Genomic DNA, 62,136 nt, shown 5'->3' with positions numbered 1-62,136 from the left:
GTTTATTTTTGCCTGCTACAAATGTGTTTTTAACATCCAATACATCAAAGTTCATGTTTTAACATTGATAAATAATTAATGGAAACCAGGAACACTTTATTGTGTTTTATATATTTGTTAATACATTTTTATTCATTTAGGGGTCAATATCACTATTAAGTGCCTTCGGTGTCCTCATCTGAATCATCATGAACATAATGCTAAATAATGACCATTTGAGGTTTTATTATAAATGTCAATATATCTACACACATATGACTTCAATGAGAAGAATCTTCAAATGTTTTTGTTATTTTATACCATTTTCTTTTATTGATGAATGTGAGTTTGGCATGATGTCCCACACACTGCTCAGCAAACGTCATTGAGTGTTATAAACAAATAAAATGCATAAGATCTAAATATTTTTGAATGTTCTTATTGTCCTCAACCATTTTAAAATAATTTATATTTGATTTTCATGATAATATTAAGCATTTTACACGTGAGGTTGCCGACCCTGTTCATTATAGGATGATTCACCTTAAAGAAACCAACCGATGTTCTCCGTGACATTTCTTTCTTCATTTTGTCTTTCCTCAGTGGAGGTTTAAACATCTGTTGCACACACAGTTAGTATTTACACTTATATTTCTCATCTGTAGTTGGATGTTGTCAATCTTAACATGTCATAGTGATATTAATTCATATAAAAACTTTTCACAAATCAAACTATAGACGGTATTTTAAACACGAGGACAGTCAGCTTCAACAGTGAATCACTTTTCTAACTGCAGGTACATCATGTGTTCATTAAATGCAAACTTTAGCCACAAATGTCCACCTTGTCATTGTCCGCCATTTCACCAACAAATATCATATAATTTAAATATCATGTAATACCACAGTTATAACACATAATATAACTGTAGATGCAATACATGAGAGGATGATATGAACTTTTTTGGCATTACTGGTATCAGCAGGTGTATTGATGAAGATACGTTTTCATTTATTAGGGCCCGAGCACGAAAGAGCAAGCCACCGGCTTGCTCTGCAGTGCAGAGCCCTATTGTTTCTGTGTTGTTTATTATTAGGGCCCGAGCACGAAAGAGCAAGCCACCGGCTTGCTCTGCAGTGCAGAGCCCTATTGTTTCTGTGTTGTTTATTATTAGGGCCCGAGCACGAAAGAGCAAGCCACCGGCTTGCTCTGCAGTGCAGAGCCCTATTGTTTCTGTGTTGTTTATTATTATTATTATTATTATTATTATTATTATTATTATTATTATTCTTCTGATGCCGCTTTGATCGATAATTTGAAGGCCTAAACATGCTCTAAAACTCACAATACGAAGCACGCGCATCAGACGTTGCAGAACTTGGCGTTTGATATGGGTTTTAAAACTAGGCGTGGCAAAATGGCTCTCTAGCGCCACCTAGAACTGCCCAGACCGATCCGCAAAAGGTACATGCACCAAACTTGGTAGACACGTGTAACACCCCGGATCATGAAGAAAAGCCTCTTGGGGCATATCCCTAAACCGAACAGGAAATCCGTTATTTTAAGTTTTCTGTGTTATTGCGCAATATTTTGCAATTTCAAGCTGTCGTACTTTGACGAACTCCTCCCAGAGTTTTTATCCGATCGACATCATATTGGTGTCATTCTCATCTTAAGGCCTTTGCGACGCTAAATTGCGGAGATCTAGAGTTTTCATGGGGAATTGTGACCCTGGCGGCCTCCCAAAGTTTGGCGTTTTTTCATGAACAGGAAGTTGATGTAACTCAGGCATTCAATGTCCCACAGGCCACAGACTTCACTCATTTGAACAAAGTCCTGGCCTGAGTACATCTACATGGCATCTACATCTACATCTACATTCATATACAGTTATAGCGCCACCTGCAGGAATCAGGAAATGGCATGTTTTATACAGTTTTTAAATGCTCATAGAGATTCAAACAGGAAGTTGATGTAACTCAGGCATTGAATGTCCTACAGGCCACAGACTTCATACATTTGTTCAAAGTCCTGGCCTGAATACATCTACATGGTAATATTCCAATAGTTATAGCGCCACCAGCTGGCAACAGGAAATATGACACGTAAAAATAAATAACAAATACTGTTGTAATTCGCCAGCATTAATTGTATCACCATTATTTTCTTTTTTTCTCTACATGGCAATATCCAGATACAGTTATAGCGCCACCTGCAGGAAACAGGAAATGGCATGTTTTTAACTGCTCGTACAGATTCAAACAGGTCAGCCTCATATTTGAACAGTATAGCCAGTGTGATCTTCACACCTTTGCGATGGTACATTGAAATCTGCTGACATTCTTTGAGGGGCGTGTCCGTGGTGGCCGGACAGAGTTTGATGTTTCGCCATGAAACATGAAGCTACAGTAACTCAAGTACACGATATCCGAACGGCCTCACACTTCACGTGTTCGACGAGAGTCCTGTCCTGAACGCATATCCACGTCAGTGTTCACCAAAAGTAATAGCGCCACCAGCTGGCAATAGGAAATATTGCAGGAAACATGAAGCTATATTGTAGCTGAGGCACACGATATCCATCCAGCCTCACACTTCACATGTTTGATAATAGTCCTGGCCTGAACACATATCCATGTCAGTAGACCTTTAGTAATAGCGCCACCAGCTGGCAATAGGAAATATGGCACAGAAAAATCTATAATGAAACTCCCTGTATGCAAGTTGCATACCTTTCACTGTTCCTCATGCCGACGGTTGTGGTTGAACATGGTTGCGGTGCATGCCCGAGGGCCCGCACATCGCTGCTCGCAGCTTTAATTATTATTATTATTCTTCTGATGCCGCTTTGATCGATAATTTGAAGGCCTAAACATGCTCTAAAACTCACAATACGAAGCACGCGCATCAGACGTTGCAGAACTTGGCGTTTGATATGGGTTTTAAAACTAGGCGTGGCAAAATGGCTCTCTAGCGCCACCTAGAACTGCCCAGACCGATCCGCAAAAGGTACATGCACCAAACTTGGTAGACACGTGTAACACCCCGGATCATGAAGAAAAGCCTCTTGGGGCATATCCCTAAACCGAACAGGAAATCCGTTATTTTAAGTTTTCTGTGTTATTGCGCAATATTTTGCAATTTCAAGCTGTCGTACTTTGACGAACTCCTCCCAGAGTTTTTATCCGATCGACATCATATTGGTGTCATTCTCATCTTAAGGCCTTTGCGACGCTAAATTGCGGAGATCTAGAGTTTTCATGGGGAATTGTGACCCTGGCGGCCTCCCAAAGTTTGGCGTTTTTTCATGAACAGGAAGTTGATGTAACTCAGGCATTCAATGTCCCACAGGCCACAGACTTCACTCATTTGAACAAAGTCCTGGCCTGAGTACATCTACATGGCATCTACATCTACATCTACATTCATATACAGTTATAGCGCCACCTGCAGGAATCAGGAAATGGCATGTTTTATACAGTTTTTAAATGCTCATAGAGATTCAAACAGGAAGTTGATGTAACTCAGGCATTGAATGTCCTACAGGCCACAGACTTCATACATTTGTTCAAAGTCCTGGCCTGAATACATCTACATGGTAATATTCCAATAGTTATAGCGCCACCAGCTGGCAACAGGAAATATGACACGTAAAAATAAATAACAAATACTGTTGTAATTCGCCAGCATTAATTGTATCACCATTATTTTCTTTTTTTCTCTACATGGCAATATCCAGATACAGTTATAGCGCCACCTGCAGGAAACAGGAAATGGCATGTTTTTAACTGCTCGTACAGATTCAAACAGGTCAGCCTCATATTTGAACAGTATAGCCAGTGTGATCTTCACACCTTTGCGATGGTACATTGAAATCTGCTGACATTCTTTGAGGGGCGTGTCCGTGGTGGCCGGACAGAGTTTGATGTTTCGCCATGAAACATGAAGCTACAGTAACTCAAGTACACGATATCCGAACGGCCTCACACTTCACGTGTTCGACGAGAGTCCTGTCCTGAACGCATATCCACGTCAGTGTTCACCAAAAGTAATAGCGCCACCAGCTGGCAATAGGAAATATTGCAGGAAACATGAAGCTATATTGTAGCTGAGGCACACGATATCCATCCAGCCTCACACTTCACATGTTTGATAATAGTCCTGGCCTGAACACATATCCATGTCAGTAGACCTTTAGTAATAGCGCCACCAGCTGGCAATAGGAAATATGGCACAGAAAAATCTATAATGAAACTCCCTGTATGCAAGTTGCATACCTTTCACTGTTCCTCATGCCGACGGTTGTGGTTGAACATGGTTGCGGTGCATGCCCGAGGGCCCGCACATCGCTGCTCGCAGCTTTAATTATTATTATTATTATTATTCCGAATCCGCTTTGATCGATAATTTGAAGGCCTAAACATGCTCTAAAACTCACAATACGTTGCACGCGCATCAGACGTTGCAGAACTTGGCGTTTGAAATGGGTTTTAAAACTAGGCGTGGCAAAATGGCTCTCTAGCGCCACCTAGAACTGCCCAGACCGATCCGCAAAAGGTACATGCACCAAACTTGGTAGACACGTGTAACACCCCGGATCATGAAGAAAAGCCTCTTGGGGCATATCCCTAAACCGAACAGGAAATCCGTTATTTTAAATTTTCTGTGTTATTGCGCAATATTTTGCAACTTCATGCTGTCGTACTTTGACGAACTCCTCCCAGAGTTTTTATCCGATCGACATCATATTGGTGTCATTCTCATCTTAAGGCCTTTGCGACGCTAAATTGCGGAGATCTAGAGTTTTCATGGGGAATCGTGACCCTGGCGGCCTCCCAAAGTTTGGCGTTTTTTCATGAACAGGAAGTTGATGTAACTCAGGCATTCAATGTCCCACAGGCCACAGACTTCACACATTTGTTCAAAGTCCTGGCCTGAATACATCTACATGGCATCTACATCTACATCTAGATTCAGATACAGTTATAGCGCCACCTGCAGGAATCAGGAAATGGCATGTTTTATACAGTTTTTAAATGCTCATAGAGATTCAAACAGGAAGTTGATGTAACTCAGGCATTGAATGTCCTACAGGCCACAGACTTCATACATTTGTTCAAAGTCCTGGCCTGAATACATCTACATGGTAATATTCCAATACAGTTATAGCGCCACCAGCTGGCAACAGGAAATATGACACGTAAAAAAAATAACAAATACTACTGTAATTCGCCAGCATTAATTGTATCACCATTATTTTCTTTTTTTCTCTACATGGCAATATCCAGATACAGTTATAGCGCCACCTGCAGGAAACAGGAAATGGCATGTTTTTAACTGCTCGTACAGATTCATACAGGTCAGCCTCATATTTGAACAGTATAGCCAGTGTGATCTTCAGACCTTTGTGATGGTACATTGAAATCTCCTGACTTTCCTTTGAGGGGCGTGTCCGTGGTGGCCTGACGAAGTTTGATGTTTCGTCATGAAACATGAAGCTACAGTAACTCAAGGACACGATATCCGACCGGCCTCACACTTCACGTGTTCTACGAGAGTCCTGTCCTGAACGCATATCCACGTCAGTGTTCACCAAAAGTCAAAGCGCCACCAGCTGGCAATAGGAAATATTGCAGGAAACATTAAGCTACAGTAACTCAGGCACACAATATCCATCCGGCCTCACACTTCACATGTTTGATAATAGTCCTGGCCTGAACACATATCCATGTCAGTAGACCTTTAGTAATAGCGCCACCAGCTGGCAATAGGAAATATGGCACAGAAAAATCTATAATGTAACTCCCTGTATGCAAGTTGCATACGTTTCACTGTTCCTCATGCCGACGGTTGTGGTTGAACCTGGTTGCGGTGCATGCCCGAGGGCCCGCACATCGCTGCTCGCAGCTTTAATTATTATTATTATTATTCCGAATCCGCTTTGATCGATAATTTGAAGGCCTAAACATGCTCTAAAACTCACAATACGTTGCACGCGCATCAGACGTTGCAGAACTTGGCGTTTGAAATGGGTTTTAAAACTAGGCGTGGCAAAATGGCTCTCTAGCGCCACCTAGAACTGCCCAGACCGATCCGCAAAAGGTACATGCACCAAACTTGGTAGACACGTGTAACACACCGGATCATGAAGAAAAGCCTCTTGGGGCATATCCCTAAACCGAACAGGAAATCCGTTATTTAAAATTTTCTGTGTTATTGCGCAATATTTTGCAATTTCAAGCTGTCGTACTTTGACGAACTCCTCCTAGAGTTTTTATCCGATCGACATCATATTTGTGTCATTCTCATCTTAAGGCCTTTGCGACGCTAAATTGCGGAGATCTAGAGTTTTCATGGGGAATCGTGACCCTGGCGGCCTGCCAAAGTTTGGCGTTTTTTCATGAACAGGAAGTTGATGTAACTCAGGCATTCAATGTCCCACAGGCCACAGACTTCACACATTTGAACAAAGTCCTGGCCTGAATACATCTACATGGCATCTACATCTACATCTCCATTCATATACAGTTATAGCGCCACCTGCAGGAATCAGGAAATTGCATGTTTTATACAGTTTTTAAATGCTCATAGAGATTCAAACAGGAAGTTGATGTAACTCAGGCATTGAATGTCCTACAGGCCACAGACTTCATACATTTGTTCAAAGTCCTGGCCTGAATACATCTACATGGTAATATTCCAATAGTTATAGCGCCACCAGCTGGCAACAGGAATTATGACACGTAAAAATAAATAACAAATACTACTGTAATTCGCCAGCATTAATTGTATCACCATTATTTTCTTTTTTTCTCTACATGGCAATATCCAGATACAGTTATAGCGCCACCTGCAGGAAACAGGAATTGGCATGTTTTTAACTGCTCGTACAGATTCAAACAGGTCAGCCTCATATTTGAACAGTATAGCCAGTGTGATCTTCAGACCTTTGTGATGGTACATTGAAATCTCCTGACTTTCCTTTGAGGGGCGTGTCCGTGGTGGCCTGACAAAGTTTGATGTTTCGCCATGAAACATTAAGCTACAGTAACTCAGGCACACGATATCCTACCGGCCTCACACTTCACGTGTTCGACGAGAGTCTTGTCCTGAACGCATATCCACGTCAGTGTTCACCAAAAGTCATAGCGCCACCAGCTGGCAATAGGAAATATTGCAGGAAACATTAAGCTACAGTAACTCAGGCACACAATATCCATCCGGCCTCACACTTCACATGTTTGATAATAGTCCTGGCCTGAACACATATCCATGTCAGTAGACCTTAAGTAATAGCGCCACCAGCTGGCAATAGGAAATATGGCACAGAAAAATCTATAATGAAACTCCCTGTATGCAAGTTACATGCCTTTCATTGTTCCTGATTCCGACGGTTGTGGTTGAACATGGTTGCGGTGCATGCCCGAGGGCCCGCACATCGCTGCTCGCAGCTTTAATTATTATTATTATTATTATTCCGAATCCGCTTTGATCGATAATTTGAAGGCCTAAACATGCTCTAAAACTCACAATACGTTGCACGCGCATCAGACGTTGCAGAACTTGGCGTTTGAAATGGGTTTTAAAACTAGGCGTGGCAAAATGGCTCTCTAGCGCCACCTAGAACTGCCCAGACCGATCCGCAAAAGGTACATGCACCAAACTTGGTAGACACGTGTAACACCCCGGATCATGAAGAAAAGCCTCTTGGGGCATATCCCTAAACCGAACAGGAAATCCGTTATTTAAAATTTTCTGTGTTATTGCGCAATATTTTGCAATTTCAAGCTGTCGTACTTTGACGAACTCCTCCTAGAGTTTTTATCCGATCGACATCATATTTGTGTCATTCTCATCTTAAGGCCTTTGCGACGCTAAATTGCGGAGATCTAGAGTTTTCATGGGGAATCGTGACCCTGGCGGCCTGCCAAAGTTTGGCGTTTTTTAATGAACAGGAAGTTGATGTAACTCAGGCATTCAATGTCCCACAGGCCACAGACTTCACACATTTGTTCAAAGTCCTGGCCTGAATACATCTACATGGCATCTACATCTACATCTCCATTCATATACAGTTATAGCGCCACCTGCAGGAATCAGGAAATGGCATGTTTTATACAGTTTTTAAATGCTCATATAGATTCAAACAGGAAGTTGATGTAACTCAGGCATTGAATGTCCCACAGGCCACAGACTTCATACATTTGTTCAAAGTCCTGGCCTGAATACATCTACATGGTAATATTCCAATAGTTATAGCGCCACCAGCTGGCAACAGGAATTATGACACGTAAAAATTAATAACAAATACTTCTGTAATTCGCCAGCATTAATTGTATCACCATTATTTTCTTTTTTTCTCTACATGGCAATATCCAGATACAGTTATAGCGCCACCTGCAGGAAACAGGAATTGGCATGTTTTTAACTGCTCGTACAGATTCAAACAGGTCAGCCTCATATTTGAACAGTATAGCCAGTGTGATCTTCACACCTTTGTGATGGTACATTGAAATCTCCTGACTTTCCTTTGAGGGGCGTGTCCGTGGTGGCCTGACAAAGTTTGATGTTTCGCCATGAAACATGAAGCTATAGTAACTCAGGCACACGATATCCGACCGGCCTCAAACTTCACGTGTTCGACGAAAGTCCTGTCCTGAACGCATATCCACGTCAGTGTTCACCAAAAGTCATAGCGCCACCAGCTGGCAATAGGAAATATTGCAGGAAACATTAAGCTACAGTAACTCAGGCACACAATATCCATCCGGCCTCACACTTCACATGTTTGATAATAGTCCTGGCCTGAACACATATCCATGTCAGTAGACCTTTAGTAATAGCGCCACCAGCTGGCAATAGGAAATATTGCAGGAAACATGAAGCTACAGTAACTCAGGCAAACAATATCCATCCAGCCTCACACTTCACATGTTTGATAATAGTCCTGGCCTGAACACATATCCATGTCAGTAGACCTTTAGTAATAGCGCCACCAGCTGGCAATAGAAAATATGGCACAGAAAAATCTATAATGAAACTCCCTGTATGCAAGTTGCATACCTTTCATTGTTCCTGATTCCGACGGTTGTGGTTGAACATGGTTGCGGTGCATGCCCGAGGGCCCGCACATCGCTGCTCGCAGCTTTAATTCTACTTGAGTTTGTCCATGACAGACTGGACATCTTTTGTGGTTTGTGCATATGGTGTCTGCTTGCAGTTTAATAATAAAAAGTGTGAGCGCTTGACCAACATATATTTCTAACAGCCTAAGATCTCCTAAACACAACAAATATTAAGTTAAATAGAAGATTGTTTAAAAGATTAAGTTGTGAAGTCTCAAAGGCACTTTATAGCGATAATGACCCAAAGATGCTTTTCAAGATAACATTTTACCAGACAATGATTTAACTATTTGAATATTCAAGATGTGACTTAACAATTGCTTTCTAAAGTCTGGTTTGCAATGTCTTCAAGAGAATGAAGCTGTCGGTTGGTGTTTGTAATCTGTACAGTTTAGATTGTCTTATTTAAAACCCTTAAAGATGAATTCTACTGGCTGGGGATTCAGACAAGATCACACTATTGATTCACACTTCCAGCCTTCTTTACTGATCAATGATGTGTAATGAACTTTCTAGGTCTTTGCTTGCAGGGCCTTTATTCTGAATGAATTTCACTTCAAGTCTTTTCATGATGTCCTCATCACTTTTCTGTCATCGTGTGATGGAGACGCTACACACGTTCACATATATTTAAGTTAATCGAGTCTTTTGTGCGACAAATGTTCCTAAATGTACGACAATGATGTTCTGACTTTACAGTTTTCACTAATCCTGTGCTCGTCTGTCTGATAATCATGACAATGAGGCGAAGTTCACTCATCTGCTGGATTCACTCTTCAACTAAATATACAGATTCAGTTTTTAATAGAAACACATGTTCCTCCAGCTATTCTTATGTCAAATAAACTATTAGGCAAATATTAACCTACTTCAATGCTAAAGTACATGCTGATAAACAATTGAAATGCTCATGGTGTCTATTAAAAATATCTTTAGGAACCGTCTGCGGTTCTCAAAAACCATTATAAAACCATTGAATGTTTTAGTCACTTACAGTATGTTTATTTGCCTAATAAAGTTCATAAAACTAAACAAAGGCTACTATGAAATTTATTATGGCAAATTATATTATTATAGGTTTATTATAGTAAAGGTTTATGCTACTTAATATGTGTGCATTATGAAATCCGTCTTTCAAATCATTCTTGATTTATTTCAATTTATACTTTATTTCTAATGAAGCGTATGTACACAATTCTCATTGATGTTCATAGGGGTCAGAAATGTTCAAATGAAAGTGTTGGATAGCACGTGCCAATGACTCATTAGTTCCTCATTAACATTCGTGTGTAAGTCCTGGGTGGGTCTGGACCTCCCACTGGGGTCTCAACAGATATAAAAGCATCAGGATTGAGAGAGAAGAGCAGAACTCCAACAACCATCATCAGCTCTTCGTGACCCTTCCTGGACTGAACATCTATTAAACGGTAAGTTTAATTTTGATGCTTCAGAGCAAAGAGCGTAAAACAGTTGTAGTTGATGATGTTCTCAATGATAACTTCATGGATTTAAAGAAACCATCAGATTACCGACCACAGACATGCAGCTCCACAATACATTCATGTGACTCTGGGAACTTGAAGTGTTTCATCCCTTTTCTTCAGACATTCTCTGATGATACAAATCTTATTTTCTCTCTGTTTATCAGATGGCTTGTGGCATGAGATCCTGGACCGTGCTGGTGGCTCTTGTGATGTGTTTGATAGTGTGTTTGAGCAGCCTGGCTGAAGCGTACCCACCCAAACCTGAACCTCCGGCGGGAGACATGGGTCCAGAAGAGATGGCCAAATATCACACGGCGCTACGACACTACATCAACCTCATCACACGACAGAGGTGAGACAAAACAAACCCGTGTCATGATGTGTTGAATATAACAGAGGAATCATGTCTTAATATCATAATCATTTTGATAAAATGCCTTACATTTAGCTAAAAAATTTTATCTGGTTAATCTGTTTACAATACTGTAAATACATACGTTAACATTGTTGGAAGTTATAATTAGTTATCTTAACAAAATAACAGATTTTTTGTGTTAGAGTTTATGTGCTTCATTTATTATGCACATTTAATAAATCTCAGTGTTAATTGTTCCAGAAACCATTCCTACATGTGTCACATATAAAGCTCATTGTGTCACAACAGCAAGAATGAGAAAGATCATATCATGAAGAAACAATCTACTGGGGACAATGAGTGAAAAACATCGAATGGCTCATTGAATGATGCTGTCTGGAGATTATGATTTCCATTTTTCATTGGCACCAATTTAATCCATTTCCCAGTCTGTGGTTTATTATTTGACATTACATTACATTTGTCTACATTTGTTTAAATATCTCTTACAAAATGTACTGTGACATAATGTACAGTGATCATATGGTAATATTCTTACCGTTATTCTAAATGATAACTGTATATGCCGGGATATTTACACCAGAACTTCAAACCACACCAAGATTCTTCCAAAGTACATATTTATAGACGAATTAGAAAAAATGTAAGCAAAACTGAATTTTTGTTAATGGCTTTACCACGAATGTGTTATGTGAACTCTACCATATGTGCGAGGGTGGGCTGCGTTGCCAGATCTCCTTCAACCTGTGCGTAACCCCTCATTATTCTGCTGCGTGTTCAGATAGATTGTTATTAAGTGGGATTCACTCGTCTGCTGATTTATCTTTTCCGTGGCGTGTGGCGCAGATGTACACTGAGATTTTCTGCAAGAAATGGAACCACAAAAGGCCACAATTAAATGATGCTCATGTGTTATTTTTGCTCAGTTCCAGGTGTGGTGAATTTTCTTAGACCACAGATGTGCCATAAAGACGCTTTTGTATAGGTAATAGAAGAAACAGTTTTTGATTCGCCCAAACAATTTCAGCATAAGTTTACAGTAAAGAACTGGGCCATATGTAGACTGGGCATTCTTGACTTAGACCAGTAAATAGCCTCTTAAATAACACATAGCAACCATCAATAACACCCTAGCAACCGAAAAGTCAAAATGGCCTATCCGGTGCATCCCTCAGATCTTCTCAGAGACTCCAGAGGTGGAATGTATGTGATGTGATGTTTCTCATTCTTCAGATATGGGAAGAGATCCAGCCCTGAGGCCGCTGTGGCTGAACTGCTGTTTGGTGATGATGAACAGGACATCAGGCCCCGGTGAGCAATGACAAAATTGGTTACCCTTACGCTCATCGTCTTACATTACATGTATGCATTTGATGTTTTAATGGATGTTTGTGAATTGAAACCATGAGATTGATTTATCTAGCAGCGTCGTGAGCTACAGAACCTTATTTTCTTTCGTATTTGTTTCTGTGCAGTGTTGAAGACAGCCTGGTCTGGTGATGTCACTCCTCTCCCCTCCTCTTCTGTATCTGGTGCATTGACTTTCTTCATCCGTCCATCTCAATGATCATAAATGAGTAACTGAACCTCAGAGACCAAACCCGCATTAAAAAGAGGCTTCCAGAACACCTCATGATATCTGTCACTCACTTTCTCTGTCATTTGGTTTCATTTATACTTTCTGAAAGACAATTGTAAATAATTTATTATTATTCACTGACAAAATGGACAACTATAAAGAATAATTGAATGTTGAACACACGACTTCTCTCGTTATTTACACATTTAACATAAGAAACCTGTGTTTCATGTCTTTGCTGTCATTTCATTCTCAACATCTCTGAGCTAGTACCTCTCTGTTCCACTAGGTGGAGGAAATCAACAATATTTTCATCTTTATTATCAGTGTTCTTGTAAAGTCTTTAAAAAAGTATTTAAAAGCAGTTTTACTACAGAGGCTAGTCAGAAATGGGAAACCATTCAGAAAATCATTGTACCTGTAAATTCAACAACTGTGTCTTGTCCCTTTTCATTCTTCCCATTGTACACTGCCCAGTGGTAACAACATCAGTTACAACATCATTCATCATCTTTCTTTTTTTGTCCATTCTGACATCACATTTTAAAACAATTAACACACAGAGGATGAAACTGAAGCTTATTGATCAATACTACTAATATTGTTTGCAAAATGCTTCATTACTGACAAAACATTTGAATCATGCAACAAAAACATACATTGCCATGAATCATCTCAAATTCAACAAAAATCAACAAAAATGGACAAGAAGATACATCTATCAATATATTATACTTTTCACCAAACACCAAAGGAAACTCTGCGGGGGGGGGGGGGGTTGAAGGGGTTTATTGGCTGGAGACAAACAAATAACAACTTCAACCAAACATATTTTTAATGTAGTTCATATTGCGTGTTATGTATTATATACACATATGTTGTGTGACTTAATGAGGGCAGAACTAGTTTAAAAACAAACCTTAATTATCAGAATTCCTCTTATTCTTGTAAAGTTTTTAACATTTTCAGATTCTGCAAGAGTAAAGAATCCTATTGCTTTTTAATTATGTTCCCTATTACTAGTGTTTCGTTTTCTCAAGGGCAGGAGCTAAAACATTTTTCTAAAGTATAATGATGAATTACAAAACTATTAGAAAATCAATCGCATTGAAAATTCTGTTTGCTAATAACAGGGCCTAACGTTAACCCAACTGATGTAAATAAATAATAATAACTGAACTTGTAAGAGTTTTGTTGCAAAGCACAATATTATGGTGAAATTATATCTCGTGTTTGTTGACTTAAAAGCAAATTTGTTGAATAAGTGTCGCCGGTTCAAACCTCCCCGCTCTGCGAGGGCCTCGATCCGAAGTCTTTCCGAATGAGAGTCGGGCGCTCTAACGAGTGAGCTAAACAGTAAGCAGCGTTCCTATTGGTCGGAGCCTTCGCTACATAACCATAGCAAGCTTGAGTACCTAGTGACCTAGAGCACATAGTGAGACTATGTAGTTATATGATATATGTGCGAATGTACAGTATTAAGTTATGTTCAAAAAATAATGCTGTATCATGTGCAATTGAGTGCAAGTACATGATAACAATAGCAGCAGTAATAGTAACAGATGAGGCTACATGAGTAATATTAGCTAATATACAATAGTAGTAATAACAGCAATAACATTACAAATGTTCAAATGAGATGAAACAACTGGACCGACTGTTCACTGAGATATGGAAGTCCACTAGCTAGCTACCTGTTTAAGAGTCCAATAGCTGAGTCGAAGAATTAGATCCTTAATCTGCAAGTCCTGCAATTTACACTCTGTATTTACACTCTCAATTTACACTCTGTATTTATACTCTCAATTTACACTCTGTATTTACACTCTCAATTTACACTCCTGTACCTCCGTCCTGAGGTGTTGGGTGGGGTCTTTAATGATGGATCCAGATCTACTGTGGACTGCGATGGTAACAACATCAGTAACAACATCATTCATCATCTTTCTTTTTTTGTCCATTCTGACATCACATTTTAAAACAATTAACACACAGAGGCCGAAACTGAAGCTTATTGATCAATACGACTAATTTTGTTTGCAAAATGCTTCATTACTGACAAAACATTTGAATCATGCAACAAAAACATACATTGCCATGAATCATCTCAAATTCAACAAAAATAAAAAAAAATGGACCAGAAGATACATCTATCAATATATTATACTTTTCACCAAACACCAAAGGAAACTCTGCGGGGGGGGGGGGGGTTGAAGGGGTTTATTGGCTGGAGACAAACAAATAACAACTTCAACCAAACATATTTTTAATGTAGTTCATATTGCGTGTTATGTATTATATACACATATGTTGTGTGACTTAATGAGGGCAGAACTAGTTTAAAAACAAACCTTAATTATCAGAATTCCTCTTATTCTTGTAAAGTTTTTAACATTTTCAGATTCTGCAAGAGTAAAGAATCCTATTGCTTTTTAATTATGTTCCCTATTACTAGTGTTTCATTTTCTCAAGGGCAGGAGCTCAAACCTTTTTCTAAAGTACAATGATGAATTACAAAACTATTAGAAAATCAATCGCATTGAAAATTCTGTTTGCTAATAACAGGGCCTAACGTTAACCCAACTGATGTAAATAAATAATAATAACTGAACTTGTAAGAGTTTTGTTGCAAAGCACAATATTATGGTGAAATTATATCTCGTGTTTGTTGACTTAAAAGCAAATTTGTTGAATAAGTGTCGCCGGTTCAAATCTCCCCGCTCTGTGAGGGCCTCGATCCGAAGTCTTTCCGAATGAGAGTCGGGCGCTCTAACGAGTGAGCTAAACAGTAAGCAGCTTTCCTATTGGTCGGGGCCTTCGCTACATAAGCATAGCAAGCAGGAGTACCTAGTGACCTAGAGTACATAGTGAGACTATGTAGATATATGATATATGTGTGAATGTAGAGGATTAAGTTATGTTCAAAAAATAATGCTGTATCATGTGCAATTGAGTGCAAGTACATGATAACAATAGCAGCAGTAATAGTAACAGATGAGGCTACATGAGTAATATTAGCTAATATACAACAGTAGTAATAACAGCAATAACATTACAAATGTTCAAATGAGATGAAACAACTGGACCGACTGTTCACTGAGATATGGAAGTCCACTAGCTAGCTACCTGTTTAAGAGTCCAATAGCTGAGTCGAAGAATTAGATCCTTAATCTGCAAATCCTGCAATTTACACTCTGTATTTACACTCTCAATTTACACTCTGTATTTACACTCTCAATTTACACTCTGTATTTACACTCTCAATTTACACTCCTGTACCTCCGTCCTGAGGTGTTGGGTGGGGTCTTTAATGATGGATCCAGATCTACTGTGGACTGCGATGGTAACAACATCAGTAACAACATCATTCATCATCTTTCTTTTTTTGTCCATTCTGACATCACATTTTAAAACAATTAACACACAGAGGCCGAAGCTGAAGCTTATTGATCAATACGACTAATTTTTTTGCAAAATGCTTCATTACTGACAAAACATTTGAATCATGCAACAAAAACATACATTGCCATGAATCATCTCAAATTCAACAAAAATCAACAAAAATGGACAAGAAGATACATCTATCAATATATTATACTTTTCACCAAACACCAACGGAAACTCTGCGGGGGGGGGGGGGGGTTGAAGGGGTTTATTGGCTGGAGACAAACAAATAACAACTTCAACCAAACATATTTTTAATGTAGTTCATATTCCGTGTTATGTATTATATACACATATGTTGTGTGACTTAATGAGGGCAGAACTAGTTTAAAAACAAACCTTAATTATCAGAATTCCTCTTATTCTTGTAAAGTTTTTAACATTTTCAGATTCTGCAAGAGTAAAGAATCCTATTGCTTTTTAATAATAGTCCCTATTACTAGTGTTTCGTTTTCTCAAGGGCAGGAGCTCAAACATTTTTCTAAAGTATAATGATGAATTACAAAACTATTAGAAAATCAATCGCATTAAAAATTCTGTTTGCTAATAACAGGGCCTAACGTTAACCCGACTGATGGAAATAAATAATAATAACTGAACTTGTAAGAGTTTTGTTTCAAAGCAACATATTATGGTGAAATTATATCTCGTGTTTGTTGACTTAAAAGCAAATTTGTTGAATAAGTGTCGCCGGTTCCGACCGCCCCGCTCTGCGCGGGCCTCGAACCGAAGTCTTTCTGAATGAGAGTCGGGCGTTCTATCGAGTGAGCTAAACAGCAAGCAGCGCTCCTATTGGTCGGGGCCTTCGCTACATAAACATAGCAAGCATCAAAGCAAAAAGGCTAACTGTTCTAGGCCTGGAAACTGTTTTTGGGAGGTTTTAATGTTGTCACTTATGAATATAATTAGCTTTAAAGTTCCGTTTCGGGTAGTAATGTGTATAATAAATAATCTTCTGATGAATTCCGCTTGTTAAGTGTCAAATCGATATATAGATTTTAAATACCGTTTATGAAACGATTGTTTATTTTTCCTGGTATAAAAGCAGACGTGAATGTCTTGTGTTCTGAGGAGCTGCGAGCTTCTGGTGTTGTTGGCTGTAGTTGTACACTAGTATCAGGGAGAGAGCGAGTGATCCGGGTCAGAAGGGTGACCCGGGAAGGACTCAGGAGAGACGCGGGAATAACCACCCTAGACTCGGATCAAGGGGGCGGGTCAGCGGGCTTAGGGAAAGATTGTTGATCAATGCTAGTGTGCGGTGTTAGTGTGCTCGGCAGCTCCTCATTTTTTTCAAATAATCTGCGGCTCGCTTGATGTGTTTATATGTTTATATGTAAATCTTACGTCTGAGGCGCCGCCATATTGCTAGTGGCAACGTTGCCATAGCAACGCAAGCACGCGAATGGTGGAGCTGAAGTGACGTAATTGAGAGTTGATGAAATGCACGTGATCAAAACAAATCTCGTTCACATTGAAATTCTAGTCAAATGAAATGGCGACTTAATAACTTTATTCGATTTCACACTATTCTGCATGTTTGTATTATTTATTGAAAGCTCGACGTGTGTGTTTGTGAATTCTGCTCTCTCTCACTTTATTGGCTGGTGTGGATTCACCGCGGTTACGCGCACAGTATAGTGCTGATCTCCTGCGCAGTGTTGTTCTGTTGAGTTGTGTGTTAATATATTCATTGATAATGACTATCATTATACTGTCATGTTTTTAGTTTGAACCCAGTGTAACACAGGTGATATTGTACAGTATTAGTGTATATTTCCTTGGTGATTTAAGATACTTGTTATGGTGTTTTATTCATTTGTTTGCTATACTGTAAGAGTGTTTCCGCCATTTTGTTTGCTGTGATTGCAATGTTTCTCTTAACTGCATTTATATTATATTTAATACACAAATCGGGTGATTGTACTTAACAGTTACATTGCCACATTAAGTCAAGGTATATCGTTTTGTTAGTTTTTTATTTTCAAAATAACATAACACTACCACACCAGCTCAAGTGTTTATGTGGATTAAAGATCTGTTTGAATGCTCTGGAGTCTTGCACCTTAATAGAAGAGTAAACTGTTCAGAACACAATGTGCACACTGAGCGTGAAAACATCTGGATGAGGTTTCGGCAGGTGTTTGTGTAGTTTTTGAATTGATAGCACTCTTAGCCCTCACACTGGATTCAGAGAAACGTAAATGCTACATAGTTATTCTTTATAACTACCTAAAATAATCATTTATTCATCTCATAACAAAATGTGCAACCATTCATTGTGGTTCTGAGTATGAGCATGTAATGGGGACATACCAGGATGACAGTTTCGTACTATCAAACCTCACTGTATGTGTTTTCGATATCGAACTTAAATCAAATCATCTTATTGAATCACACGTGCACTGTTTTCCTATGCAGAACCAGAGGAGCCCACAATCCCAACAGTGAATCCTCCAGAGACCCGCTATCTCATCGGTGTAGGCCGAGCTGACTGCACAGGACCTGTGGCTGATGTACCTCTGGTCAGTTTGTTTGCATTAGTTCTGCATATCAGTAAAACCACTGCTTGTTATACTTCGTTTGCCTGTATAGGTGAGGCTGTCAACCCATCACTTATTACAGTCTGATAATGTTTATGCCTGATGTTTGTGTTGATCACGTGTCATAAGAATGTTTTAGTGATGTGATTTATCTATTGTTGTTGTTTTTTGGGGGGATAGATGGGTCACGCCAACACTGAGCAGACGGCTTGAGGCATTCACACGCGTCTGTTCAGCAGAGTCTTCATCGTGGATGATGGAAGCAAACGAGTGCTGTTTGTCACCGCTGACATCAGCATGGTCTCTCAGAGATTCAGACTCGAGGTACGCCACACTTTATCCACATCTATTTAAACCCTCTGAATGAGTGTCTGGATTAGGTAACAAAATATAAAAATATATAACAATGTGACATTACAGTAAGAATTCTTTCTGACCGTGTCACAGTCAAGTCTTTTTTATGTACAAACTATATTTTTTTTACGGCAGGAGGGGGTTACTCAAGTCATTTCAAAATTAAATATATAACCAATTCCTGTTCTTTGCTGCTGTTTGCAAAACAACGAAGATCTCGGCAGATGCTTTGTAGATTTTCATGAACATCGATGTGAAACCAGCACTGGTTTTGCGAGAGCTGAAAGTGAAATACGGAGATCTCTACAGACGGGACAACGTGGTGATGAGTGGCGCACACACACATTCAGGTCTGGATGGATATCTCCAGTCCACCCTCTTTATGATCACCAGCAGCGACTACATTTAACCATTGAGCATGGCTTGTATAGATGGTTTATTCACAACAGCCCTAGTCCATACCCTCTATAGAGTTTTAGTCCAGAGCACTCATACCTCATCCTGTTAACCAGGGTACTTGTATTTGTTTGTTAACTTTTTCATTTCTGTTATTTAAAAAAAATACACACAATTTGATTACTCGCCATGATTTAATTTAGATCTTCAAGTACAGAGTGCATATTTGTCATGACTTCACTAAATAACCATTGAATCAATTTAACGTTACATCTATTGTTTGCTTTTGGCTTGCTACATTTTAAACTGTGTAAGGTTTTGAGTTCAGACACAGGAGCTTCTATGTGTAATGAAGAACTAAACTTAACCTGTTTGTTACACTGAATAAATGTTTTTTATGTATCTGACCATTCTTCAATAATTGAACGGTACTTACCTCTGTGTGAACTGAAACAGAGCACTCAATATTCTGCAAAGGTCGGGATCTGATCTGAGAGACGAGACAAACACTTATTCTGCTGAACCTTACCCTAGCAAAACTGGTAAACAAAGCTAAAATGTCGACACATTAGATGATTTCTGACTTGTTCTCTTTAAGTGGTTCTATTCAGAGCTGCAGAATCATATTGTTTCACAGCATCAGCAGCAGGTCAGCAGTGTCACGAGGGCAGAACTTAGAGAATCAACGAGACTGCAGTTGGTCAGTAGTGGTGATGTGGTCAGAAACCCGATAACTAACTTCCTATTCTGCACTGTTAGAAATAGTCAGGTTTGTCTTTGCGGCTCTGCAGGTTGATGTGTCTAAAAAAACACATTTATTTGATTTAAGTAGTCAGTTTATGCCAGAGTCACTCCATCTATGTGAACACATTTGGAAAGGATCTGCTATAAAACTGTACATCCTATCTTAAATTTGAATCATTAATAAATCAATATAGATGTGTATTATTAATGAGGTAAACAAAATGCAATACAATTACTTTATCATGATTTTAAGGTGACCTAAATCAATTCTTTACTTTTTCAGAAAACTCAAACTGTGTGAAGGTTTAACTTGGCAAAAGTTGATTGAAAGGTCACATCATTTGTGTTGCAGTGAAAGGAAAGGCAAATTGTGTTTAGAAACCAACATGAGTTCAAGCACAGCAAAAGAATATTGATGTCAAGACCTACATTTGTTCACTATTTTTAAATAAAACACAACATGTGAATGACATCAGTTTCACTACAGTAAATATCTTTGTGTTTGTAATGCAACACGTGACACACACACATGCAATTTCTTCTTGAAAGGTCTTTATTACAAAAAGTGCAACTGTTTTTAATGCACAGCAAACTTTATTGATGCACACAAGCTTTTTGTGATGCACAGTAAATGTTTTTGTGATATACAGAAGTGGGTTTAATTCTTAATTTTGGACTTTTTTTAGTATTTAAGACTTATGTCCAACAAAATATGATTTCCTTGCTTCTTGTGGACTTGAGGAAAGTCTGTCGCTCGTATGAGGTGTCATGGCATGGAAAGGCACTGCAGCCTGCAAAGCAATGCCTGTTTTCATAGGGCGAGGGTTAGGCTTAATAGCAAAACACAATGGTTTTATAACAGGCATGTTGTCAGGCATCCTCCGCATGCTTTTACTTCTTGTGAATGTAGATTCATCCACCCAGGCTGGTTGACTCACAAGACTGGGCAGCCGTGGTAAAGGTGGAAGGAATGAGGACGTGCTGGTCATGCCAGACTTACATGGAGAGTCCCTCCGATTTCCCTCTGACAGATTGGAAGGAGCTCTCAGCCCTCGACGGCCTGGAGGTCTACTGCCTGAAGCCGACGTCTGCACAATCTCAGTCAAGAAGGAAGTTCTAGCTGTCTTCTGTCCAATCTCTGACGGAGAAGGTCCAGACGGTCTGCCAGAAAGCCTTTTACCTGTGATACATATTTGATATCAGAAACAAGGCATAACAGGATTAGAAGTTAACAGATGTATAGTCACTTCAAACTTTAAGTCCACAGTGTCATTTACTTTATATAAAAACTCAAACATTTAGTGTTTTCTTTTTCATTTTAACCTTAGATGTTGTATGACGATGAGTGATGTGAACAGATCTGAAGTGTGAATACTCTACTTCTACTCAATGAATCGTCACATACTGTATGTAATACAATCAATTGTCATGTATTCACTGGTTTATGCTCTCCCGTATGTGCGTGAGGTGCGGGAGTAGTTCACAGATGCTTTGATAAAACAAGGCAAACAACTTTAAAGATATTTATGTTGTTTTGTGAAGTTCTGGGTTCGTTTAAGACAATGGCGCCCCCTGCCGGGCCGTTAAGTAATCAATGAGAAACATCGCAGCCCTGGTGTTCAGCTGGTCTTCCACCCCGACCAGATTAAACAGTTAACAAAGTGTCCAAAACCAGACTGCTTCAACAGCTTTTCATCAGCTAAAACCAGGTTGGGAGACCAGCTAAGACCAGACAACCGGTTTAGGCTGGATGTAGTTACCTGTGATGATGAAACAATGCAGTTTCTGATTCTGGAAAGTCGTCTTTTTCACGTCCTTCATGTTCAAATGATGAAGTGAATACATGACAATTCGCAAGAAAAGTCTAGAAAACAAAAATATCTATTGAATAGCAAACGAAGTTTTTATTTGATCGCAGCACGAACAACTTCACACAGTTATTAACGTCCATATGACGTCATGCCTGCATCAATCCACGTACTGTCCTTTAAAAATAATTTACATAAACAATAACATTTTTAATTTTTCAATTGTCTTTACAAAAATTATAACAATTCAAACCATATTCGATAATAATAATAATAATAATAATAATAATAACGCTTGAATAATTTAATGAATTAAATAATCAAGGTGGGGACTGAAATGTATTTAGTGCATATAAAAATAATCACAATTTAAGGTCAAATTAAAGGTTTTCTGGCAAGTTATGAATGAAGAGACTTTCAGTGGTAAAAACTGTTGAGGTGTCGCCGGTTCAAACCTCCCCGCTCTGCGAGGGCCTCGAACCGAAGTCTTTCCGAATGAGAGTCGGGCGCTCTAACGAGTGAGCTAAACAGTAAGCAGCGTTCCTATTGGTCGGGGCCTTCGCTACATAACCATAGCAAGCTTTAGTACCTAGTGACCTAGTGCACATAGTGAGACTATGTAGTTATATGATATATGTGCGAATGTACAGTATTAAGTTATGTTCAAAAAATAATGCTGTATCATGTGCAATTGAGTGCAAGTACATGATAACAATAGCAGCAGTAATAGTAACAGATGAGGCTACATGAGTAATATTAGCTAATATACAATAGTAGTAATAACAGCAATAACATTACAAATGTTCAAATGAGATGAAACAACTGGACCGACTGTTCACTGAGATATGGAAGTTCACTAGCTAGCTACCTGTTTAAGAGTCCAATAGCTGAGTCGAAGAATTAGATCCTTAATCTGCAAGTCCTGCAATTTACACTCTGTATTTACACTCTCAATTTACACTCTGTATTTACACTCTCAATTTACACTCTGTATTTACACTCTCAATTTACACTCTGTATTTACACTCTCAATTTACACTCCTGTACCTCCGTCCTGAGGTGTTGGGTGGGGTCTTTAATGATGGATCCAGATCTACTGTGGACTGCGATGGTAACAACATCAGTAACAACATCATTCATCATCTTTCTTTTTTTGTCCATTCTGACATCACATTTTAAAACAATTAACACACAGAGGCCGAAACTGAAGCTTATTGATCAATACCACTAATTTTGTTTGCAAAATGCTTCATTACTGACAAAACATTTGAATCATGCAACAAAAACATACATTGCCATGAATCATCTCAAATTCAACAAAAATCAACAAAAATGGACCAGAAGATACATCTATCAATATATTATACTTTTCACCAAACACCGGAAACTCTGCGGGGGGGGGGGGGGGTTGAAGGGGTTTATTGGCTGGAGACAAACAAATAACAACTTCAACCAAACATATTTTTAATGTAGTTCATATTCCGTGTTATGTATTATATACACATATGTTGTGTGACTTAATGAGGGCAGAACTAGTTTAAAAACAAACCTTAATTATCAGAATTCCTCTTATTCTTGTAAAGTTTTTAACATTTTCAGATTCTGCAAGAGTAAAGAATCCTATTGCTTTTTAATTATGTTCCCTATTACTAGTGTTTCGTTTTCTCAAGGGCAGGAGCTAAAACATTTTTCTAAAGTATAATGATGAATTACAAAACTATTAGAAAATCAATCGCATTGAAAATTCTGTTTGCTAATAACAGGGCCTAACGTTAACCCAACTGATGGAAATAAATAATAATAACTGAACTTGTAAGAGTTTTGTTGCAAAGCACAATATTATGGTGAAATTATATCTCGTGTTTGTTGACTTAAAAGCAAATTTGTTGAATAAGTGTCGCCGGTTCAAATCTCCCCGCTCTGCGAGGGCCTCGATCCGAAGTCTTTCCGAATGAGAGTCGGGCGCTCTAACGAGTGAGCTAAACAGTAAGCAGCGTTCCTATTGGTCGGGGCCTTCGCTACTTAAGCATAGCAAGCAGGAGTACCTAGTGACCTAGAGTACATAGTGAGACTATGTAGATGTATGATATATGTGTGAATGTAGAGGATTTAGTTATGTTCAAAAAATAATGCTGTATCGTGTGCAATTGAGTGCAAGTACATGATAACAATAGCAGCAGTAATAGTAACAGATGAGGCTACATGAGTAATATTAGCTAATATACAATAGTAGTAATAACAGCAATAACATTACAAATGTTCAAATGAGATGAAACAACTGGACCGACTGTTCTCTGAGATATGGAAGTCCACTAGCTAGCTACCTGTTTAAGAGTCCAATAGCTGAGTCGAAGAATTAGATCCTTAATCTGCAAGTCCTGCAATTTACACTCTGTATTTACACTCTCAATTTAAACTCTGTATTTACACTCTCAATTTACACTCTGTATTTACACTCTCAATTTACACTCCTGTACCTCCGTCCTGAGGTGTTGGGTGGGGTCTTTAATGATGGATCCAGATCTACTGTGGACTGCGATGGTAACAACATCAGTAACAACATCATTCATCATCTTTCTTTTTTTGTCCATTCTGACATCACATTTTAAAACAATTAACACACAGAGGCCGAAGCTGAAGCTTATTGATCAATACGACTAATTTTTTTGCAAAATGCTTCATTACTGACAAAACATTTGAATCATGCAACAAAAACATACATTGCCATGAAACATCTCAAATTTAACAAAAATCAACAAAAATGGACAAGAAGATACATCTGTCAATATGAAATATATTATACTTTTCACCAATATTTTTTATGTGGTTCATATTCCGTGTTATGTTTTATATACACATATGTTGTGTGACTTAATAAGGGCAGAACTAGTTTAATTAAAAACAAACCTTAATTATCAGAATTCCTCTTATTCTTGTAAAGTTTTTAACATTTTCAGATTCTGCAAGAGTAAAGAATCCTATTGCTTTTTAATTATGTTCCCTATTACTAGTGTTTCATTTTCTCAAGGGCAGGAGCTCAAACCTTTTTCTAAAGTACAATGATGAATTACAAAACTATTAGAAAATCAATCGCATTGAAAATTCTGTTTGCTAATAACAGGGCCTAACGTTAACCCGACTGATGGAAATAAATAATAATAACTGAACTTGTAAGAGTTTTGTTTCAAAGCAACATATTATGGTGAAATTATATCTCGTGTTTGTTGACTTAAAAGCAAATTTGTTGAATAAGTGTCGCCGGTGCCGACCGCCCCGCTCTGCGCGGGCCTCGAACCGAAGTCTTTCTGAATGAGAGTCGGGCGTTCTATCGAGTGAGCTAAACAGCAAGCAGCGCTCCTATTGGTCGGGGCCTTCGCTACATAAACATAGCAAGCATCAAAGCAAAAAGGCTAACTGTTCTAGGCCTGGAAACTGTTTTTGGGAGGTTTTAATGTTGTCACTTATGAATATAATTATCTTTAAAGTTCCGTTTCGGGTAGTAATGTGTATAATAAATAATCTTCTGATGAATTCCGCTTGTTAAGTGTCAAATCGATATATAGATTTTAAATACCGTTTATGAAACGATTGTTTATTTTTCCTGGTATAAAAGCAGACGTGAATGTCTTGTGTTCTGAGGAGCTGCGAGCTTCTGGTGTTGTTGGCTGTAGTTGTACACTAGTATCAGGGAGAGAGCGAGTGATCCGGGTCAGAAGGGTGACCCGGGAAGGACTCAGGAGAGACGCGGGAATAACCACCCTAGACTCGGATCAAGGGGGCGGGTCAGCGGGTACGTGCTTAGGGAAAGATTGTTGATCAATGCTAGTGTGCGGTGTTAGTGTGCTCGGCAGCTCCTCATTTTTGATCATTTTGGCTCGCTTGATGTGTTTATATGTTTATATGTAAATCTTGCGTCTGAGGCGCCGCCATATTGGTAGTGGCAACGTTGCCATAGCAACGCAAGCACGCGAATGGTGGAGCTGAAGTGACGTAATTGAGAGTTGATGAAATGCACGTGATCAAAACAAATCTCGTTCACATTGAAATACTAGTCAAATGAAATCGCGACTTAATAACTTTATTCGATTTCACACTATTCTGCATGTTTGTATTGTTTATTGAAAGCTCGACGTGTGTGTTTGTGAATTCTGCTCTCTCTCACTTTATTGGCTGGTGTGGATTCACCGCGGTTACGCGCACAGTATAGTGCGGATCTCCTGCGCAGTGTTGTTCTGTTGAGTTGTGTGTTAATATATTCATTGATAATGACGATCATTATACTGTCATGTTTTTAGTTTGAACCCAGTGTAATACAGATGATATTGTACAGTATTAGTGTATATTTCCTTGGTGATTTAAGATACTTGTTATGGTGTTTTATTCATTTGTTTGCTATACTGTAAGACGAGTGTTTCCGCCATTTTGTGCTCTTGTGCTGTGATTGCAATGTTTCTCTTAACTGCATTTATATTATATTTGATACACAATTCGGGTGATTGTACTTAACAGTTACATTGCCACGTTAAGTCAAGGTATATCGTTTTTATTTTCAAAATAAAATAACACTACCACACCAGCTCAAGTGTTTATGTGGATTAAAGATCTGTTTGAATGCTCTGGAGTCTTGCACCTTAATAGAAGAGTAAACTGTTCAGAACACACTGTGCACACTGAGCGTGAAAACATCTGGATGAGGTTTCGGCAGGTGTTTGTGTAGTTTTTGAATTGATAGCACTCTTAGCCCTCACACTGGATTCAGAGAAACTTAAATGCTACATAGCTATTCTTTATAACTACCTAAAATAATCATTTATTCATCTCATAACAAAATGTGCAACCATTCATTGTGGTTCTGAGTATGAGCATGTAACTGGGACATACCAGGATGACAGTTTCGTACTATCAAACCTCACTGTATGTGTTTTCGATATCAAACTTAAATCAAATCATCTTATTGAATCACACGTGCACTGTTTTCCTATGCAGAACCAGAGGAGCCCACAATCCCAACAGTGAATCCTCCAGAGACCCGCTATCTCATCGGTGTAGGCCGAGCTGACTGCACAGGACCTGTGGCTGATGTACCTCTGGTCAGTTTGTTTGCATTAGTTCTGCATATCAGTAAAACCACTGCTTGTTATACTTCGTTTGCTTGTATAGGTGAGGCTGTCAATCCATCACTTATTACAGTCTGATAATGTTTATGCCTGATGTTTGTGTTGATCACGTGTCATAAGAATGTTTTAGTGATGTGATTTATCTATTGTTGTTGTTTTTTGGGGGGCTAGATGGGTCACGCCAACACTGAGCAGACGGCTTGAGGCATTCACACGCGTCTGTTCAGCAGAGTCTTCATCGTGGATGATGGAAGCAAACGAGTGCTGTTTGTCACCGCTGACATCAGCATGGTCTCTCAGAGACTCAGACTTGAGGTACGCCACACTTTATCCACATCTATTTAAACCCTCTGAATGAGTGTCTGGATTAGGTAACAAAAGATAAAAATATATAACAATGTGACATTACAGTAAGAATTATTTCTGACCGTGTCACAGTCAAGTCTTTTTTATGTACAAACTATATTTTTTTTTACGGCAGGAGGGGGTTACTCAAGTCATTTCAAAATTAAATATGTAACCAATTCCTGTTCTTTGCTGCTGTTTGCAAAACAACGAAGATCTCGGCAGATGCTTTGTAGATTTTCACGAACATCGATGTGAAACCAGCACTGGTTTTGCGAGAGCTGAAAGTGAAATACGGAGATCTCTACAGACGGGACAACGTGGTGATGAGTGGCACACACACACATTCAGGTCTGGATGGATATCTCCAGTCCACCCTCTTTATGATCACCAGCAGCGACTACATTTAACCATTGAGCATGGCTTGTATAGATGGTTTATTCACAACAGCCCTAGTCCATACCCTCTATAGAGTTTTAGTCCAGAGCACTCATACCTCATCCTGTTAACCAGGGTACTTGTATTTGTTTGTTAACTTTTTCATTTCAGTTATTTAAAAAAAATACACACAATTTGATTACTCGCCATGATTTAATTTAGATCTTCAAGTACAGAGTGCATATTTGTCATCACTTCACTAAATAACCATTGAATCAATTTAACGTTACATCTATTGTTTGCTTTTGGCTTGCTACATTTTAAACTGTGTAAGGTTTTGAGTTCAGACACAGGAGCTTCTATGTGTAATGAAGAACTAAACTTAACCTGTTTGTTACACTGAATAAATGTTTTTTATGTATCTGACCATTCTTCAATAATTGAACGGTACTTACCTCTGTGTGAACTGAAACAGAGCACTCAATATTCTGCAAAGGTCGGGATCTGATCTGAGAGACGAGACAAACACTTATTCTGCTGAACCTTACCCTAGCAAAACTGGTAAACAAAGCTAAAATGTCGACACATTAGATGATTTCTGACTTGTTCTCTTTAAGTGGTTCTATTCAGAGCTGCAGAATCATGTTGTTTCACAGCATCAGCAGCAGGTCAGCAGTGTCACGAGGGCAGAACTTAGAGAATCAACGAGACTGCAGTTGGTCAGTAGTGGTGATGTGGTCAGAAACCCGATAACTAACTTCCTATTCTGCACTGTTAGAAATAGTCAGGTTTGTCTTTGCGGCTCTGCAGGTTGATGTGTCTAAAAAAACACATTTATTTGATTTAAGTAGTCAGTTTATGCCAGAGTCACTCCATCTATGTGAACACATTTGGAAAGGATCTGCTATAAAACTGTACATCCTATCTTAAATTTGAATCATTAATAAATCAATATAGATGTGTATTATTAATGAGGTAAACAAAATGCAATACAATTACTTTATCATGATTTTAAGGTGACCTAAATCAATTCTTTACTTTTTCAGAAAACTCAAACTGTGTGAAGGTTTAACTTGGCAAAAGTTGATTGAAAGGTCACATCATTTGTGTTGCAGTGAAAGGAAAGGCAAATTGTGTTTAGAAACCAACATGAGTTCAAGCACAGCAAAAGAATATTGATGTCAAGACCTACATTTGTTCACTATTTTTAAATAAAACACAACATGTGAATGACATCAGTTTCACTACAGTAAATATCTTTGTGTTTGTAATGCAACACGTGACACACACACATGCAATTTCTTCTTGAAAGGTCTTTATTACAAAAAGTGCAACTGTTTTTAATGCACAGCAAACTTTATTGATGCACACAAGCTTTTTGTGATGCACAGTAAATGTTTTTGTGATATTCAGAAGTGGGTTTAATTCTTAATTTTGGACTTTTTTTAGTATTTAAGACTTATGTCCAACAAAATATGATTTCCTTGCTTCTTGTGGACTTGAGGAAAGTCTGTCGCTCGTATGAGGTGTCATGGCATGGAAAGGCACTGCAGCCTGCAAAGCACTGCCTGTTTTCGTAGGGCGAGGGTTAGGCTTAATAGCAAAACACAATGGTTTTATAACAGGCATGTTGTCAGGCATCCTCCGCATGCTTTTGCTTCTTGTGAATGTAGATTCATCCACCCAGGCTGGTTGACTCACAAGACTGGGCAGCCGTGGTAAAGGTGGAAGGAATGAGGACGTGCTGGTCATGCCAGACTTACACGGAGAGTCCCTCCGATTTCCCTCTGACAGATTGGAAGGAGCTCTCAGCCCTCGACGGCCTGGAGGTCTACTGCCTGAAGCCGACGTCTGCACAATCTCAGGCAAGAAGGAAGTTCTAGCTGTCTTCTGTCCAATCTCTGACGGAGAAGGTCCAGACGGTCTGCCAGAAAGCCTTTTACCTGTGATACATATTTGATATCAGAAACAAGGCATAACAGGATTAGAAGTTAACAGATGTATAGTCACTTCAAACTTTAAGTCCACAGTGTCATTTACTTTATATAAAAACTCAAACATTTAGTGTTTTCTTTTTCATTTTAACCTTAGATGTTGTATGACGATGAGTGATGTGAACAGATCTGAAGTGTGAATACTCTACTTCTACTCAATGAATCGTCACATACTGTATGTAATACAATCAATTGTCATGTATTCACTGGTTTATGCTCTCCCGTATGTGCGTGAGGTGCGGGAGTAGTTCACAGATGCTTTGATAAAACAAGGCAAACAACTTTAAAGATATTTATGTTGTTTTGTGAAGTTCTGGGTTCGTTTAAGACAATGGCGCCCCCTGCCGGGCCGTTAAGTAATCAATGAGAAACATCGCAGCCCTGGTGTTCAGCTGGTCTTCCACCCCGACCAGATTAAACAGTTAACAAAGTGTCCAAAACCAGACTGCTTCAACAGCTTTTCATCAGCTAAAACCAGGTTGGGAGACCAGCTAAGACCAGACAACCGGTTTAGGCTGGATGTAGTTACCTGTGATGATGAAACAATGCAGTTTCTGATTCTGGAAAGTCGTCTTTTTCACGTCCTTCATGTTCAAATGATGAAGTGAATACATGACAATTCGCAAGAAAAGTCTAGAAAACAAAAATATCTATTGAATAGCAAACGAAGTTTTTATTTGATCGCAGCACGAACAACTTCACACAGTTATTAACGTCCATATGACGTCATGCCTGCATCAATCCACGTACTGTCCTTTAAAAATAATTTACATAAACAATAACATTTTTAATTTTTCAATTGTCTTTACAAAAATTATAACAATTCAAACCATATTCGATAATAATAATAATAATAATAACGCTTGAATAATTTAATGAATTAAATAATCAAGGTGGGGACTGAAATGTATTTAGTGCATATAAAAATAATCACAATTTAAGGTCAAATTAAAGGTTTTCTGGCAAGTTATGAATGAAGAGACTTTCAGTGGTAAAAACTGTTGAGGTGTCGCCGGTTCAAACCTCCCCGCTCTGCGAGGGCCTCGAACCGAAGTCTTTCCGAATGAGAGTCGGGCGCTCTAACGAGTGAGCTAAACAGTAAGCAGCGTTCCTATTGGTCGGGGCCTTCGCTACATAACCATAGCAAGCTTTAGTACCTAGTGACCTAGAGCACATAGTGAGACTATGTAGTTATATGATATATGTGCGAATGTACAGTATTAAGTTATGTTCAAAAAATAATGCTGTATCATGTGCAATTGAGTGCAAGTACATGATAACAATAGCAGCAGTAATAGTAACAGATGAGGCTACATGAGTAATATTAGCTAATATACAATAGTAGTAATAACAGCAATAACATTACAAATGTTCAAATCAGATGAAACAACTGGACCGACTGTTCACTGAGATATGGAAGTCCACTAGCTAGCTACCTGTTTAAGAGTCCAATAGCTGAGTCGAAGAATTAGATCCTTAATCTGCAAGTCCTGCAATTTACACTCTGTATTTACACTCTCAATTTACACTCTGTATTTATACTCTCAATTTACACTCTGTATTTACACTCTCAATTTACACTCCTGTACCTCCGTCCTGAGGTGTTGGGTGGGGTCTTTAATGATGGATCCAGATCTACTGTGGACTGCGATGGTAACAACATCAGTAACAGCATCATTCATCATCTTTCTTTTTTTGTCCATTCTGACATCACATTTTAAAACAATTAACACACAGAGGCCGAAGCTGAAGCTTATTGATCAATACGACTAATTTTTTTGCAAAATGCTTCATTACTGACAAAACATTTGAATCATGCAACAAAAACATACATTGCCATGAATCATCTCAAATTCAACAAAAATCAACAAAAATGGACAAGAAGATACATCTATCAATATATTATACTTTTCACCAAACACCAAAGGAAACTCTGCGGGGGGGGGGGGGGGGGGGTTGGAGGGGTTTATTGGCTGGAGACAAACAAATAACAACTTCAACCAAACATATTTTTAATGTAGTTCATATTGCGTGTTATGTATTATATACACATATGTTGTGTGACTTAATGAGGGCAGAACTAGTTTAAAAACAAACCTTAATTATCAGAATTCCTCTTATTCTTGTAAAGTTTTTAACATTTTCAGATTCTGCAAGAGTAAAGAATCCTATTGCTTTTTAATTATGTTCCCTATTACTAGTGTTTCGTTTTCTCAAGGGCAGGAGCTAAAACATTTTTCTAAAGTATAATGATGAATTACAAAACTATTAGAAAATCAATCGCATTGAAAATTCTGTTTGCTAATAACAGGGCCTAACGTTAACCCAACTGATGGAAATAAATAATAATAACTGAACTTGTAAGAGTTTTGTTGCAAAGCACAATATTATGGTGAAATTATATCTCGTGTTTGTTGACTTAAAAGCAAATTTGTTGAATAAGTGTCGCCGGTTCAAACCTCCCCGCTCTGCGAGGGCCTCGATCAGAAGACTTTCCGAATGAGAGTCGGGCGCTCTAACGAGTGAGCTAAACAGTAAGCAGCGTTCCTATTGGTCGGAGCCTTCGCTACATAAGCATAGCAAGCTTGAGTACCTAGTGACCTAGAGCACATAGTGAGACTATGTAGTTATATGATATATGTGCGAATGTACAGTATTAAGTTATGTTCAAAAAATAATGCTGTATCATGTGCAATTGAGTGCAAGTACATGATAACAATAGCAGCAGTAATAGTAACAGATGAGGCTACATGAGTAATATTAGCTAATATACAATAGTAGTAATGACAGCAATAACATTACAAATGTTCAAATGAGATGAAACAACTGGACCGACTGTTCACTGAGATATGGAAGTCCACTAGCTAGCTACCTGTTTAAGAGTCCAATAGCTGAGTCGAAGAATTAGATCCTTAATCTGCAAGTCCTGCAATTTACACTCTGTATTTACACTCTCAATTTACACTCTGTATTTATACTCTCAATTTACACTCTGTATTTACACTCTCAATTTACACTCCTGTACCTCCGTCCTGAGGTGTTGGGTGGGGTCTTTAATGATGGATCCAGATCTACTGTGGACTGCGATGGTAACAACATCAGTAACAACATCATTCATCATCTTTCTTTTTTTGTCCATTCTGACATCACATTTTAAAACAATTAACACACAGAGGCCGAAACTGAAGCTTATTGATCAATACCACTAATTTTGTTTGCAAAATGCTTCATTACTGACAAAACATTTGAATCATGCAACAAAAACATACATTGCCATGAATCATCTCAAATTCAACAAAAATCAACAAAAATGGACCAGAAGATACATCTATCAATATGAAATTGGCTGGAGACAAACAAATAACAACTTCAACCAAACAAATAACAACTTCAACCATATTTTAATGTAGTTCATATTCCGTGTTATGTATTATATACACATATGTTGTGTGACTTAATGAGGGCAGAACTAGTTTAAAAACAAACCTTAATTATCAGAATTCCTCTTATTCTTGTAAAGTTTTTAACATTTTCAGATTCTGCAAGAGTAAAGAATCCTATTGCTTTTTAATAATAGTCCCTATTACTAGTGTTTCGTTTTCTCAAGGGCAGGAGCTCAAACATTTTTCTAAAGTATAATGATGAATTACAAAACTATTAGAAAATCAATCGCATTAAAAATTCTGTTTGCTAATAACAGGGCCTAACGTTAACCCAACTGATGTAAATAAATAATAATAACTGAACTTGTAAGAGTTTTGTTTCAAAGCAACATATTATGGTGAAATTAGATCTCGTGTTTGTTGACTTAAAAGCAAATTTGTTGAATAAGTGTCGCCGGTTCCGACCGCCCCGCTCTGCGCGGGCCTCGAACCGAAGTCTTTCTGAATGAGAGTCGGGCGTTCTATCGAGTGAGCTAAACAGCAAGCAGTGCTCCTATTGGTCGGGGCCTTCGCTACATAAACATAGCAAGCATCATAGCAAAAAGGCTAACTGTTCTAGGCCTGGAAACTGTTTTTGGGAGGTTTTAATGTTGTCACTTATGAATATAATTATCTTTGAAGTTCCGTTTCAGGTAGTAATGTGTATAATAAATAATCTTCTGATGAATTCCGCTTGTAAAGTGTCAAATCGATATATAGATTTTAAATACCGTTTATGAAACGATTGTTTATTTTTCCTGGTATAAAAGCAGACGTGAATGTCTTGTGTTCTGAGGAGCTGCGAGCTTCTGGTGTTGTTGGCTGTAGTTGTACACTAGTATCAGGGAGAGAGCGCGTGATCCGGGTCAGAAGGGTGACCCGGGAAGGACTCAGGAGAGACGCGGGAATAACCACCCTAGACTCGGATCAAGGGGGCGGGTCAGCGGGTACGTGCTTAGGGAAAGATTGTTGATCAATGCTAGTGTGCGGTGTTAGTGTGCTCGGCAGCTCCTCATTTTTGATCATTTTGGCTCGCTTGATGTGTTTATATGTTTATATGTAAATCTTACGTCTGAGGCGCCGCCATATTGGTAGTGGCAACGTTGCCATAGCAACGCAAGCACGCGAATGGTGGAGCTGAAGGGACGTAATTGAGAGTTGATGAAATGCACGTGATCAAAACAAATCTCGTTCACATTGAAATACTAGTCAAATGAAATGGCGACTTAAAAACTTTATTCGATTTCACACTATTCTGCATGTTTGTATTGTTTATTGAAAGCTCGACGTGTGTGTTTGTGAATTCTGCTCTCTCTCACTTTATTGGCTGGTGTGGATTCACCGCGGTTACGCGCACAGTATAGTGCTGATCTCCTGCGCAGTGTTGTTCTGTTGAGTTGTGTGTTAATATATTCATTGATAATGACGATCATTATACTGTCATGTTTTTAGTTTGAACCCAGTGTAACACAGATGATATTGTACAGTATTTGTGTATATTTCCTTGGTGATTTAAGATACTTGTTATGGTGTTTTATTCATTTGTTTGCTATACTGTAAGACGAGTGTTTCCGCCATTTTGTGCTCTTGTGCTGTGATTGCAATGTTTCTCTTAACTGCATTTATATTATATTTGATACACAATTCGGGGGATTGTACTTAACAGTTACATTGCCACGTTAAGTCAAGGTATATCGTTTTTATTTTCAAAATAAAATAACACTACCACACCAGCTCAAGTGTTTATGTGGATTAAAGATCTGTTTGAATGCTCTGGAGTCTTGCACCTTAATAGAAGAGTAAACTGTTCAGAACACACTGTGCACATTGAGCGTGAAAACATCTGGATGAGGTTTCGGCAGGTGTTTGTGTAGTTTTTGAATTGATAGCACTCTTAGCCCTCACACTGGATTCAGAGAAACTTAAATGCTACATAGCTATTCTTTATAACTACCTAAAATAATCATTTATTCATCTCATAACAAAATGTGCAACCATTCATTGTGGTTCTGAGTATGAGCATGTAACTGGGACATACCAGGATGACAGTTTCGTACTATCAAACCTCACTGTATGTGTTTTCGATATCGAACTTAAATCAAATCATCTTATTGAATCACACGTGCACTGTTTTCCTATGCAGAACCAGAGGAGCCCACAATCCCAACAGTGAATCCTCCAGAGACCCGCTATCTCATCGGTGTAGGCCGAGCTGACTGCACAGGACCTGTGGCTGATGTACCTCTGGTCAGTTTGTTTGCATTAGTTCTGCATATCAGTAAAACCACTGCTTGTTATACTTCGTTTGCTTGTATAGGTGAGGCTGTCAATCCATCACTTATTACAGTCTGATAATGTTTATGCCTGATGTTTGTGTTGATCACGTGTCATAAGAATGTTTTAGTGATGTGATTTATCTATTGTTGTTGTTTTTTGGGGGGATAGGTGGGTCACGCCAACACTGAGCAGACGGCTTGAGGCATTCACACGCGTCTGTTCAGCAGAGTCTTCATCGTGGATGATGGAAGCAAACGAGTGCTGTTTGTCACCGCTGACATCAGCATGGTCTCTCAGAGACTCAGACTCGAGGTACGCCACACTTTATCCACATCTATTTAAACCCTCTGAATGAGTGTCTGGATTAGGTAACAAAAGATAAAAATATATAACAATGTGACATTACAGTAAGAATTCTTTCTGACCGTGTCACAGTCAAGTCTTTTTTATGTACAAACTATACTTTTTTACGGCAGGAGGGGGTTACTCAAGTCATTTCAAAATTAAATATATAACCAATTCCTGTTCTTTGCTGCTGTTTGCAAAACAACGAAGATCTCGGCAGATGCGTTGTAGATTTTCACGAACATCGATGTGAAACCAGCACTGGTTTTGCGAGAGCTGAAAGTGAAATACGGAGATCTCTACAGACGGGACAACGTGGTGATGAGTGGCACACACACACATTCAGGTCTGGATGGATATCTCCAGTCCACCCTCTTTATGATCACCAGCAGCGACTACATTTAACCATTGAGCATGGCTTGTATAGATGGTTTATTCACAACAGCCCTAGTCCATACCCTCTATAGAGTTTTAGTCCAGAGCACTCATACCTCATCCTGTTAACCAGGGTACTTGTATTTGTTTGTTAACTTTTTCATTTCTGTTATTTAAAAAAATACGCACAATTTGATTACTCGCCATGATTTAATTTAGATCTTCAAGTACAGAGTGCATATTTGTCATGACTTCACTAAATAACCATTGAATCAATTTAACGTTACATCTATTGTTTGCTTTTGGCTTGCTACATTTTAAACTGTGTAAGGTTTTGAGTTCAGACAAAGGAGCTTCTATGTGTAATGAAGAACTAAACTTAACCTGTTTGTTACACTGAATAAATGTTTTTTATGTATCTGACCATTCTTCAATAATTGAACGGTACTTACCTCTGTGTGAACTGAAACAGAGCACTCAATATTCTGCAAAGGTCGGGATCTGATCTGAGAGACGAGACAAACACTTATTCTGCTGAACCTTAACCTAGCAAAACTGGTAAACAAAGCTAAAATGTCGACACATTAGATGATTTCTGAGTTGTTCTCTTTAAGTGGTTCTATTCAGAGCTGGAGAATCATATTGTTTCACAGCATCAGCAGCAGGTCAGCAGTGTCACGAGGGCAGAACTTAGAGAATCAACGAGACTGCAGTTGGTCAGTAGTGGTGATGTGGTCAGAAACCCGATAACTAACTTCCTATTCTGCACTGTTAGAAATAGTCAGGTTTGTCTTTGCGGCTCTGCAGGTTGATGTGTCTAAAAAAACACATTTATTTGATTTAAGTAGTCAGTTTATGCCAGAGTCACTCCATCTATGCGAACACATTTGGAAAGGATCTGCTATAAAACTGTACATCCTATCTTAAATTTGAATCATTAATAAATCAATATAGATGTGTATTATTAATGAGGTAAACAAAATGCAATACAATTACTTTATCGTGATTTTAAGGTGACGTAAATCAATTCTTTCCTTTTCAGAAAACTCAAACTGTGTGAAGGTTTAACTTGGCAAAAGTTGATTGAAAGCTCACATCATTTGTGTTGCAGGAAAAGGAAAGGCAAATTGTGTTTAGAAACCAACATGAGTTCAAGCACAGCCATAGAATATTGATGTCAAGACCTACATTTGTTCACTATTTGTAAATAAAACACAACATGTGAATGACATCAGTTTCACTAAATATCTTTGTGTTTGTAATGCAACACGTGACACACACACATGCAATTTCTTCTTGAAAGGTCTTTATTACAAAAAGTGCAACTGTTTTTAATGCACAGCAAACTTTATTGATGCACACAAGCTTTTTGTGATGCACAGTAAATGTTTTTGTGATATACAGAAGTGGGTTTAATTCTTAATTTTGGACTTATTTTAGTATTTAAGACTTATGTCCAACAAAATATGATTTCCTTGCTTCTTGTGGACTTGAGGATAGTCTGTCGCTCGTATGAGGTGTCATGGCATGGAAAGGCACTGCAGCCTGCAAAGCACTGCCTGTTTTCGTAGGGCGAGGGTTAGGCTTAATAGCAAAACACAATGGTTTTATAACAGGCATGTTGTCAGGCATCCTCCGCATGCTTTTGCTTCTTGTGAATGTAGATTCATCCACCCAGGCTGGTTGACTCACAAGACTGGGCAGCCGTGGTAAAGGTGGAAGGAATGAGGACGTGCTGGTCATGCCAGACTTACACGGAGAGTCCCTCCGATTTCCCTCTGACAGATTGGAAGGAGCTCTCAGCCCTCGACGGCCTGGAGGTCTACTGCCTGAAGCCGACGTCTGCACAATCTCAGGCAAGAAGGAAGTTCTAGCTGTCTTCTGTCCAATCTCTGACGGAGAAGGTCCAGACGGTCTGCCAGAAAGCCTTTTACCTGTGATACATATTTGATATCAGAAACAAGGCATAACAGGATTAGAAGTTAACAGATGTATAGTCACTTCAAACTTTAAGTCCACAGTGTCATTTACTTTATATAAAAACTCAAACATTTAGTGTTTTCTTTTTCATTTTAACCTTAGATGTTGTATGACGATGAGTGATGTGAAGAGATCTGAAGTGTGAATACTCTACTTCTACTCAATGAATCGTCACATACTGTATGTAATACAATCAATTGTCATGTATTCACTGGTTTATGCTCTCCCGTATGTGCGTGAGGTGCGGGAGTAGTTCACAGATGCTTTGATAAAACAAGGCAAACAACTTTAAAGATATTTATGTTGTTTTGTGAAGTTCTGGGTTCGTTTAAAACAATGGCGCCCCCTGCCGGGCCCTTAAGTAATCAATGGGAAACATCGCAGCCCTGGTGTTCAGCTGGTCTTCCACCCCGACCAGATTAAACAGTTAACAAAGTGTCCAAAACCAGACTGCTTCAACAGCTTTTCATCAGCTAAAACCAGGTTGGGAGACAAGCTAAGACCAGACAACCGGTTTAGGCTGGATGTAGTTAGTGATGATGAAACAATGCAGTTTCTGATTCTGGAAAGTCGTCTTTTTCACCTCCTTCATGTTCAAATGATGAAGTGAATACATGACAATTCGCAAGAAAAGTCTAGAAAACAAAAATATCTATTGAATAGCAAACGAAGTTTTTATTTGATCGCAGCACGAACAACTTCACACAGTTATTAACGTCCATATGACGTCATGCCTGCATCAAACCACGTACTGTCCTTTAAAAATAATTTACATAAACAATAACATTTTACATTTTTCAATTGTCTTTACAAAAATTATAACAATTGAAACAATATTCGATAATAATAACGCTTGAATAATTTAATGAATTAAAAAATCAAGGTGGGGACTGAAATGTATTTAGTGCATATAAAAATAATCACAATTTAAGGTCAAATTAAAGGTTTTCTGGCAAGTTATGAATGAAGAGACTTTCAGTGGTAAAAACTGTTGAGGCGCTTGCCAGAAGACTCATGCCTCCTCTTGTGTACCACGATACGCGTACTGTACATTAACTTTACAATCCTACTGTATTTGAATAACACACACAATTTGATTTGCCTACTCACCGTGATTTCAAGTACAAAGTGCGTATGCTCATCGTCTCTCATTACATGTATGCATTTTATGTTTTAATGGATGTTTGTGAATTGAAACCATGAGATTGATTTATCTAGCAGCGTCGTGAGCTACAGAACCTTATTTTCTTTCGTGTTTGTTTCTGTGCAGTGTTGAAGACAGCCTGGTCTGGTGATGTCACTCCTCTCTCCTCCTCTTCTGTATCTGGTGCATTGACTTTCTTCATCCGTCCATCTCAATGATCATAAATGAGTAACTGAACCTCAGAGACCAAACCCGCATTAAAAAGAGGCTTCCAGAACACCTCATGATATCTGTCACACACTTTCTCTGTCATTTGGTTTCATTTATACTTTCTGAAAGACAATTGTAAATAATTTATTATTATTCACTGACAAAATGGACAACTATACAGAATAATTGAATGCTGAACACACGACTTCTCTCGTTATTTACACATTTAACATAAGAAACCTGTGTTTCATGTCTTTGCTGTCATTTCATTCTCAACATCTCTGAGCTAGTACCTCTCTGTTCCACCAGGTGGAGGAAATCAACAATATTTTCATCTTTATTATCAGTGTTCTTGTAAAGTCTTTAAAAAAGTATTTAAAAGCAGTTTTACTATGACAGAGGCTAGTCAGAGATGGGAAACCATTCAGAAAATCATTGTACCTGTAAATTCGACAACTGTGTCTTGTCCCTTTTCATTCTTCCCATTGTACACTGCCCAGTGGTAACAACATCAGTAACAACATCATTCATCATCTTTCTTTCTTTGTCCATTCGGACATCACATTTTAAAACAATTAACACACAGAGGCTGAAACTGAAGCTTATTGATCAATACGACTAATTTTGTTTGCAAAATGCTTCATTACTGACAAAACATTTGAATCATGGAACAAAAACATACGTGAATCATCTCAAATTCAATTAAATTTAATTAAAAACAAACCTTAATTATCAGAATTCCTCTTATTCTTGTAAAGTTTTTAACATTTTCAGATTCTGCAAGAGTAAAGAATCCTATTGCTTTTTAATTATAGTCCCTATTACTAGTGTTTCATTTTCTCAAGGGCAGGAGCTAAAACATTTTTCTAAAGTATAATGATGAATTACAAAACTATTAGAAAATCAATCGCATTGAAAATTCTGTTTACTAATAACAGGGCCTAACGTTAACCCAACTGATGGAAATAAATATTAATAACTGAACTTGTAAGAGTTTTGTTGCAAAGCACAATATTATGGTGAAATTAGATCTCGTGTTTGTTGACTTAAAAGCAAATTTGTTGAATAAGTGTCGCCGGTTCAACCCGCCCCGCTCTGCGCGGGCCTCGTACCGAAGTCTTTCTGAATGAGAGTCGGGCGCTCTAACGAGTGAGCTAAACAGCAAGCAGCGCTCCTATTGGTCGGGGCCTTCGCTACATAAGCATATGTATGCACATGAGTACCTAGTGACCTAGAGTACATAGTGAGACTATGTAGATATATGATATATGTGCGAATGTATAGTATGAAGTTATGTTCAAAAAATAATGCAGTATCATGTGCAATTGAGTGCAACTACATTATAACAATAGCAGCAGTAATAGTAACAGATGCGGCTACATGAGTAATATTAGCTAATATACAATAGTAGTAATGACAGCAATAACATTACAAATGTTCAAATGAGATGAAACAACTGGACCGACTGTTCTCTGAGATATGGAAGTCCACTAGCTAGCTACCTGTTGAAGAGTCCAATAGCTGAGTCGAAGAATTAGATCCTTAATCTGCAAGTCCTGCAATTTACACTCTCAATTTACACTCTGTATTTACACTCTCAATTTACACTCTGTATTTACACTCTCAATTTACACTCTGTATTTACACTCTCAATTTACACTCTGTATTTACACTCTCAATTTACACTCTGTATTTACACTCTGTATTTACACTCTCAATTTACACTCTGTATTTACACTCTGTATTTACACTCTCAATTTACACTCTGTATTTACACTCTCAATTTGCACTCCTGTACCTCCGCCCTGAGGTGTTGGGTGGGGTCTTTAATGATGGATGCAGATCTACTGTGGACTGCGATGGTAACAACATCAGTTACAACATCATTCATCATCTTTCTTTATTTGTCCATTCTGACATCACATTTTAAAACAATTAACACACAGAGGCTGAAACTGAAACTTATTGATCAATACGACTAATTTTGTTTGCAAAATGCTTCATTACTGACAAAACATTTGAATCATGCAACAAAAACATACATTGCCATGAATCATCTCAAATTCAATTAAATTTAATTAAAAACAAACCTTAATTATCAGAATTCCTCTTATTCTTGTAAAGTTTTTAACATTTTCAGATTCTGCAAGAGTAAAGAATCCTATTGCTTTTTAATTATAGTCCCTATTACTAGTGTTTCATTTTCTCAAGGGCAGGAGCTAAAACATTTTTCTAAAGTATAATGATGACTTACAAAACTATTAGAAAATCAATCTCATTGAAAATTCTGTTTGCTAATAACAGGGCCTAACGTTAACCCAACTGATGGAAATAAATAATAATAACTGAACTTGTAAGAGTTTTGTTGCAAAGCACAATATTATGGTGAAATTAGATCTCGTGTTTGTTGACTTAAAAGCAAATTTGTTGAATAAGTGTCGCCGGTTCAACCCGCCCCGCTCTGCGCGGGCCTCGTACCGAAGTCTTTCTGAATGAGAGTCGGGCGCTCTAACGAGTGAGCTAAACAGCAAGCAGCGCTCCTATTGGTCGGGGCCTTCGCTACATAAGCATATGTATGCACATGAGTACCTAGTGACCTAGAGTACATAGTGAGACTATGTAGATATATGATATATGTGCGAATGTATAGTATGAAGTTATGTTCAAAAAATAATGCAGTATCATGTGCAATTGAGTGCAACTACATTATAACAATAGCAGCAGTAATAGTAACAGATGCGGCTACATGAGTAATATTAGCTAATATACAATAGTAGTAATGACAGCAATAACATTACAAATGTTCAAATGAGATGAAACAACTGGACCGACTGTTCTCTGAGATATGGAAGTCCACTAGCTAGCTACCTGTTGAAGAGTCCAATAGCTGAGTCGAAGAATTAAATCCTTAATCTGCAAGTCCTGCAATTTACACTCTCAATTTACACTCTCAATTTACACTCTGTATTTACACTCTCAATTTACACTCTGTATTTACACTCTCAATTTACACTCTGTATTTACACTCTGTATTTACACTCTCAATTTACACTCTGTATTTACACTCTCAATTTACACTCTGTATTTACACTCTGTATTTACACTCTGTATTTACACTCTCAATTTACACTCTGTATTTACACTCTCAATTTGCACTCCTGTACCTCCGCCCTGAGGTGTTGGGTGGGGTCTTTAATGATGGATGCAGATCTACTGTGGACTGCGATGGTAACAACATCAGTTACAACATCATTCATCATCTTTCTTTATTTGTCCATTCTGACATCACATTTTAAAACAATTAACACACAGAGGCTGAAACTGAAACTTATTAATCAATACGACTAATTTTGTTTGCAAAATGCTTCATTACTGACAAAACATTTGAATCATGCAACAAAAACATAGATTGCCATGAATCATCTCAAATTCAATTAAATTTAATTAAAAACAAACCTTAATTATCAGAATTCCTCTTATTCTTGTTAAGTTTTTAACATTTTCAGATTCTGCAAGAGTAAAGAATCCTATTGCTTTTTAATTATAGTCCCTATTACTAGTGTTTCATTTTCTCAAGGGCAGGAGCTCAAACATTTTTCTAAAGTATAATGATGAATTACAAAACTATTAGAAAATCAATCACATTGAAAATTCTGTTTGCTAATAACAGGGCCTAACGTTAACCCAACTGATGGAAATAAATAATAATAACTGAACTTGTAAGAGTTTTGTTGCAAAGCACAATATTATGGTGAAATTAGATCTCGTGTTTGTTGACTTAAAAGCAAATTTGTTGAATAAGTGTCGCCGGTTCAACCCGCCTCGCTCTGCGCGGGCCTCGAACCGAGTTCTGTCCGAACGAGAGTCGGGCGCTCTAACGAGTGAGCTAAACAGTAAGCAGCGTTCCTATTGGTCGGGGCCTTCGCTACATAACCATAGCAAGCATGAGTACCGAGTGACCTAGAGTACTATGTAGATATATGATATATGTGCGAATGTACAGTATGATGTTATGTTCAAAAAATAATGCCGTATCATGTGCAATTGAGTGCAACTACATGATAACAATAGCAGCAGTAATAGTAACAGATGAGGCTACATGAGTAATATTAGCTAATATACAATAGTAGTAATGACAGCAATAACATTACAAATGTTCAAATGAGATGAAACAACTGGACCGACTGTTCTCTGAGATATGGAAGTCCACTAGCTAGCTACCTGTTTATGAGTCCAATAGCTGAGTCGAAGAATTAGATCCTTAATCTGCAAGTCCTGCAATTTACACTCTGTATTTACACTCTCAATTTACACTCTGTATTTACACTCTCAATTTACACTCTGTATTTACACTCTCAATTTACACTCTGAATTTACACTCTGTATTTACACTCCTGTATCTCCGCCCTGAGGTGTTGGGTGGGGTCTTTAATGATGGATGCAGATCTACTGTGGACTGCGATGGTAACAACATCAGTTACAACATCATTCATCATCTTTCTTTATTTGTCCATTCTGACATCACATTTTAAAACAATTAACACACAGAGGCTGAAACTGAAACTTATTGATCAATACGACTAATTTTGTTTGCAAAATGCTTAATTACTGACAAAACATTTGAATCATGCAACAAAAACATACATTGCCATGAATCATCTCAAATTCAACAAAAAATCAACAAAAATGGACAAGAAGATACATCTATCAATATGAAATATATGATACTTTTCACCAAACACCAAAGGAAACTCTGCGGGGGGGTTGAGGGGGTTTATTGGCTGGAGACAAACAAATAACAACTTCAACCAAACAAATGACAACTTCAACCATATTTTTTACATAGTTCATATTCCGTGTTATGTATTATATACACATATGTTGTGTGACTTAATGAGGGCAGAACTAGTTTAATTAAAAACAAACCTTAATTATCAGAATTCCTCTTATTCTTGTAAAGTTTTAAACATTTTCAGATTCTGCAAGAGTAAAGAATCCTATTGCTTTTTAATTATAGTCCCTATTACTAGTGTTTCATTTTCTGTTTGCTAGCCTAACGTTAACCCAACTGATGGAAATAAATAATAATAACTGAACTTGTAAGAGTTTTGTTGCAAAGCACAATATTATGGTGAAATTATATCTCGTGTTTGTTGACTTAAAAGCAAATTTGTTGAATAAGTGTCGCCGGTTCAACCCGCCCCGCTCTGCGCGGGCCTCGTACCGAAGTCTTTCTGAATGAGAGTCGGGCGCTCTAACGAGTGAGCTAAACAGCAAGCAGCGCTCCTATTGGTCGGGGACTTCGCTACATAAACATAGCAAGCATCATAGCAGAAAGGCTAACTGTTCTAGGCCTGGAAACTGTTTTTGGGAGGTTTTAATGTTGTCACTTATGAATATAATTATCTTTAAAGTTCCGTTTCGGGTAGTAATGTGTATAATAAATAATCTTCTGATGAATTCCGCTTGTTAAGTGTCAAATCGATATATAGATTTTAAATACCGTTTATGAAACGATTGTTTATTTTTCCTGGTATAAAAGCAGACGTGAATGTCTTGTGTTCTGAGGAGCTGCGAGCTTCTGGTGTTGTTGGCTGTAGTTGTACACTAGTATCAGGGAGAGAGCGAGTGATCCGGGTCAGAAGGGTGACCCGGGAAGGACTCAGGAGAGACGCGGGAATAACCACCCTAGACTCGGATCAAGGGGGCGGGTCAGCGGGCTTAGGGAAAGATTGTTGATCAATGCTAGTGTGCGGTGTTAGTGTGCTCGGCAGCTCCTCATTTTTTTCAAATAATCTGCGGCTCGCTTGATGTGTTTATATGTTTATATGTAAATCTTACGTCTGAGGCGCCGCCATATTGGTAGTGGCAACGTTGCCATAGCAACGCAAGCACGCGAATGGTGGAGCTGAAGTGACGTAATTGAGAGTTGATGAAATGCACGTGATCAAAACAAATCTCGTTCACATTGAAATTCTAATCAAATGAAATGGCGACTTAAAAACTTTATTCGATTTCACACTATTCTGCATGTTTGTATTATTTATTGAAAGCTCGACGTGTGTGTTTGTGAATTCTGCTCTCTCTCACTTTATTGGCTGGTGTGGATTCACCGCGGTTACGCGCACAGTATAGTGCTGATCTCCTGCGCAGTGTTGTTCTGTTGAGTTGTGTGTTAATATATTCATTGATAATGACTATCATTATACTGTCATGTTTTTAGTTTGAACCCAGTGTAACACAGGTGATATTGTACAGTATTAGTGTATATTTCCTTGGTGATTTAAGATACTTGTTATGGTGTTTTATTCATTTGTTTGCTATACTGTAAGAGTGTTTCCGCCATTTTGTTTGCTGTGATTGCAATGTTTCTCTTAACTGCATTTATATTATATTTAATACACAAATCGGGTGATTGTACTTAACAGTTACATTGCCACGTTAAGTCAAGGTATATCGTTTTGTTAGTTTTTTATTTTCAAAATAACATAACACTACCACACCAGCTCAAGTGTTTATGTGGATTAAAGATCTGTTTGAATGCTCTGGAGTCTTGCACCTTAATAGAAGAGTAAACTGTTCAGAACACACTGTGCACACTGAGCGTGAAAACATCTGGATGAGGTTTCGGCAGGTGTTTGTGTAGTTTTTGAATTGATAGCACTCTTAGCCCTCACACTGGATTCAGAGAAACGTAAATGCTACATAGCTATTCTTTATAACTACCTAAAATAATCATTTATTCATCTCATAACAAAATGTGCAACCATTCATTGTGGTTCTGAGTATGAGCATGTAACGGGGACATACCAGGATGACAGTTTCGTACTATCAAACCTCACTGTATGTGTTTTCGATATCGAACTTAAATCAAATCATCTTATTGAATCACACGTGCACTGTTTTCCTATGCAGAACCAGAGGAGCCCACAATCCCAACAGTGAATCCTCCAGAGACCCGCTATCTCATCGGTGTAGGCCGAGCTGACTGCACAGGACCTGTGGCTGATGTACCTCTGGTCAGTTTGTTTGCATTAGTTCTGCATATCAGTAAAACCACTGCTTGTTATACTTCGTTTGCTTGTATAGGTGAGGCTGTCAATCCATCACTTATTACAGTCTGATAATGTTTATGCCTGATGTTTGTGTTGATCACGTGTCATAAGAATGTTTTAGTGATGTGATTTATCTATTGTTGTTGTTTTTTGGGGGGATAGGTGGGTCACGCCAACACTGAGCAGACGGCTTGAGGCATTCACACGCGTCTGTTCAGCAGAGTCTTCATCGTGGATGATGGAAGCAAACGAGTGCTGTTTGTCACCGCTGACATCAGCATGGTCTCTCAGAGACTCAGACTCGAGGTACGCCACACTTTATCCACATCTATTTAAACCCTCTGAATGAGTGTCTGGATTAGGTAACAAAAGATAAAAATATATAACAATGTGACATTACAGTAAGAATTCTTTCTGACCGTGTCACAGTCAAGTCTTTTTTATGTACAAACTATACTTTTTTACGGCAGGAGGGGGTTACTCAAGTCATTTCAAAATTAAATATATAACCAATTCCTGTTCTTTGCTGCTGTTTGCAAAACAACGAAGATCTCGGCAGATGCGTTGTAGATTTTCACGAACATCGATGTGAAACCAGCACTGGTTTTGCGAGAGCTGAAAGTGAAATACGGAGATCTCTACAGACGGGACAACGTGGTGATGAGTGGCACACACACACATTCAGGTCTGGATGGATATCTCCAGTCCACCCTCTTTATGATCACCAGCAGCGACTACATTTAACCATTGAGCATGGCTTGTATAGATGGTTTATTCACAACAGCCCTAGTCCATACCCTCTATAGAGTTTTAGTCCAGAGCACTCATACCTCATCCTGTTAACCAGGGTACTTGTATTTGTTTGTTAACTTTTTCATTTCTGTTATTTAAAAAAATACGCACAATTTGATTACTCGCCATGATTTAATTTAGATCTTCAAGTACAGAGTGCATATTTGTCATGACTTCACTAAATAACCATTGAATCAATTTAACGTTACATCTATTGTTTGCTTTTGGCTTGCTACATTTTAAACTGTGTAAGGTTTTGAGTTCAGACAAAGGAGCTTCTATGTGTAATGAAGAACTAAACTTAACCTGTTTGTTACACTGAATAAATGTTTTTTATGTATCTGACCATTCTTCAATAATTGAACGGTACTTACCTCTGTGTGAACTGAAACAGAGCACTCAATATTCTGCAAAGGTCGGGATCTGATCTGAGAGACGAGACAAACACTTATTCTGCTGAACCTTAACCTAGCAAAACTGGTAAACAAAGCTAAAATGTCGACACATTAGATGATTTCTGAGTTGTTCTCTTTAAGTGGTTCTATTCAGAGCTGGAGAATCATATTGTTTCACAGCATCAGCAGCAGGTCAGCAGTGTCACGAGGGCAGAACTTAGAGAATCAACGAGACTGCAGTTGGTCAGTAGTGGTGATGTGGTCAGAAACCCGATAACTAACTTCCTATTCTGCACTGTTAGAAATAGTCAGGTTTGTCTTTGCGGCTCTGCAGGTTGATGTGTCTAAAAAAACACATTTATTTGATTTAAGTAGTCAGTTTATGCCAGAGTCACTCCATCTATGTGAACACATTTGGAAAGGATCTGCTATAAAACTGTACATACTATCTTAAAATTGAATCATTAATAAATCAATATAGATGTGTATTATTAATGAGGTAAACAAAATGCAATACAATTACTTTATCATGATTTTAAGGTGACCTAAATCAATTCTTTCCTTTTCAGAAAACTCAAACTGTGTGAAGGTTTAACTTGGCAAAAGTTGATTGAAAGCTCACATCATTTGTGTTGCAGGAAAAGGAAAGGCAAATTGTGTTTAGAAACCAACATGAGTTCAAGCACAGCCATAGAATATTGATGTCAAGACCTACATTTGTTCACTATTTGTAAATAAAACACAACATGTGAATGACATCAGTTTCACTAAATATCTTTGTGTTTGTAATGCAACACGTGACACACACACATGCAATTTCTTCTTGAAAGGTCTTTATTACAAAAAGTACAACTGTTTTTAATGCACAGCAAACTTTATTGATGCACACAAGCTTTTTGTGATGCACAGTTAATGTTTTTGTGATATACAGAAGTGGGTTTAATTCTTAATTTTGGACTTTTATTAGTATTTAAGACTTATGTCCAACAAAATATGATTTCCTTGCTTCTTGTGGACTTGAGGAAAGTCTGTCGCTCGTATGAGGTGTCATGGCATGGAAAGGCACTGCAGCCTGCAAAGCACTGCCTGTTTTCGTAGGGCGAGGGTTAGGCTTAATAGCAAAACACAATGGTTTTATAACAGGCATGTTGTCAGGCATCCTCCGCATGCTTTTACTTCTTGTGAATGTAGATTCATCCACCCAGGCTGGTTGACTCACAAGACTGGGCAGCCGTGGTAAAGGTGGAAGGAATGAGGACGTGCTGGTCATGCCAGACTTACATGGAGAGTCCCTCCGATTTCCCTCTGACAGATTGGAAGGAGCTCTCAGCCCTCGACGGCCTGCAGGTCTACTGCCTGAAGCCGACGTCTGCACAATCTCAGGCAAGAAGGAAGTTCTAGCTGTCTTCTGTCCAATCTCTGACGGAGAAGGTCCAGACGGTCTGCCAGAAAGCCTTTTACCTGTGATACATATTTGATATCAGAAACAAGGCATAACAGGATTAGAAGTTAACAGATGTATAGTCACTTCAAACTTTAAGTCCACAGTGTCATTTACTTTATATAAAAACTCAAACATTTAGTGTTTTCTTTTTCATTTTAACCTTAGATGTTGTATGACGATGAGTGATGTGAACAGATCTGAAGTGTGAATAGGCCTACTCTACTTCTACTCAATGAATCGTCACATACTGTATGTAATACAATCAATTGTCATGTATTCACTGGTTTATGCTCTCCCGTATGTGCGTGAGGTGCGGGAGTAGTTCACAGATGCTTTGATAAAACAAGGCAAACAACTTTAAAGATATTTATGTTGTTTTGTGAAGTTCTGGGTTCGTTTAAAACAATGGCGCCCCCTGCCGGGCCCTTAAGTAATCAATGGGAAACGTCGCAGCCCTGGTGTTCAGCTGGTCTTCCACCCCGACCAGATTAAACAGTTAACAAAGTGTCCAAAACCAGACTGCTTCAACAGCTTTTCATCAGCTAAAACCAGGTTGGGAGACCAGCTAAGACCAGACAACCGGTTTAGGCTGGATGTAGTTACCTGTGATGATGAAACAATGCAGTTTCTGATTCTGGAAAGTCGTCTTTTTCACGTCCTTCATGTTCAAATGATGAAGTGAATACATGACAATTCGCAAGAAAAGTCTAGAAAACAAAAATATCTATTGAATAGCAAACGAAGTTTTTATTTGATCGCAGCACGAACAACTTTTTTTTTTTTTTTTGTCTTTTTTTTTTTATTAAATTGAAGAAGCAATATTATACATATCACACAAAGAGGAAAAAAAAAGATTGATAAATAATAAAAATAATAAAGAAAAAATAAATAAAGAAATACAGAAAATAACAGCAAGTATTATCCTCTTTCCTATGGACACATTCTATATCCACAAAACAAATTATATATATATAAACATATTTAAACAAAAGACCATTCATAAAAATAGACGGGATATTAAATTGAAAAAAACGTCTGTATAAATTTTAACAACTTTACATTTTTTTGGTTGTTTATGAGCAAAAGAGATTTTTTTAAGTTCTCCATTTCTTACAAAAATAAATTGCAGTTAAGTGCAGATTTTACAAACTTTTGTTTATGAATATAATATTTGCCATGTAAAATATAGAAATTCACCACGTAAACAAACATTTTACATTCATTGGTATATGAACATATAATATCTTTAAGAGATAACATATAAACAATATTTTTATGGACAAATGAAAAGGAGTTATAAAATAAATGGGCCAAGTTTTCCTCCTGCATATTACAAAAAGAACACGTATCACCAATGTCCATAAATTTAGATAAAGAAAAATTGCAAGGGTAAATTTTGTGTAGAATTTTAAAATGCACTTCTCTAACTTTGTTATTTATACAGAATTTATATGGGAACAACCAAGCAAGTTTCCAATCGATATCTTGGATCTGAGCATTCCAAAAAGGTTTTCCTCTAGGGGAAATTTTACGTTTGGATTGAAGAAATAATCAATTTTTTTTATTATTAACTGAAGAGGAAAAAAGATTGAAACCATCTATGGACAAATCAGGAAAATGTCGATCATTATTCGCAAAAGTAAGGTGACTTTTCATTAGCTGTTTTAATCCTTTTGGAACGGCTTTCACAACCTTCTGAAATTCTTTAAAGGGAACAGGAAAGTTGAAAGTATAAAGAAAGTCTTCATAAGATAAGATTTCTCCATTTCCATCAAATAAATCCATAACAAAGTGTATGTTTTTGTCAACCCAATTGGGCAAAATTAAAGATTTATTTCTAGAGGTTATAAGACAGTTATTCCATAAAAGCGCTTTGTGTGGGAAAAATTGTTGAAAACAAATCTTCCAAGCCAATAAGACTTGCTGGTGAAAATTGGATATTGTAACTGGTAATTTCCAAGGCAAAAAATTACAACATAATAGAAAAGATAAGCCTCCAACTGCTTTAAAAATGCACTGTGGAATAAAGAACCATAACGAGTGTTCTTTCATTTGGCAATTTTTTAACCATTTCAGTTTAAAAGTGTTATTGATGTCTAAAAAATCTAACATTTCTAAACCACCATCAACCCTTCTGCCAGATATAATACCCTTTTTCAATTTATGAGTCTTATTCTTCCAGATAAAGTCAAAGAAAATCTTATTGATTTCCTTGGAAACATCAGCACCCACAAACAGAGAGAGAGCAGGATAAACAAGTCTAGAAAGACCCTCAGCTCTGGCTAATAAGACTCTTCCAAAAATACTAAGATCTCTTTGTAGCCAATTATTCAAAATATTTTTAGTTTTCTTAATTTTAGAGATAAAGTTCAACTGATCACATGACTGTTTATTTTTAGATATATGAATACCAAGATATTTCACAGATTCCATTACCGGTATATTTTCCACTGATAAGTCTAAAGAATGATGAAGAAATAGTATTTCACACTTATTAATATTTAACATTAGCCCAGATGATTTAGAAAACCTAGAAATATGATCTAGAGATATTTTAACTTGATGTTTATCTTTAAGAAATAAGGTAGTATCATCTGCCAATTGAGAAATTCTGATTTCTCCATCAAATATTCTCAGACCCATGATGCTTTGGCTATTTAAGATGTTAATAGAAAGAAGTTCAACTACAAGTAGAAACAAAAAAGGAGAAATTGGACAACCTTGTCGAACACCACGATGAATTCCAAATCTTTTAGAGGTTCCAAAGCCGAGAATAATAGAGCTATTGATATTTTTGTAAAACATTTCAATTACATTAATGAAATTATCACCAAAGCCAAAGACTTTTAGTGAGTGGATTAGAAAACCATGTTCAATGGTGTCGAAGGCTTTACAAAAATCCAAAAACAAAATGAGAGCCCCTGAATCTATCTGATCAGAGTAGTCTAAAAGGTCAAAAATAAGTCGAATATTATTACTTATATGTCTATCTTTCATTAAGCCTGCTTGAGTTTCATGGATGATTTGACCTAGTCCAGATTTTAATCTTTTAGCATAAACTAGAGCAAGTAATTTGTAATCTATATTTAGTAAAGTGATAGGTCTCCAATTATCTATAATTAGGATATCCTTATCCGCTTTGGGAATCAATGAGATTAAGCCTTGTTTCATAGTTGTACATAACTCCTTTTTTTATGCATTCATTAAACATTAAATAAAGTGGATCTTTTAGGATCTCCCAGAAATGTTGGTAAAATTCAGCTGACAATCCATCAGGACCTGGACTTTTATTTTTTTTCATACATTGAATAGCTAACTTTAATTCTTCTTTCTTAAGTACAGAGTCACACAAGCTTTGGAAGTTATTATTAATCAAAGGTATATAATCTTTAATCTTATCCGTAAATGATTTACACGTTTCATAATTAAAATCAGACTGATACATTTTTCATAAAAGGAGCTAACGAAGTCTGAAATGATCTTAGGATCCTTGCAAAGGGTGTTGTTAATACTCAATGCTGATAATGATTTTTTTAAGTTCCTTTTTTCAAGAGCAAAGAAATAAGAAGTATTCCTTTCCCCCTTTTCTATCCACCTAGCTCTTGAGCGCACAAAAGCTCCATTGGCCTTGTTAAGAAGCAAATCATCAAGTTTTGACTGTAATAACTTAAGATCACATTCCTGTGACTGAGAGAGTGTCTGATATTTCCATAGAGTATCAATTTGATTTAAAAGCTCTGTTTCAAAACAATCCCTATCCTTCTTCAATTCCTTACTTCTATTAATAGCCAATTCTCTAGATTTAAATTTGAAAAACTCCCATTTAGATATATAATCTGCTATTTCTGAATTAAAGATACTGGTAGCTTAAGTTTCAATTTTTTTTGTAAAGATGTTATCATTTAAAAGAGAGTTATTAAACTTCCAGTAGCCACAAATATGATTAGAATTACGAATAGTTTGTAATGAGAATTCAATTAGAATTCAAATGAGAATTCAGCCTTACCGATCCTCTCGCCCTGGGTGACAACATCCGAAAGGAGTTTGTTAACGGTGTCAGACAAAGAGTTCACAGCCGCTGTGGTTACATCAATTGAGGTCTCAATGTGCGTAATCTTATGGAAAGTCGCATCCTGCTTGGAGTTTAGGGACTGAATGGCGTCGAAAATTTCAGCAAGTGAAATATTACTGTTGTCTTTTATCTTCTTCCCAGGTGGACTTTTGCTCGGTGTTGCAAGCGATTTCAGAGTCATCCATGCTTTGTCCGAGTGATTCACACGATAATTGCCTGTCTAATTTCCAGGAGGCACGCAAATCCATATTAACACGTTTTCTGCCCATTAAGTTAAAAAAGACGGATATTCAGCAATAATAACGATCGAGTGAATTTTAGCATCCACCAAAAGGGGTAAAAATTACCATCTAAATAGAGTTTCTCCTCATATAGCAAAGGTGCAAGAAAAATACGTCTACTCAGCAAGACGCCATCTTGGCCTCCCACGAACAACTTCACACAGTTATTAACGTCCATATGACGTCATGCCTGCATCAAACCACGTACTGTCCTTTAAAAAGAATTTACATAAACAATAACATTTTTAATTTTTCAATTGTCTTTACAAAAATTATAACAATTCAAACCATATTCGATAATAATAATAATAACGCTTGAATAATTTAATGAATTAAATAATCAAGGTGGGGACTGAAATGTAAAGGTAAGGTAAAGGTAAAGGTAAACTTTATTATCCACAGGTAGGAAATTCATGTAGTCACCATTACACGCTCCTGCCACATACCAATAAAAACAAATACATTAAATACAAAAACATTAAAACATTTAAGCATTAAAACTAAGAAAAAAAATAAAAACCAGACAGACAAAACCGTAAACTTCATAGAAGCATGACAAGCATGTATAAATAAACTACCTGAGTGCCAGCTGATTATTGTCTAATTGCTGTAGGCACAAAAGAATTGCTGTACCTCGTGGTCCTAATTTTCCTCTGCAGAAGTCTGCCCCTTGACCTGTTACTTCTTAAAAAACTCTGATGAAGAGGGTGGGTTAAATCTTTTAGAATTTGTTCTGTCTTTTTAAGAATGAGGTCGTTGTACAATTGGGCTACAGACACCTGATCAACTCCGATGATCCTACTAGCTGCTTTGACTATTCGTTGCAGTTTCTTCTGATCCTTAATATACATATTGCCAAATGCACAAATAAGACCAAATGATAAGACACTCTGCAAGAGAGCTTTGTAGAACATCTGAAGAATACTACTGTCCATTCTAAAATGGTTAAGTTTCCTCAGAAAAAACATCCTCTTCTGCAGCTTTTTGGACTTATTTTGTGCACATTCGTTAAAAGTCAGTTTATTGTCTATTTCAACACCCAAGTATGTATATGTTGTGACCCGCTCTACCACTACACCATTTATGCTTGAGGGTGGAACTGTAATTCCCTTTTTATTAAAATCTATGATCATCTCTTTTGTTTTCTTCACATTAACCACAAGGAAATTGTCTGTGCACCAATTAATAAAACCCTGCACTTCCGTCTCAAAACCCTCTAGGGATTCAGTATTGGACTGTACAAAACCAACTAATGCTGTATCATCAGCATATTTTAAAAAGGTATGGTTTGCGGTGGTTGCCTGGCAGTTGTTGGTATATAAAGTGTATAGAATTGGAGAGAGGACACACCCTTGTGGTGCCCCTGTATTTATGGCTTTTAAAGATGAGACACTTGAGTTAAATTTCACTTGTTGACTACGGTTTTTCAAAAAGTTAAAAATCCACAAAACTAGTTTTGGGTTAACCCCGAGGTGTACCAATGTTTTTACCATCAGGTGGGGTTGGATTGTGTTGAAGGCACTGCTGAAGTGTATGAACACGATCTTGACAAGACTCATTGCCTGTTCAAGGTGCTCATATATGTTGTTTGTCAGAGTCAGCAGTGCATCTTCAACCCCTCTCTACCCAAATGATTATTGGGTAGGGGACAAAACACGATATTGCTCGGGGGAAAACAGGAAACAATGGAGAAGGTGATTGATAGTTTAGACAGGTCAGGGGCACAAACCAGACGATGACAGAAATCAAACAGGTGAATTTTAGTGTCTTGTGTGTTTTGTGCCAGATAGGATGAGACACCAAAACATATCTTTCAAAAGCGATACATGCCATAAAATACAGACCGACAATTAGAGAATATTAATGTGCATTCTCCAAGAGCTTTCGTGTTTCTGAATGGCTTGTTGCGGATAGACAAATGAGACAAATAGTCTGTACGAGATCTGAAAGAATCAAGCAAATCACAAAAACTGAAGCGGCTCGATGAGACTTGATGAGAAGACACAACGCATACAGAGTCAAGAGCATGATGGGAACCTCAACCGAAGAAATAATCCAGATAAACACTTTTCGTGCGAACACACGTTTCGTCCAGTAACTCTTAAGTAATCCGTCCCCTGGACATTGCACACTTTTTATGTTGGGATGTATCATGGTGTCAAACTGTAGACGGTCCACGCTGAAATAATAACAAACCTCTCATCAGTTTTACTCTGTAAGGAAACATGCTTTATAAACACAAACACACATTCATGACTGATGTAGATGGTTTAAGATTTTCTTGATCAGCGTCTAAAGTTCCTCATCAGCTTTTCACTTTCGTTCATTAAATAAAAAATACAGCGTTTCACATGCATTTCATTTACCAACTATCAGAGAGACACCATAGAGTCTGACGGCGGTACCTGGAATCAGAATGTGATGCAGATGTTGTTCAGCTGTAGACCACGTTGTTTACTGGCCGTCACAACTTTCATCCTCTACATCAAGGGTCCACAACTCCGGACCTACGAGATGCACTTTCTTTTGGAGTTAAGCTGTAGCCCAAAGACAGAAGACAATCTAATCAAGCTCTTAAGGATTCCAAGAAAGCTGTAGGTGGTTGTGTTTAGTCCAGGCTGGAGCAGGAACGTGGATCCTGAGGTCCAGAGTTGAGGATCTAATGAATACATTTATCATGCATGACTTTATCATCACTATAGAAATCTACAAAGCTTATATGGATAGATGTGATGAAGATGTTACCTGGAATCAGACTGTGGAGGCAAATGTTGTTCAGCACTATGATGATGCTGTTTATGGGCTGTTGGCGGTTCATTTATAGACTGAATGAACTCAGCAAACGTCACTTCAAATCTCAACCTCAAAACTGCATTAAACATCATCATGTATCTGTGTGTTCACTCCACACATCATCACTGAGTGCAACTATAAAGCATCTCCTCTATTAAGATTGTGAAATCTAAAACAATGCTTTGTGTGGTTGTACATTTCCTTTCATTTATTGTGCATTAGATGATCTTGTTATTAGCTTCATCACTTCCATCTATGAGCTTTAACCACAGGATCTATTAATCCAATAATTTTCTATCTGCTTATTTGTTCCTAAGTATTGCAACACATTATGAAGACCTCAGATGAACTTTTATGATGACGATTTCATTGCTGAAAATGAAAATGTTTTGCTGTAAACACTAGGTTGTACTGCATATGTTTTCTGTTATACTCTCATATTAGAATGATTTTGAATTGCAACCGTCTGGGAAGCTGTGAAATGAAAGTCTACTAATCTAAAACTTTGAAATTATATGCAAAGCGCTATACAAATAAATGCAAATTGAATTGAGTCTGGTCTCTGTCTACAGAGCTTTCAGAATACACTTTTGATATATTGTGTTTGGTCAGTTACTGTATATGGCAGTGATTCCACACCCATCTTGGTCATTTCTAAAATCCCTTAACAAGCTTTCTTTACACATTGTACATGATAATAATAAATGTATAACCTTATATCGGTTATATCGGTAGTTATATTAAACACACAGTCATTTGGTTTTACATGATCTTTTAGAAACCTACAGTAGCTTGCACCTCAATGGAATCGCCACCATCAACGTGAAGTTTGGGTCCCTCATCATCAATCCAATTTTACAGTTGACATGTAAAGACAAAATTGATTTCTGTGATTTGCAATGAAATCAATAAGATTTCACAAATCTAAATAAAACCACAATTAAATTATAAAGAGTGTAAGTCAATAATAACTTATAAAAACAAATATAGGCTGAATCCAAAATATACATCATCCTGTTGTTGTAAAACAAAACAACTCCCTACGAAGACAATAAAGTAACTGGAACATAGAATTTATAGTCAAATGATTGTTTTACATATACTAAACTAAATTAGCATCAACATGTTTCTAACAAAGACTCTTTTGTTGACTGAACTTACTGTAGATTCTCAAGTTTGTGGCCAGATGTGTCAGAAAGTTTACAGTGTAATCTGAACAAACAATGCAAGAGTTTGAAAGTTCCCAAGATGCATTGCAGCATGTTCAATTCTGTGTTGAAGGATTAGTGTTTTAGTTCTTGCTGGCTTAATTTATGCTTTAATATTGTAGTTACTGTCAGGTATCCAGGTAACACTTAGTTTTTTGCCAATCTCATATTCATCTTGAGGACCTAGAGAGTAGCATACTTCATATCTTCGCAGAGTATTTAGTTTGAACGCAGTTATAAAGGTCAGATAGAGCTGTACGATTATTTCAGTCGAGGTCGCATTGAGGTGTGCAGTGGGCGCAACTTAAGCACAACATCATCGCATTATCTCTGCATAAGTGTTGATTCTTTGTAAGTTTGTGTTGTTTACATAATGCACATGAGTGCCGATTGCCAACAAAACACAGACATACGACTCCGTTTGACTTATCGTGCACTAAAACTCCATTAAACTCGACCACAAAGAAAACGAGAAAATAAATATATAGACAGTGATGAACCATTGATTCTGAGGTTAAAAACTAAACTAATGGACGAGAGGGATGATGCCATTAAATACACACCCACAGACAAAATCATCATTTATTGATAAATGAAAGGAAATGTACAACCACACAAAGCATTGTTTTTGCTTTCATGATGTTAATAGAGAAGATGGTTATAGCACAAAAGAGCCATTCTCTTAAAACCTATTTTTTTCAATAGACAGCTGGAAAATGCTGTGAGTTTAGACAGTGATGTGAGAACACAATAACTCATTTTAGCAGGATTACAGGTTACACTTTACAATAAGGTCAACTATAATTAGTTGCATTAGCTAACACAAACTAACAAAACATATTACTTCTAAAGCATTTATTCATATTATTTCATGTTACTTTCAGTATTTACATTATTAAAATCAAACGTTGTCACTGTTAACATGAGCTAATGCACCATGAATTAACATGAATATCTGTATTGACATGAATTAACATGAATATCTGTATTGACATGAATTAACATGAATATCTGTATTGACATGAATTAACATGAATATCTGTATTGACATGAATTAACAAAACTCACAAGACTCATCGTCTGTTCTGACATTTGCAGATATAGAACCACCTCATCTCTATTTAGATTTTCTCTTCATCGTGTTTTGTCCCCTACCAAATAATCATTCTGTGTTTTGCTGGTACATGGAGGGGTCTTTCTCACTCAATATCACTGACGTCTCAGAAACGCAGAATGGTTTTGGGCACTTTGTTCCTCGTTCTGCTCAGTTACACATTTCTCATCCTCCCATTCTGCTACATGTATTTCTACTCATATTACTATTGGTACATTTAAAAACTATTTGAAATAAATCAAATTCGGCAAATTTGTGGAATGTCTGCTGTATCTGAATCCTCTGGCTGACTGTTTATTGTAGTTGTAGATCAGATACGCAACCGGTTACAGTGCGATACACAACCAGAACGACACAATCATCATCATAATAAACGTGAAGTGTTGAAGGACATTCATATGATTCTCATACACTTGTGTGTATCTGCATATGTAGCTATTTGTGTACATTTGTCTCACTTTTGTGTATTTGTGTAATAACAGTTTTTGTAATATTGACTTGAAAATGGCATTTTTGATCGTGTGATTAAAATCGTATACGAAGCATCTCACAATTTCCTTTATTATCTATCTGTATGTACAGTATGTACATGTTTTTGTTTCTTCTCGCATTGCTTTATATGGGTTTGTTAAATTGTGATGCTTGTATCAGCAAGTTTTTATGTTGCCATCTTCCCCGTCAAAGCATTTTCAGTGAAAAATAACATTTTGCTTTTAACAGCTTTATTTTTTTCATCGCAAAAATAACAATAATGGGATTATTAAGAGGTGAAGTCGTCAGATTTATTAATATAGTGCTTTTCACAATACACATTGATTTACAGCAGTTGTACAGAAAACAGTAATGCTTTAAATGTATTATTATTATGTCCTATGATAGCAAATATCATATCATTTAATTTCTTTTATAACGTGCTTATTTTTTTAAGTTAACCCTCAATGAAAACTCCATAAGATGTAATATTATTAACCAAACTTGAATAACACACCTCAGACAGGAGCGTATATATGCTTATATAAAGATATGCACATGTAATACTGAAATGAATATAAGAGAACCACAATTATTGATTTATTCTGGTTAAGGCCTATTCAAGGTGATCTTTTATCTTAAATCTCTTGGAAAGCTTCACAAAAGCAATCCATCTATTTTGTATATGATAAACATTATCTCTGACGTAAACTCCTGTAAAGGACTCATATTGAGTAACTCTACAGACTTTGGTTAATGACCTTATTAAGGTAAAATCTGCGTCATGTATTCAGTGATAAGGCAACAGAAAGCTGTGTGCTGTATTAACCTCCTGTTGGTTAAACCTGATTCTGTTGTTCGTGCTTTCTGGTAGATTGTTCAAGAAGTTACACAGACATTACAGTAAAATGCAATAGTTGGGTTGTAATATAAAACTCATGCTCAAAAATCCACATTCAGCGGTCACTTGGCCGGTAGGGTGTCTGTGACATCAAATTTAAAGGTGGGCTGTAGGGTGGAGGCGGAATCTCGAGAGCATCGATCCCCATGTTTAGAATTTCTTCCTCACTGGGATCATATATCTTCATGCCGGACTGTAAAAAAGCAGGGATTTTTCCAGGTTTATGAATGTAGACAGATGGACGGGCAGACAAACAGATAAAGAGACAGATCTGTACCTCTGTGTATGATGGTGGAGGGTACATTAGATCATACGATGGTGGTCTGTGGTCTGTTTCTTCCTCATAGTCGGGCTCATCTCTCTCGTCAATAGGAATAACATAGACGCGGTCATTGATTGACAGGTCAGAGTCGGTGTGCATATCTATGACATGTGATCTGCAGAATCTGCAGCAGTACTTCAATACACACAAACACAGAGCGAAAACCAGGACCGGCGATAAAAACGTCCTACATCAGAGAAACAGCACTGAGTGTCTATGGTGTACACAAATTGAACTCTCTCACGGTGTATTTGTAAATGATATGTTAATATGATATACAGCATTGTGTCATTCTTACTTGATATAGTAAAACATATAATCAGCCATGAAATCGTTCTGGAGTGTCTGCAAAGAAAAGAAAACATTTATTCAACATCCAAATATCAAGATCAGGTGTGTGCGTGTGTTTGGTTTACCACATATTTTTTGTTTTGAAGAAATTCATTTATAATACATTGAAATGTGATTCAACACAGACCTCTGTGAATAATAATTCATTTTCCCATTTTTGTTTGGCTTGTAAAAATAAACTGCATAACTCTAAAATGAGGTATAATCTGTACCTGATAAACGTCCAAGACAAATTCTGTGAAATAAGATTGCTGTTGTTAGAGTAAACAAACATCATAACGTAACTCCATAACTGTACGTGTTATAACTGTATGGAAGTCTGTTTGATTCCATGTTTTATTTTAAAACATTTGAAAATCATTTCGAAAATATTGATTCGGATATGTTCATTCACTTCGGTAAACAGAAGCTATGTTTTGACTTTTTACTTGACGCCACACCACTTGAGTGTTATTGGTTTAAAATCAACATCAATACATAGTGTTTATGATCTATGATCTTATGCTAAATATGAAAACCTTATTTTTGTCCGTGGGTTGTGCCTGCAATAATGATCAAATTAGTCCCACTGACTGAAACACTGCCATAGACTCTCCAGCATACACAGAATTAAGCATACATTGATCCGACAGTCAGTTAGTAGGCTACTGTACTCAAGCAGTGATATGACATAACCAACCATGTGTTTCATTCAGTCTGAATTCGTTTTGAAACGACAAACGTTGTACACGTCTACGTTTGTACTATGTGCAGTTTTGTCTTTAAACGACAAATGTCAGTACTTACAGTTTTTCCTTGATCTGACGGAAAGTTGAAGAAAATGAAACTCACGTCAGTATATTCGGTGTATTGTCACTGCTGTAACCTCTCACTGATATGCCGCGAAGGACTTTGAGCGGGACACTTATTTGCCATAGTCATCACTGGGTTGGGTTTGTAAACACCGGCCTGTGCATCACTCGGAACTTATAGCTCTGATTTCTAGCTCAGTTCCTGAATTTGATTTGAAGTGGATGAGCAAATTAAAATTATAATTTGGACTCGTGGGAACAGAAATAGAATAGAAACTATTGTTATACATGTAGTAAATAATGTCATTTTTCAGCATGATTTCCTCTGAATGTGAAATACATGTAATACATGATTTACTATGAGCTCAATACATACAATGAATAACCATTAATTATGTGTGTTTTAATAATATTAATGTTTGAAATGCTACTAAAATGTTCCTGTAGTGACAAATGTTCTTCAGCATCCCATAGCTTTCTCTTTACAGGTATTTATTTGCCTGCGAGTAGTTGCGTTGGCCAATCAGCCACAAGGACTAAAACTAAGCATTTTATTATGTATTGTTGAAAATATCTAGCATCTAGAAATCTAGACATTTGACTGGCAAGTTCCAATTCCCGTCTAGTCAATGAGTGTATACTGCTATATAAAGGATGTGAGGATAGTACAGACTCCTAAATAAACCAGAAAGTGAAATTACATTGACAGAAAAGACTTCATAAAAGGAA

The 62,136-nt window shown here is 37.5% G+C and overlaps 3 protein-coding genes and 3 long non-coding RNA genes across 7 annotated transcripts; 4 read left to right on the top strand and 2 right to left on the bottom strand.

Annotated features, from left to right (window-relative positions):
* The first annotated feature begins 10,470 nt into the window (after positions 1-10,470).
* LOC306906177 (peptide YY-like) lies at positions 10,471-12,720 on the top strand. The gene is made up of 4 exons (XM_079477326.1): positions 10,471-10,532; positions 10,754-10,941; positions 12,199-12,276; positions 12,441-12,720. The coding sequence occupies exons 2-4, from the start codon at positions 10,754-10,756 to the stop codon at positions 12,463-12,465; spliced, it is 291 nt and encodes a 96-aa protein (XP_079333452.1). The 5' UTR covers positions 10,471-10,532; the 3' UTR covers positions 12,466-12,720.
* A 4,891-nt stretch (positions 12,721-17,611) lies between these two features.
* On the top strand, positions 17,612-19,684 carry LOC306905845. The gene is made up of 4 exons (XR_013787781.1): positions 17,612-17,735; positions 18,407-18,510; positions 18,709-18,852; positions 19,018-19,684. It is a non-coding gene; the product is annotated as an uncharacterized lncRNA (long non-coding RNA).
* Positions 19,685-21,009: 1,325 nt separating this feature from the next.
* Positions 21,010-28,095, top strand: LOC306906155 (uncharacterized protein; the record flags this gene model as incomplete). The annotated part of the gene is made up of 5 exons (XM_079477296.1): positions 21,010-21,181; positions 25,447-25,620; positions 26,817-26,920; positions 27,119-27,262; positions 27,429-28,095. 4 exons carry the CDS (start codon positions 21,010-21,012, stop codon positions 27,149-27,151), a joined length of 483 nt encoding a protein of 160 aa, XP_079333422.1. The 3' UTR covers positions 27,152-27,262; positions 27,429-28,095.
* Positions 28,096-33,879: 5,784 nt separating this feature from the next.
* On the top strand, positions 33,880-36,507 carry LOC306905389. Of its 2 annotated transcripts, none has more exons than XR_013787730.1 (4): positions 33,880-34,033; positions 35,230-35,333; positions 35,532-35,675; positions 35,840-36,505. It is a non-coding gene; the product is annotated as an uncharacterized lncRNA (long non-coding RNA). The 2 variants fall into 2 exon arrangements; XR_013787729.1 differs by having other exon boundaries at positions 33,930-34,033; positions 35,919-36,507.
* Positions 36,508-48,389: 11,882 nt separating this feature from the next.
* Positions 48,390-53,648, bottom strand: LOC306906139. The gene is made up of 3 exons (XR_013787810.1): positions 53,110-53,648; positions 49,707-49,810; positions 48,390-49,120 (listed from the first exon to the last, which is right to left on the bottom strand). It is a non-coding gene; the product is annotated as an uncharacterized lncRNA (long non-coding RNA).
* Positions 53,649-59,286: 5,638 nt separating this feature from the next.
* Positions 59,287-61,468, bottom strand: LOC306905310 (uncharacterized protein). Its single transcript, XM_079475817.1, has 4 exons — positions 61,448-61,468; positions 60,564-60,610; positions 60,221-60,452; positions 59,287-60,136 (listed from the first exon to the last, which is right to left on the bottom strand). The coding sequence occupies exons 2-4, from the start codon at positions 60,590-60,592 to the stop codon at positions 59,999-60,001; spliced, it is 399 nt and encodes a 132-aa protein (XP_079331943.1). The 5' UTR covers positions 60,593-60,610; positions 61,448-61,468; the 3' UTR covers positions 59,287-59,998.
* Positions 61,469-62,136: the final 668 nt, after the last annotated feature.

This window comes from Barbatula barbatula, assembly GCF_947034865.1.
Source record: "Barbatula barbatula genome assembly, chromosome: 16".
NCBI lineage: Eukaryota > Metazoa > Chordata > Actinopteri > Cypriniformes > Nemacheilidae > Barbatula > Barbatula barbatula.
This window is presented reverse-complemented; position numbering and strand designations above follow the sequence as displayed.

Coding starts and splice junctions, on each gene's coding strand:
- LOC306906177 (XM_079477326.1), top strand. CDS start 10,754: ATGGCTTGTGGCATGAGATCCTGGACCGTGCTGGTGGCTCTTGTGATG. Junction 10,942..12,198: donor AACCTCATCACACGACAGAG/GTGAGACAAAAC, acceptor CTCATTCTTCAG/ATATGGGAAGAGATCCAGCC. Junction 12,277..12,440: donor GAACAGGACATCAGGCCCCG/GTGAGCAATGAC, acceptor GTTTCTGTGCAG/TGTTGAAGACAGCCTGGTCT.
- LOC306905310 (XM_079475817.1), bottom strand. CDS start 60,592: ATGGCTGATTATATGTTTTACTATATCAA. Junction 60,453..60,563: donor TATATGTTTTACTATATCAA/GTAAGAATGACA, acceptor TCTCTGATGTAG/GACGTTTTTATCGCCGGTCC. Junction 60,137..60,220: donor CTCCACCATCATACACAGAG/GTACAGATCTGT, acceptor GCTTTTTTACAG/TCCGGCATGAAGATATATGA.